General features: G+C 28.2%; 1 protein-coding gene across 1 annotated transcript; it reads right to left on the bottom strand.

Moving 5' to 3' along the window:
* Positions 1–28,591: 28,591 nt before the first annotated feature.
* Positions 28,592–52,278, bottom strand: LOC107449765 (mitochondrial coenzyme A transporter SLC25A16). The gene is made up of 9 exons (XM_087152287.1): positions 51,993–52,278; positions 49,949–50,041; positions 48,430–48,563; positions 46,435–46,495; positions 39,776–39,897; positions 39,569–39,635; positions 37,739–37,901; positions 35,676–35,744; positions 28,592–29,047 (listed from the first exon to the last, which is right to left on the bottom strand). The coding sequence occupies exons 1-9, from the start codon at positions 52,072–52,074 to the stop codon at positions 28,873–28,875; spliced, it is 966 nt and encodes a 321-aa protein (XP_087008413.1). The 5' UTR covers positions 52,075–52,278; the 3' UTR covers positions 28,592–28,872.
* Positions 52,279–72,089: the final 19,811 nt, after the last annotated feature.

The following is a 72,089-nucleotide window of genomic DNA, read 5'->3' as shown; positions in this document are numbered from 1 at the left end:
TTAAAAACGTTTAATAATTTTTAAAATATTTAAATTATTTGTCTGTTCTAAAACCCGCATAATTCTTCACTGCAAAATGATGTATATAGTTTAAAATCCTCGCTTTGTTTAAAGTGTAAAGCTCTTAATCTGTGTCTTTTCTATTTTCTTTGGCAACAAATCTTCGAAAAATCATTTTAAAAGAGCTTCACTGAGAGCTATAGTTCGTTCACCAGGAGTTGGCACTTGGCTCCGCCTTCATCACGTGGTATGGAACGATACCATTTCGCTATTTTTGGGAGAAAGAGGCGAACAATCCTGCACAAGGTTGCCATTTGGCGATCGTATGACAAAAATATTTATTTCGCATATGTGCATTTTTTTAACATTAAATATTTCATGAATTTGATGATATTTCGTGCCATTTTTTGCGATATTTCTCTCTTTGAGTGAATAGTTTGTCCTTTTGGAGACATTTTGATGGGAAAACAGCAGTTTTTATATCTAAAATATATTTAACTAGCTAGAGAAACGAAAGGTAAAATAACAGATGATGAAGTGAAGTAAGTGACTGAAAAAGAATTCAGTTTGTGCTTGGCTCGTATTAAGGGTTGTCTCAATTTCAAGCATAGCGATGTTTCTCCTCTTATGAGATGAACTCTGCGTCCGAGGAGGTGGAACCAAGTGCCAACTTCTGGTGAACGAATTATTCATATGTGACAGAATAATAATCACCGTTTATTATTACTAATTAACGATATTTCCTATATAAATGTTTTATTAAGGTGAAAAGCTACTTCCCGGTATCCTATATTAAAATTATTTTAAGATCAAATGGCATAATCTACACGAAGAAAAAAAATCTGGTAAACTTACCTTACTGTATGGTAATTACACTTTTGGTTTGGTGGTAATTACAATTTGTTTAGTATTTTTTTCCGTTTATATGAAAATGGTTTACCGGAAATTCTGGTTTTCAAAATCACAGTTGTTATTAATAAACATTTAGTAAAAAAATACAAAACTGAAAAGTGAACTTAACCGAATAAATGGTTTTTATACTATGCTCTGAGGTATCGTAATTAAATTGCCATATTTTATCGCATATTATAAAACGAGACTTCATTAGCTATTTTACCAAAATCATTACCGTAGCACTTCGGTAAAAATTGGCGAACTTTTTTGGTTTTCTCATAGAGAAATTAATAAAAATCAATAAAATAAGTCTGTAAATTCAAATTTTGTACTTTAAAAAAAATTATTTCTTGAATGTTATTTTTCGATAACTTATTTATGCATATTAAAAAAAAAGAATGCTTACTTATACGTCAAACACGGTATTTTAAAAACCTAGGTATTTTAAAATGGCACAAGCTCTAAGCCGACTCCGCCATCCTCACCAGAAATAGAAGGATTTTCCATAAACGCCTCACATAAGAACGCCTCAAACGATTAATAATTTAATAAACTACGATTAATTATTAAACAAAGACATTATCTTCCCTCCTGATATTGCTATTTTTAAACAATTGGAAACAAAATTTTCTGCAGTTTAATTCCACAAAATAGCATTAATGTTACTCCCATAGGAAAAGTATAGTTGTGTTAGGTCCACTAATTCAAACCATCTGCTTTATTCTAAAGGCGATTTATAATATTCTATTGCGCTGCATTAAGAACATTGTAGCCGAAAATGGCAGATTAAGTTTAACATTAGATAATTCGCTAGTGAATATGAAGCATTCACAATCAATGAAATGTGAACATCCTGACTCATCAAACCAAGCACTAAATATTAGGTAACAATATATTTTTATGCATTGTTTACAGTTAACTTGAGAAAAAGAATTTTTTTAAAACCTAAATGATAGGGAAAAAAACATTTTCTTCACTTCGCTTCCTTTTCTTAAATCCCAAAATTTCTCAAACTCTTAAAGATTTTAAACTTATACAGCAATAAAAGCAGTTTTTACGTGAATGGTTTTGCTTTAAGAATTATCCTTAAGTTGCGTTGTTTGGAGCAGAATATTAATTTTTCATATACCCTATCAAAATCAGTAAATAAAACAATAAAATAAATCCCTATATAGGTACTTTAATTGAATTGTGCGTAAAATGTGCTGAATTTCAATCAGTTTATTTAGTTTAAATATTGGTTTATAATCCATACAATGTTTGAAAAAGCTTTTATAAAATGCCGCACAAAGCATATTTAGCAAAATATTTGTTTCAGTTTTCTTATTTGAAATATTATCCTTACCAAATCACTTAACTTGCGAGAAAAACTTTAAAATATTTATTTACTTTAAGGATTTTGAAAAATATTTACTGAAAGGAAAAATTACAACAGATGTTTCAAACAAGGCTTTTATTTTAAGATCTTTAAACAAAATTTACAAACCTCTTTTCTTCCAGTTTGAAAATCTAAATAAATTATTAAATGAGATATGCAAGTGAGATGTAAGAAAAATAAAGGCTTTAAAAATAAACCAGGATATTTTTTTTTAAATATTGAAACGCTGTTTGTTAAAAAATATTCCAAATGTAACAATTTAATATTGTGAAAATAATCGAATAAAAAAAATTATTTCACAACTTTTGCTTCTTTCATGACGTGAATCTGAAATGGATTAATGCAATTCATTCCTCTTGAACTAGTTTGAATTCAAAAATCTCATAGGGTATTACAAAATGAAAAAATAAATGGATCAAACAAATAAATGTTGTAAATGATGTTAAAAATGAATATAGAAAAATATAACATGCATGGAAATCGATAGTTATATATGAATATACACTGAAGAGCCAAAAAAACTGGTATACCTGCCTAATATCGTGTAGGGTACCCGCGAGTACGCAGAAGCACCGCAACACGACGTGGCATGGATTCGATCAATGTGTGAAGTAGTGCTGGAGATAATTGACACCATGAATCCTGCAGGGCTGTCCATAAACCAGTGGGAGTAAGAGGGGGTGGGGATATCTTCTGAACATCACGTTGGAAGGCATCCCAAATATGTTCAATAAAGTTCATGTCTGGGGATTTTGGGGGCCAGCGGAAGTGTCTAAATTCAGAAGAGTACCGCTGGCCACCGAAATCCCCAGATATGAACATTATTGAATATATTTGGGATGCCTTGTAGCGTGATGTTCAGAACATATCCCCACCCCCTCTTACTCCCACTTATTGACACGATTCATGGTGTTAATTATCTCCAGCACTACCTCACACATTGATCGAATCCATGCCACGTCGTGTTGCGGCACTTCTGCGTACTCGCGGGTACCCTACACGATATTAGGCAGGTATACTAGTTTTTTTGGCTCTTCAGTGTATTAAATTACATATTTAATCATATTTCACTTCATTTTTATTCACTTCATTTCCAAAAAATCAAATATATTTTGAAAAATGCTTAATTTTTTTTCACAAACTTTGTATTCGTTAATTAATTTTAATTAATGAATTTTTTTAATTTAAAAAAATCATTTTTGGCTTTTTTAAATTTAATTGTTGTATTAATTCTATTTATTAATTCATTTTAATATGAAATATACTGTTCTTGTTCCAAAATAATTTTCAGTCTGAAATACTTGTTTTTCTTAAATCGAGTATTTCAGACAGCAAATTTTGGCACAAGAACAGCACATTTCATAATAATATAAATCAATAAGAAGATTTAATATAATAATGAAACATAAAAAAGCTTTAATTACATAATTATACATGAATTCATTTAATGACTTATTTTGCAAAACAAATAAATAAGAATAAATACATAATATTATGTAAATATATTTATAATTATAATCTAAAGAAAAATGCTGCGTATGAATAAATAATTAATACATGATTAAATTTATTTCCTCGTTTATTCAAATAATAGCTGTACGTTACTTTTTCAAAAAGACAAAATACATTCATCAAAGTTTTCAGCAACAAAAGACGAAAAAGATTATATCGAAAAGATCAGATTGATAATATAAATAAATAAATACATATAATAAATATTTCATCGTGAAATTATAAAAACTATATAATATCTATGCACAATATAACTATATATAGGAATAAATAAATCTATCTATATTATATAAAACGCTAATACGTACGTATGTATCAATAAAACCGATGATATTTCTTTTCTCGCGCTGGCAGCAGTTTTCATTTTTAATTGATTGGATTCGGCGCGCAAGAGCACGTAGTGAGCAACCAGATAACAGTAACCAGAGTGAGCATTATCAGGTTGTTCAATTCAGATTCATGCACTAAAAACATGACAATATTTAATTTAAACTCAATTAGGAATTAATTAATTAATTGAAGTGAGAATGCTTTAAAAGGCCGTATTGAATTGATATTTTTCTACTGGGAGCTACCTAAACGTCCAAAAAACGTTTAAGTGTTTGTATTGAATGCATTGAATTTTTTTTATATTTCGCGTTTATTTATGCATTGAATTTTCACGCTTTAAAATGCAGAATATTAGTGAAGCAATATTTGATAATTTATTTTGCTAATATGTTTCTTATTTAGCTGATGTTTTAAATTTTTCACCATGTACAATCTAAATAGCTAATATACTTTTTTAAAAGCCAATAAGAACATTGGTAGAATTCTTCTACATAAGTACAATACTATGTCTTTGATGATAAAATACTATGTCTTTGATGATAAAATACTATGTCTTTGATGATAATATATTATGTCTTGGTGCTAGAACATTGTGTTCATTGGTGAGCGAGCTAAGCGAGCCATGGTTCACGGCGTGAACCTCATAGGATTGCGTAGCAATTCTCGGGGGTTGGCGAGCGTTAGCGAGCAGGGGGCGGAGCCTCCTAGTATATTTTAATTCCCATTTTTAATATTTAATTTCCAAATTATTTATTATAAAATGGAAATAAAATTTTTAAAATTATTCGAAGCGCATTCTATTAATAAAGTATTTTACTCAAATCGAATTATTATATATTTTTTTAAAACTCAAATAGATATAATTTGTGAAACATATTAAAAATTCATATTACTATCATATTTCTAATGAATGAAAAGAATAACCTAAAGAAGCTATTTATTCAACAAGGTCAATGCACTCTTAATAATTATTCTAAATGCAAATTAACTATTCTCTAATTGACAAATTCTTTTAATTTAAATCAATATTTATAATTCACTTAAAATATATAATTAGGTATGGCTAAATATTTAGTTCATAGCAACAAATTAATATTTATCAGATAATAATCAGTCTGTGAATGGTTCACGGTATCTTTTCCGATCATTCGCGCTAATTTCACAATCTCCGATAATTTAAGGAAATTTATCGCCGTCGCTTTGGGAGAGTTCGCTAATTAACACAAAGTCCAAACCCTGGTTCGGAATCTCTAAACAGTATCCAGAATCACTAATTATATGTAAAGCTGTCGAAAGTTAGACAGAAACTGGCGAAAAGGAAAGTACACTTGGATACTGGAGAGAGGTTATTTATTCATGCTAATGATCAACGCCGTGGAACAATAATTAAAATTGGGTGCTAGACTCACAGCATAGGCTATATAATAAGGTGTTCAATTGAGGTATGAAATAATAAATGCCTGAAAAAAAATAAGCACAAAAAAAGCTTAGGTCTATTTTATGATATTTTGAACTAATCCACTTTTTTAAACTATTTCTTAGGTGTATTAATTTAAAAACTTTCGCTTTCTATCATTCTGAAAAAAGAAACAGTTTTGTATAAAAATTATAGCGTAGAAATAGCATAATTCATTATAATATAAATAATTAAACAGAATATTATTAAAATAATTAAATATAAAAACGTATGTAGTATATAAATACATGAATACATTAAATTATTTATTTAACGTAAAAAATTCATATGAATAAATATAATATTACGCTAATAGATACATGTTGTTTGAATGAATAATTAATATACATCAATAAATTAATATACATTTTTTGTTTATTCATATATTTATACATAACTTTTGCAAAAAGATAAATCTATTCGGAGAACTTTTTGGCTAAAAAGACAAAAAGTATCAGATAGAAAAGAATATCATTAACAAGATAACAACATTTTGCATTAAGATATTAATAAATATAACATTAATAAGTATTATATTCCTTTTATCATAGGATTATGAAAAATATATAATATCTATGAATAATGTAGCTATATAAGAATAAATAAATATATTTTCCGATACCTGTTGATGTTGTTGTCGTTGGCCATTAAGACAAGGGGGGAGATTCTTGTTTTCCGGCGGAGCCCTCTAATTAGACTTCTGCCACACCAAAACGTAATACCCGTTAATTGGGAAACCCATTCATATATCCATTCATTCATCCAAAGATTACAATTTTTAACTGAACCAGAAAACGATCAATCTCCATTTCAGAACCACCAGAGATATAATTTACTATGGGAATATGGAGGACTTTGTGACCAGACAGATCTTACGTGCACCAGTCACCATTTACTACCCGGTGAGTGCAGCGACCTACCAACCAGGCTATCCCGGTTTTTCGGATACCTATATTTCATATTTAATTTCCAAGTTTTTTGTTATACGAGGGATCTAAACGCTTTTAATGTATTCTGAGAGCAAATTAAACATAATTCTATTAATAAATTATTACATTAATAATAATATTAATAATAGCAAATTCTATTGAGGAAACTATTTTCTCAAAGTAATATTTTTAAAGTATTTTCTTTCTATCATTCAGAGCAGAAGCATTTTTCACTAAAAATTGAAAAGGGTTTTTGGACTATTGTCATGTGTTACGTCAAAAAGTTTTGTAGAATGAAAGGCTGATAATAAATAATCCTTTTAACATGATAGTGCATTTTTTTAAATGTTTCTAATGTTCATACCGTATTTCTAAAATCATCAAAGATATTTTTAATGTTTCGGTTATAAGGAATACATTCAATTTTTATCGTTCATGATTTTGAGCCTACAGTAGTAGTTTTATTAATTCTTAACTATTTACCCTCCCTACAAACTCATGGTTGAATGTAACCTTGATCATATTGATTTTATTTTCAACATTCAATTTCTCAACTATCAAATTTCTCAACAATTATGTAACCGTTTTTCTTTTTTCAATTTCTGGATTTCATCATTTAAAATTACGTAGATAAAATCGATTTGTTTCTTCCTAACTTTACATTTCAAACTTACTTTAGCCATTAGTAAATTAAGTAAAATAAAATCTGTAAATAAATATAAAAAAATAATGTTTCTTATTCACATTGTTTGTTGGCGATTTGGCTAAGTAATTTAAGAGATTTAAGGGACAATTAAAATTATTGGCCTAAATTTTCGACGGCTCAAATTACTTTTTTTTTCTCTTCTTTTTTCGCCTTAACTATTGGAATTATGTTTTCCAGATTGCATCTGTCCCAAATATTTCGAAGGTCAAGAATAAAAATCATTTAATAAAGAAAATTTTTCATTTTATTCGATAATTTAAAATATCATCTGAACAAATTAAAAATCATACTTAAAGTAAGGCCCGTGAAAATCCGATATTTAAATCAAAGGTTATTTATAGAGTTTTTCTTTTTAAACTCTGAATTATATTAACTCTTTACCTCTCATTCCAGTCAAAATCACGGTTTGAGCTTACGTCTCCTATTTTGCGTACCCGTGATATTTCTGGGCTAGAACATTCAAAGTTCATACACCCAAAAGGTTGAAATATATCTCTTGTGTCCGGAATTTTTAATATTACTTATTTAACACACTAGATAGCTGCACCTGACTATGTTTAATGTAGCTGTAGATAGTTTGTTTATTTATATGCATCTCATATGAGTTGAAATTTATTATGAAAGAAAAAAATTTAATGTTTATTAATATTATAAGTTAGTTTAATAAAAGTCAGTTTTAATGTTTAAAACAATTTTTTTTTTTAATTTTCTTTGTTTACTAGAAAACCAACATTCAAACTCACTAGCCCTGACTGTTGGCTGCCTTAAAAAAAAATATTGTTTCATATTTTAAGCCAAAAAAAATCTAAAACTCAAGAATGAATACATATATTATACATGCACCTTATTAAAGATAATTTTCTTGATTAAAAAATAGGTACTTTTATGACCGTTTTCTTCAAGATAGTCGTTAAGGTGTTAAATTACCGATCAAAATTCGCTAAATGCATATTTTAATTGATATAATCTTCGAGAAAAAAATCTATGAAATTTTTAAAAGTCATGAAGAGCTATTAAGACAAATTTTCTTATCTGTATCTTTTTTTTTCAAAAATACTGCGCTGCGAAATGATCATGCGATGATTCATCAAAAGTCTGCTAAGAAAAAGAAAGTCAAAAACTTTTAACCTAAAATCCAAAAAGGCAAGGGAAAAGGACTTAAATATAATTTAATAAAAAAAATTGACTCTTTTGATACTTTAAAATATTAACTTACTTAAATCAATGTTTTGCATCTATCATTAGCTGATAAATGGGATTTACTTTAAATCGCTTCAAGATAATGTTTTTAATAAAAATCCCTACTTAACGTTAAAAATTTACTTCTCTCATTAAAGTAGCAATATTAATTCATTTTTTATGCGAGAATCCTAAGGGAGATATTAATATCTCTTTTGAAATTTATTCCAGATATTTATCACCAGAAAAAAAAAATATAACGAAAATTTACATTTCGTTAAAAGGGAAAAAAATAGATAAGTAAAGGTTTTTAATAGATATTTAATTGCTATGGTAGATAAAAGTACTTAGGATATAAGGATAATGGAAAGATTTCTAGTTTAAGTCCCTCTAAAGCGTAACCTATAAAATTTTATGCGTTTTTTCACAACAAAAATAAAAGTGATTTTAAAGTTCATAAAATGTGTTTTATTTTAATCTGGGGATTATTTTTAATTTCAGATGAATATCTTTGAAGAAAAGGCTGTTTTTATCCTCCATAGAGATTGTCCTTTAAACTAAATGGAAGAAAAAGCTAAAACAAAGCGATTTTATATTAAAAAAAAGAACTTTAAAAGAAGTGTAGTGATGAAATTATTTTTAAAAGTTGTTTTTCATAAAATTGCTTCAGACATTTGTGATTTTAAAAAAAATTCTGTAGTATTTGTTTCACGCGCCTTCGAGTAAGTATTATAACTATTAGACTTCATGAAGTAAAAATCAATTAAATAAATAGCTTTGGAAAACGCATTCTTATAAAAACGATGCAGATAGATAAAAATGACCATAAAATAGATTTTTAGAGTGTTTGTTAAAAATTAAGACTAAAATTACACAAATCAGGTTTTGTAAATTTATCTTTTAGAAACGCCATCGAAATCTAACAAATCACTACCGTACAAGGCAAGACTTTAAGAAAAAATCTAGATTGCCGGTGCTGCTAATAATTAACTACCAATTCCTTTGCGTTTCTTCTCAGCATATTTTGTAATATTTGACCGGCACGCGACGTTTAAAAAAGTTCGAAATGCGTAGTAGTTTACACCTCAATGTGTCAATGTGTAGAGCTACCTGCTTCAAAACTAGAAGCATTTTCCTTACGTTATTGAAACGTATCGTAAACGTCGCAAACGCATTTCTATTTTTTCAAAGTATTATGACGTATAAGTTATAGTGCTGCCACCTATATAATAGAGATAAAACTAACTTACAACTTAAAAAAAATACAATAATATGTATATTGATCTTGATTAAATTTGCGCCGCTTAAAAGTTCTAGTTCATTAATGAAAGATTACAGCATAATTACCGGCACTTTGAGTTCGTAAATCCGTAAAATTCCTTTTACCATAATTCAATTTTTACCGTAATATATAATACCGTAATTTTTACAGTAATATTTATTTAATTAGAGTGATTCTGAGATTTTAGGGCAATTAATACTGTAAAACTTACGGTATATCAGATTATTGTTCCTTGACTTGATTCGGTTACTTTTTACAGTTTTTCAGGAACTTTTTACAGTGCATTCTACCCCTTGTGTCATTTGATTCTATAGTCAGAATTCGAGCTAGTCAATGAGTGAAACTAGTCTTTAGTCTCAAGCTTACACACATTGTACTGAATGAAAAGCACAGATTCTTTAAATTCCCGAAATTTTCTTCGTTATTGTTCTTAGGCTTGATACATTTTCATGCATTTTCGAAGCATATTTTTTCTTAAATCACTACCTTACTTTTTCAAACGAGCAAATTACTTCAAAAGATTAAGCTTAATCGAACTATTGAAAATTTAATTGACAAGTAAGTACAAGAATCACTGCACCATCACGGCAAACGAAGCAGGTTCATAAAATAAGAGAGAACTTACTCTATATGATTGAGATTTTACTTTATGTTTGTGAATGTTAAAGAACTTATTCTAAGAGGGAAAATGAGGGAGGAAACATTTCGTCATATATTTGAGAGTTAAAGTTACGTAAAAAATCATGCAATTTCGTGATGGTATGACTGTGAAAAATGACGAAATTTAGTTCAGGGATTGCTGAATTGTCAAAAGTTTTATTTCTGATAGATTTATTTCTGCTGGAAATATTGTGATGACAAATTTGCTAGAAGAGAGCTGGCTTAGTAAGAATGCGTTGAATTATTTATTTTATTTTATTTATTGCTCAAATTTCATCTGTGAGGTATCGTAGATTAGCAGCACTGGTGTACACTTTTGAGTGCAGTTGCACGATCACACTGCGAATACTTCAATAGAAATTTGTTAAAGATATGCTTTTAGGTATTTTATTTACGCCACACTAGAGCAGCAAAATGGGCTATTGGCGACGGTCTATGAAGCATCTTTGAGGATGATCCGCAGACCTGCCATCTCAAATTTGATCCTCTGCAGAGGGGATGGCTCCCCTGTTTCGGTAGCTCGATGATCTGCTCGTGAAGTCGAGCACTTTACCGTAGAACAGTTTAACGAGGAACGATACCGCGCACCTTCGATCCCTACGCATTCTGATCAAAGTGGTCACCAACTCGCTTTCTGACAGCAGCCAGTGCTTGCCTTCGGTGTTCTACTGGGAACCGTGTCTTTACGATCAGTCCACTGCGGTACTAAATGTTTTTAAGATGCAAAAGTAACTTCCAAATTTTATAGATTTTCCAAAATAGATATACATATAAAAAAAGTCAAACTTTTTTTTGTTGCATATTATCCCTTTTTGCTAAAATTCTGAAAATAAAATATCTTAATGGAAATGCTAAGAGAAAATTTGGAAGTTACTTTTGCATCTTAAAAACAAAAGTAACTTTGACTAAATTTTTTGTCTTTTATTTTTCCTTGTTAGTCAAAGTTACTTTTGTTTTTAAGATGCAAAAGTAACTTCCAAATTTTCTCTTAGCATTTCCATTAAGATATTTTATTTTCAGAATTTCAGCAAAAGGGGATAATATGATAGAAATTACCCGATTTTCTTAAAAATCTATTTAGATATAAGCTTTCGTTCTGTACAGATTAAATTAGCCAGGATTAGATATAAAAACATATGTCTAAGCGAGACGAGTGTAGACAATTCTACACAGGCCCATTCAACTCCCAATGGAGAAAAAAAATTGGAATTGGTTACAAAATTAACACATTTGACGTTATTTATTTTTTTAATTAGAGAATAATTTTGCAGAAAGATATACCTTTACAAATAGGGATTACAATCTCAAGTTAAAAATTTTCTCGAAACGTTTACATTAAAGAGGAAAACTAAGTTTTTAATAAATATTTATCTTTTCCTATTCATTAGCCATACATTAATTTTGCCATAGAAGATCAGTGAATGTTCTCAGCTTGTTTGTGACTCGTTTACCATTTTCAAAGGTTTTTAAAAAAAAAAAATTGAAGAAGATATTCACTCAAAGATACTAAAAGATGAATTAAAGCAGAAAACAAGATTTTCAATAAATATTTATCTTTTGCCATAAATTAATGTTGCGATAGACAGAGAACGTTCTCGTCTTCTGAATTGCAACTTGTTTACATAGTTCCGGAGAAGCTCTAATTACATTATTCTAGTGCTGTCAATTCGGACCATTTTCATCAACTAATTAAAACTATGATTATTAAAATTCATTAATTTATTTAGTTACTTGCTTTCAAATAAACCAATTTGAATAATGATTTTCAATTGTATTGATTTACGTTTGAAATATTTTTCTCAGTATAGTAAAATGCTTTATTATGAATTTGTACTTTAACTGAAGTATATCAAATATTCATTCTCCAATAAGTATTTTAGACACGGGGCGATGAGCAAGTAAGATGTGTAAATGAGACAAATAGAAAAAGGATACATTTTATTTTTTTTTATTTATTTTAAACCACGTGATATCGAAAATTTTATTTCGAAAGAAAAAAATCACAAGAATAAGAAAGAAAAAATTATCAGTAGCAAGAATAAGTTCAATACTAATGTTTTGAACATAGGAAAAATCCTTTTGATGTTCACTTTTAACTCTATCATAACGTAAATAACGTTAACTCCATCATATCACTCTATCATAACGTAAATAACGTTAACTCTATCATATTACTCTACCATAACGTAAATAGCGTTAACTCTATCATATCACTCCATCATAACGTAAATAACGTTAACTCTATCATAACGTAAATAACGTTAACTCTATCATATCACTCTACCATAACGTAAATAGCGTTAACTCTATCATATCACTCTATCATAACGTAAATAACGTTAACTCTATCATATCACTCTATCATAACGTAAATAACGCTAACTCCATCATATCACTCTATTATAACGTAAATAACGTTAACTCTATCATATCACTCTATCATAACGTAAATAACGTTAACTCTATCATATCACTCTATCATAACATAAATAACGTTAACTCTATCATAATGCAAAGAACGTTAACTCTATCATATAACGCTATCATAACGCAAATAAATACAACACCCCCCTGAAAGACATCAACCTATCACAAATGAATTCCTTCTCAATAGTTAGAATTTTAAAATAAGAGAAAAACACCGAATATGAAAGAATGCATAGCTTGTATTACTTTGTACATCAACCTATCACAAATGAATTCCTTCTCAATAGTTAGAGTTTTAAAATAAGAGAAAAACACCGAATATGAAAGAATGCATAACTTGTATTACTTTCTAAGCATTCTGTCACAATCACTCTATTATCAGTCACCCGCAAATTCTTGTCAAAAGAAGTTACACTTAAACACGTTCATCCCCCTTTTTCGAATCAAACATCATTATTTTTTTGAAAAATAAATGTTGTAATACGAAATGAATGAAATGCAGAAAACTATATGAATCATTTGATATTTAAAAAAATAGAATCCTTGAAACTCCAATAAGCTAAAAATGGAACATTTTGATATAAACTAATATTTTGACTTAAAATTTTTAAAACAAATCTTTGAATTTGATGCCTAACGGAGTATTATAGTATATCTTCAAAAACTTGTAGGTATTGTAGTCGATTATAAAATTTAGATTTTCGGTAAATTGCATTACAAGCAAAACAAAAATGTAAAAATTATATCAATTTTTTACATTTATAAAAAATCAAATAATTGTGAAAACGAGACCAAACTAAATGCAAAAATAAACTAAAAAACTCAGTGGCGTGACAGCCCATAGAGGGGCAAGGCCTACTGTGTCCATTTCAGTTATCTTGACCTTAAGCACTGGGGTGCAGAAGCAGATGTTCCGGTCAGGTGGTCAGCCGAACGTGAAACCCCCAGTCTTTAGTTCCCAAGCATGTTTGGTACTCATTTATTGACCCACTGAAGGGATGAAAGGCTGAGTCAACCTTGCCCGGCTCGAAGATCGAACCCAGGAGCGAAGAGCTACCACCGGGTGTCAAAATGCATCGTGGTAGAAATGCAAAAATACTTTATAATATAAATTTTAATTGTATGAAAAATAATATTATTCGGACTTCAATTGTTCATTAAATTTAAACCCAAAAGACATATCTCATTTTTGGAACAATGGCATGCAAATGGTTAATTTTATATTTTTCCACTTTTCTGAGCGAACTATTTATTTCTCAAAAATCTATGTATATATGTTGGACTAACATTTTCACTATTTCATTTTTTATTTACTCTGTATTCATATTTTAAAAATTCATCGCAAAGGAAATTAATCATAAAACATTTTTTACTTAAGAATGTTTGGAAAAAAATATTTTTTAAGGACACAATTTATGTTAATTTCTGACAGAATTATAAATTTATTCAAAAATGTTGACTGCGTATTGAATTGAAACTTAATTGTTATCACTTAATTGTTGTTATAAACATAATGGACCTTAAGCTTAGATTTGTATTATGCTCCTCCTTTTGAGAACTGTCCTCGGAATATTATCGTGACGAAAATATTAAACAATTGAATGCAACAAAATGTAAATTTCGAACACATAAAAGAACAAGCATGGCTAGTATACCATAAAACAAACATAATTTAAAAATGAATTTGTTAATTCGACATTGAATTATAAATTTACTCAAAACTGTTGACTGCGTATTGAATTTAAACTTAATTGTTAACACTCAACATGTTGTTGTTGTACACACAAGAAGCTTGAAGTTTAGACATAGTTGTTAACTCTTAATTGTTGTTGTTGTACACACAAGAAGCTTAAAGTTTAGACTGTATTATGCTCCCGCCTTTTGAGAACCAACTGTCCTCGGAATATTTTCGTCACGAAAATATTAACTGCTTCCCAGATTATCCCGAGTTAACTCGGATATGTTTATATTGCAAATCTTTATTATCACGATAAAACTCGGGCATTGCAGAATTCGTCAGTACGTTTTGTTTTGTCAAATTTTACTCGGTCCGGAAGCAAAAAATTAATAAATAATTAATAATAATAATCTGCTGTGATTGAAAGTTTGCCAAGTTTTGGTTGGGATTTGCTATTAGATTATTGGACAGCAGGGACCGATCAAGACAAATTCAGGCCCAAGGCCCACAAAATTTTCCGGGCCCCTAACAAAATATTTTGAAATTAAATTTCTAAAGATTAGTCCTATCAATAAAAATAATCTATTAAACTGCGTGATTCAAGAGAAACATTCTGAAAAATTTTGAAAGCTGACAATGGAAGATTTTTTTTTCTTAGATAACGTTTACGAATCTAAATATTAAAGCAAAATATAATATGTTGTGTGAAAATAAGAATAGTTTGGTGACCATAAGCAAGTGAAATCAGTGATTTTTGCTAAAAGTTACTGATTAGCTGAATTATTTGAAAGATTGTAGCCTTCCATCTACAGCTTTACATATTTGTTAAGAATAAGCTTTTAGTTCTTGTTGACGCTAATCATTTATAAGAGAATTAGCGAATATGCAATCTCGGTGCGTTTGCTTAAGCAGTTGGAGTGAAATTTGCGCCAATTAAAATTCAGCTGTACTTTCGAATTTGGTAAGTGCAATGTTTACACGAGTTTGGTTTGTGACAACATAAAGAAAATTTGAAATAAAAAAGTGTCTTTTTTGAAAAAAACTGTTTCTTTCAGTATTTAAAAAAAGTAATATTTTGAACTTTTTACTAATTTTTGAGGCCTCCCAGAAAGTGTGGGCCCTAGGCCCGTGCCTATTTGGCCTAGGCAGTAATCAGCTCCTGTGGACTGCATGCATGTTTTGTGCGATTGTCTATATGCGATCGTTGCTGAATTTTCATAGAAAAAAAAATGGCTTTCCGGTACGCGAATTGACAAAACATACCGTAGATTGTAAACTAGGCGATTGCAAGTGGAATTGGCGATGGATTACGCTTAAATGTGGTGGGAGAACGAAGTTACATTAACCTAAACAGTGAAATTCGATATTTTTTTCTCCTCCTCGACTAGCCATGATGAATAAAAATTACTCATTAATAATTCATTTTAGTAGAGAATTAAAAAAGAAAATAACCTTTTTATTCTTAGGATCACGTTACAAATAAACTGTATTTATATTTTATTAAGCGCAATAATTTGTATCCTATGAAACGATCTAGTTTTTTGATATAACAGATTTAATTTTTTTTACAAGAATTGTGTATGTGAAGAAATAAAAATAATTTATTAATGAACCAATCACAAAAAATAACGTAACATTTTAATACCATGTTTTATTGGAACGCTATTTTAAAGAATTCTATTTAACTTTTATTGTAAGAAAACATAACCTGTTTTAATTTAGTGATTTTCTCTGTTAAATCAATCTTGATAAAAGAATAATGCAAACTTTTTTATGAACATTTTTTTTAGAAATTAACAAAGACATATTATTTATTAGAAAAAAAAATTGGAGAATTCAAAAATGTTATCACGCTTTAAAGTAAAAGTTTCTTGCAAATGAAAAAATCGATATTTTTAAAATTTTAAAGTAATCGGAAATTCGCTAGTGAAAAAAGAAATATGTGAAATAATTTCAAGAAGGGAAAAATGTACAAATGAATGGATTTTTCTTCAATGACCTATATCGCGTTTGTTTTATTACTAGAAGCATTTATTGTAAAAAAATATTTATTAAATAACTCTTTTTTCAATGGGATGAGATCTTAAACTTCGTGAAAAATTGATTCAATTCCTTAATATACATAGAAGTCCGTAAATACTTCATTTATTATGGAGGTCATAGATACCTTGATTTCAATATAAGAATAATAAATGCAGTTAATAGAAAATGCACAACAATTTTAAAAATATATTTTATTTACATATATTGGGTGCAGGTTATTCTGCAACGATCATACGTAGCATAAATTTATAGATTCCTAAATACTGTTATATGAAATAGGTAATTAAAAACATAATTAGAAAAATAACAGAATTAAAAAATAACATAATTAAAAAAATTTTCAACCTTTAATTAAAAACTTCCTGTTGTCAAGTATTAATAATAATTATAATTTTTATCAACTTTTTTAAACAAAAATTTTTAATTCTCAAACTTAATACTATCCTTCATATGAAAGTATCCAAAAATTTGTAAAAGAAAAACTATATTTTAAAATTGAGCCATTGGCGACAACAGAGGTCAGATGTATATTCGGAGTTTAAATAAATTATATATTATTGAACTCACATTTAGGACTTAGATCAATTTATTATCAGTTCATAAGAGTGTTTTTTAATAAATAAATGTAGTGATTGTTTGATTTATAATTGTAAGTCCTGAGTATTAATGTTAAGTTATGTTTCCTTTGAAATAATTTTTGAACTATGCAAAGCAAGGCGACATTCACTTCAACTTAAAATGATAAAAACTTTAAATGAAATACTTTAAGAAAAATACCTTCTAAATAAGATTTAAATAAAACGCAATCACTTCGCCTGAGTGATTTTGTAAAGAATTCTAAACTTTTTAATTTTACAAGTTAGGTGAAAAGTAAATATCTTACAATAGTGGTAGGGAATGAAGGAAATTCTAAATTAAATGATCATTAAAACATTGAGTGTAAAAAATTTTCAATTCACTTAAAAGTTCACAGGAAAGTTCCCAAGATATGGTGAAATGCGCAAAAAGTAAGGTTAACACTAAGGAGTCCTAACATTGCATTGCTTTCCAGACCAAACTATTGGGATAATATTTCCAGATTGCGGAAACCCCTATATACTGGGGATCAAAAATCCGAATACGCAGGAAAAACATTTCTCAAAGTAGGCTCGTTTTAGTGTCTGATTTCCGAACTTAAAATATATTGTCTGCTATAATTAAGCGGCATATTTGAATTCACCCTCTCGATCCATTAGATTGAGTCCTAGAACGTAAGCATCTGATCATTAGATCAAAAGTTAGTTTTAGATTTTTGTTTACTGCTCACTGTACACTAAAACGTGATTTTTTTTCTTTTAAAATTTCGATTTTAATGCCATTACTTCAATCTCCTTCGGGTTGTGCTTACTTTATAAATTTAATCTCAACTATATTTTTTTCTTCACTTTTAAACTGTAAAGACTTTTTCTCCTCTTGTAAATTATGAAAAAAATTATTAATCTGATTGCGTAAACAGTTAATTCATTAAAATTGGACATTCTCAATTAATTCCTTTCAATAGTCATTTATATTATTAATAATAATAATTTACACAAAATTATAACGAAGGAAAGTTTGATTAGAAATTTAAAAGTTTTTGCTGCTATAATTAGGAAATTTCTATCGACAAAATTCAAGCAATTTTTTTTTCCAGAGCAAAATGCATTTTTATTTAAAAGGAAACAATACTGACTTAATATTTATACGATAAAAGACTCTCTAATCGCTAACACACATGACAGGAGAAATTTTCAATTTTTTCTTTTCCACAAAAAGTTTAAAACTTAAATTGTTGTTCTTTCATTATAATATTCTCGTATCATGTAAAACTTTATAACGAAGTTACTTATCTACCGTTTTGCTGTTATAAAATGAAATAATTATTAAATTATACTTGCATTTTAAAATGTAATACTCAATTGTTCAATTAATTTTACGATTATTATTATAAAACTGCGTATAATGAACATTTCAATTAAAATAATTAGTACAAAATAGCTGCTGAAAATTCTCTTAAATATTTATAAATATTATACATTTATAAATTTCAGCTTTTCGCATTATTGCTAAATAATCTCTACGTCGAAAAATATTTAAAGAAATTCATAATAACAGAAAATTAAATAAAATTTTAAAAAAATTGTAAATGGTTATCGAGCAAAACCATTAAGTTTAATTAATGAATATAGAATCGGAAACAGTCTCTGCTAAACAATAAAAAAAAATTTTTTAATCTTTTAAGTAAACAAACTTTATTATAATAATCATTTCATTATTAAGGATTAAAGGTTATTGTGAAATTATTAATTCGAATTAGTGGATGAGTAGGAAAAGAATTTCACTACTCGAAATACATTTAATGAAAGTTATGAAACTATAGAATATGTAATAATGAGTAATTTTTCTATCTTAGTTCTATTACGACCTTTTAAAAAACGCTAATAAACACAATTTAGTCAACAGATACAAACGATTATGTCGGCGCTATAACAAAAAAAACCGCTTTATATTTTATTTGATGCAGAAGTATCAAATGAAGACCCGCACCCATATCTAACTTGTTGAATGTTATGCGATACCGAAAACAAAACAAAATCATAAGCACACAGCTGTTTGGCGATTTGCGAGAACGCTCCTTTAACACCAATAGAAATTTTCGCCAACCCTTTGCAATCTACGGTATGTTTTGTCAATTCGCTTCCGGTACGGAAGTAAAAGTAATGCAGATGATATTTAAGATTATGAAGATGTGAACATTGAATATAGAGGAAGTTATTTCAAAAAAAAATATTTTAAAAGTTAATAAAAAAATTAAGTAAAAAGTAAAAATTTCAACTTAAAACGTAGTTTATTATGTTTTTGCTCCTCGGATTTATTAATAAAATAAAAAAATGTGTCGATATTTTGTGATTCTTTTTGCGAACGCAAAAAAAACGGAAATTCCAAACACATAAAAGAACAAGTATGGCTAAACATACCATAAAATGTTCATAATTTAAAAATAAAAACAATAACCTTTGGATTTTCGCACCATCATCTTTTGCATTCACACAGAAGATTTATAAATATAAACATCCGAATAACTGAGTTAAAAAAATTGAAGTTCGCTAAAACTCTAAGAAAATATCAACCCCAAGTACCTAAACTTAAAATTCGAAAACGAGTCACAAATGACTAAGGTAATATTCAAATTTCAAGAAGTTTTTGCATAAATTTCTCTAAATCGATTAGAATATGTCAAAACTTTACTGTTGAGCAGCAAGACGTCGTTACTTTAATGCTCAACTCCGAGATTTCGTTTTGTATTTAAATAATCCAAGCCTTTCCTGCTATTTATTTAGAAAATACTCAAAATTCCAATTAAGGCAGAAAGTCTCCACAAAGGAAATCTTTCAGCAACATTTTAAAGCACCTCCTAACATGAATGATATTTTAAAGAAAACTCGAAAAGAATATTCTTGGAAACTTTGCGCTCATTTGGAGCTTTATGATATTTTATACTATGCTACAAATTGCAATTTTCTTTGCTTTTAGTTATAGAAATAAATATTATTTTGCTTTTTAAATAAAACTCTAAAGACAGCAAAAACATTCATCTTTTCAGAGAGTTGAAAATACTAAATAATTTTCATTTTAAGTGGTCGTTTTGAAGGAGTTTAAATGATGTTAAAAACTAAAATATGTATCCTGGATATTTTGCAATACATGGATTATACCTGAATGCATTATACATATTTAAACTTTAATTTTGATATAATTTTTTCAAATGTGTCCTTTTAAAAGCTTTTTTTTAAAGTTTAATAAAAAGAATAAATTATTTAAGCAAATTTATTTCTTGATTGAAAGATTTCGGTTCGAGAAACACCAGTATGACTAAAAATTAAAGCGTGGTTAAATCTGGCGTGTCTGATTTAGACATTTAGAGAAAAAGTTTCCTTCCCATTAAAATCATTAAAACTTTTGCAAAACTGTATATAATTTCAAAAGAGATTAACAGAAAATTTTCCACAAAACTCAAAAATGTGTTTTATTTTTATCATGCTCAAAAAAACCGTTTGAAAAGTCATAAGAAAGTTATAAGATATAGACATTTAATACTTTTTAAAAAACGCATTAATTCAGTCTGTTTTAAAATATGCTGGAAAAATATTTCATTAAATCTAAACACATAGGTCTCAAAACTACTATTAACATTGAAAAAAGTGTTTTGTTTGTAGTTAGAAATGTTATTTATTAAGAAAAATAAACAAAATTCAAAAAAAAAAAGAAAGAATGAAAGAAATAGGGAGATTTCCAAAATTTACGTTGTTTCCGTAAGCTCCTGCAATAACGAAATATTGCGTATGCGCACTTCCAGTGCGCATGAAAAATCCTCATGCGCCCGAGAGAAAATATCAAACTAAAGTATATGAAAATTAGAGATTTTGCACAAATTTGTAAGTTAAAAATATTAACGTAGTGGAATATCATTTTAACTTTGATCAAAAAATGAAAACAATCATAAACAATAATTAACGTGAAGTTAATCAAATAGGGAACCGTATGGCACATCGAATTTGCTAAAATATAATACTTCCTCGTTTATGTCTTTTACTTAACTTAGATTTATTATTTCCTGATATATTGTAATCGTGATATATTTTTATTTTCTGTACCTGGCAACTTCAATGCATAATTAGTTTGTTTATGTTCAACATGACTTCATGCCTGTTTTTGAGTTAAGTAAGAAATAAATAGTGAAAGAATTGAAATCTTTGAATAAGAATGTAGAATGTGTCACTTTAGACAACTGATACTTGACGGGCTCCCATTGTTACGGTGATTGGTGATAGTTCGCAATTAAGTAAATAAATGAAAAAAGTAAACGTAAAAAGCCATACAAACAAGACTTTTTTGGAAGATTTTTTGCTTTCATGTGCAATTATTTTTAATGCTTTGAAAAAATGCTTGCTAAAAAATTTTTTCATAATCGAATCCAAGCAAATTACCAAAACTGAATATGGTCAGACTAAAGCTTTTGAGTTTAATTTGGAACCTGAATATTACCGGTAACAAAAACTAATTATGCATAGAAAATTTCCAATTTGTTTAAATTAACAATCATTGCATATAACCTTGCAAATAATATTTATTTTTTAGACAAATATCTGATATGTCTTATTACATGCAACTGTTTTTACTTCTTAACAAAATTAATTTATAAGAGAATTGGATGCATGTAAGTCAATTCCCGAAAACATTAATCTGTCGGCAAAAGAACAACAATTTTGTACTTACTAACGGATAATTCGAACAACTAGTTAACAATTCAAAACTTATTTCTCTTAAGTGTTCTAAACTATCTTCGTGACCTGTTTTTCCTGCAATTGTCCTAAAGTGGATTATAACAAGTAGTAGCAAACTGGACTAAGAACATGTTTTCCTAAATCTTTACCAGAAGAACACCGATCCTTTTGGAAGAAAAAAGAAAACAAAGATCGAAATAGATTCGTAAATTGTTTGGTTGAATGCTTATGTATAAAAAAAAAATTAAATAAATAAAATAATTAGATAAAAAATAGAATATAATAATTGAAAACTTTCAGTTTATTCGATTTTGATAAGGTAAACTTCTAAGGTTTAATCAAATATGTTCGGATTTTGCTAAATGCTTAATTAAATAAATAAATATAATATAAAAATTGAAAACTTTCACTATTCTCGATTTTGATAAGGAAAACTTCTAAGGTTTAAAATAATATATTCCGATATTTATCTTTTGCTTAACGCTTAATTAAATAAAATAAATAAATAAAATTAAATAAATAAATAAAATAAATGCATAAAATAAACAAATGGAAATTTAAAACTCTCACTATATTCGATTTTGATCAGGTAAAACTTTTAAGGTTTAATCGAATATGTTCCGATATACGAATTTCGCTAAACGCCTAATTTTGATAGATCAAAAAGAAATTCTATTAACATTTTCTAGGGGGCTTTTCAAAAGTTGATAACAATAATATTAACACTAGATTGCCTAAGGAAGTCATTTTGACTGCTTTTAATTTTAATTAAAAAACAGTGATGTATATAATGACACAATTTCTTAGAATTTTGTACAATATATAATTTTTTTATTGTTAATATTTACTAATAACTTGTTATATAACTGTAAATAATATAAAAAAAATATTAAAAATCAATTTTAAACAAATTTCTTTGCACATTATTTATTCTTTTACAATCCAGTCATTTTGACTGCTTTTGAGCGATATAGGTATATACAAAGTTTCAGTCTTCCTAGTGTTAACAGCAGTAAGTTCTAAAATATATTTACGGGATATGCATTAAACGCGTTTATACCTATGCAACATACTTTGCCATTTAAAATTAACACTTCAACAACTTTTTCCATGGAATTTTGAGATAACTGAACATTTTAAACTATAAATTAATGGGAAAAATTATAGTGTTGCATTCTTTACATATTTTTTCGAACGATCCTATATTTCACGTGTAAGGACATGGTATTTTGATCCAGAAATATTGAATAAAAATCTGAAGTAATACTAAAATATTTGATAAATTATTTTCAGGATGGATTAATAAATTAAAAATATGATTCATTTTTTATTAAAATAGTGGGGTTTCGTATGTTTTTTTTTTTTTTTTTTTTTTTTTTTTTTAGACATCAAAATACTAAAATGCTTTTTCTAAAATTCTTCCACACAGTAATGTAATTTATCACTGCTACTTGCTTAGGATATTGAAAGTAATTGTTCAATTTAGACTTTGTGTTCTTAATTTTATTTGTAAATATCACTTTTAAAAAGAAAATAATGAAAATTGGCTCGATTAACATTATGAATGTCGGAAATTTACCCTTTTGGTTTGAAAAATGCATTTTCTAAAAATCTACCACACAGTAATGCATTAATCGCTGCTACTTGCTTCGGATATTAAAAGTAATCGTTTATTTAGAATTTAGGTTCTTATTTTTATTATACTTTAAAGTTAAATTACTTAAAATTTACTGTGATTGTGAGTAATGTTCACATCTTTTGAGAACTGCTACTAATAATAATATATTAAAGTTATACAGGAAGTTTTTTTTTAAAGAGAATGTGGTTAAATTGCAGCGATTATGGTAATAGACATGGGAATTTTAATCGTATTTAGCCAAAAAATTATCGTCTTAAAGTAAATAAATATGACGGAGAAAAAAGTATCAAATGTACGTAAACATTTAGTAAAAAAAGAAATAAAGTATTTAATTATTTTAAAAGATTGCGTATTCTCATGAAACGGTGTTAGTCCCCTTTTCAATTTCCAAATGACTTCGAATAATGTTGGATGAAAATAACCCTCATAACGATTGAAATCAATGGGAATAAAGTGCTCTTGATCAAATAATAGACACGTGAGTACTTCCCACATAAAAAAGAAAAAAGGTTTGAATAGCGTACACTTTATACAAATAAATATTCGATTACTTACTTAAAAGCTTCATTCCTTAAAGTAGATCTTTTATATTTATTTCTTCGAGTTTAAGAATTCATAATCTCTAAAGACTAGCGAGACAGAAAAGAATAAAGAACGTATTTTAGGCAATTGCCTTCGTTTCTCGAATTCCTATTAGAAATTCAATTTGCCTCAAACCTGTGAAGAAGTTGATGAAATTCGTTTCGAAAAAAAAAATCGAACAAGAAACCTGTGTTGAATTCATTTCTCGTTTGGAAATAAGTGATTTAATCAGAGTAAGAGCGTTTCGAACAAATATCCGCAAACGATTCGAAAATTTGTCGTCAGGCAATTGAATTAGATGTCTATTTTAAGAGACTTGAAAACAGATTGATCACTCGTATTTTATTTGTTTGTTTGGACAAATGTTAAATTATAAACACTCGGGGAAAAAGACAAACATTCCAAGTAAGAATAATCTGTAAAAGGCGTTCCATTCGTATTCGCTTAATTCTGTTAGGAGTTCCGAATGGTTTAGGGATTTGTCATGGTTATAAATAAGTCAGGTGAGTATGATCAAATCTTTTTCTATTTTAAAAGCAAATCTGATCAAATTTTTTTCTATTTTAAAAAGCTGACATATATATTGTAAAATATTATTAGAATTATTTTGATGTTAAATTGTAAATGCTAAAAAAAAAAAGACAAAAATTTGAAGTAAAATGTATATAATTGGTATAATATTTAAATAAGTAATAATATTTAAATAAGTAAAATGCGTTCCATTCCCAGGAATTCCGAATTCCTCAAAAATTTAGGTCAATAAATAAGCGTTTTTTTCTTTTTTCGATTGTAAAAAGTGACTAATATAATGAGTTATCAGGGCCATGTTTAGGGGTAGACTATCACCCAGTGCCACTAAAATTTCGAGCCACCAAAAATTCCAGACTGATTAATAGTTTTTCTTTACAATTGCTAAATCTTGAATATATTTTTACTATTCCTTGGATATATAATTCATACGAGTTATTATAATTTATCTTTCTAAATGTGTCGAATTTCATTTCAGTTAAAGTACAGCCTAGATTGGGGTTGAAAAAAACTTCATTAAACTGTAACACTTGTGAAGATTAATATTCTGTATGAAAGTGCTAGTTTTTAACATAAAAACATGCAGCTTGGAGAAAAGTTGTTAACCTTTATAAAAGTGCAGCTTCTATAGTTTTTTTTTTACCTAAACCAATGTGGTAACTTTATAAAGGCATTTTTAGTAATAAATGCTTTTGGGTTAAGTTACATAAATGGAGTCATAAGAAAAATACCGTTTACACAGATTCATCTTTTAAATGAGATTGATTTAAATTGTTCGAGAATCAATAATTTATCGAATCATAGAATTTTATGACCGTGCTGTTTAGGCTTTTCAATGGGTCAAGCAAATTAAACTTCTAAGAAACAAATGAGTTTTAAGAAGGTGTAACAAAAATGGAAATAAAACAAGTATCTTTCTGTAAATGTTTAACTTGAGGTACTGCAACAAGATGATTTTATAACTGTTTTCAAAATGAAAATCAGTTCAGAAAACAAGAAACTTTGCAAGAAATAAGTAGAATTTCAATTTTATTCAAGTAAAAGTGACAAATCCCCCCCCCCCAAAAAAATATGTATTGTAAATTTATAACAATACTACAATACTTAACTATTGAGCATCAGCACAATATCTTTCGTATGTAATGCCAATCAATAAAATTTTTCTTATCATTTAAATAAAATGATATTAGAGTAAAATAACTTTGAACGGGATACCTGCAAATGACGTAGTGTGGGTATCTCCTGATTGGTTGTTGAAAAGTAGCCTTTGTTTACATTAGCAACTGTTTTTTCTACTCTATTTCGAGTAAGCTAAGCTCGTCAATTATCAATGCTTTTAAGTGACACATTCTATATTCTTATACAAAGATTTCAATTCTTTCACTATATATTTCTTACTTAACACGAAGACCGGCACTAAGCCATGTAGAACATGAAAAAAATAATTATACATCACAATTGGCAGGTACTCAAAAAAATATATTATGGTAACAACATAATAGATAAGCAAATAATGCATTAAAGTTAAGTAGAATGCGTAGACGAGAGAGAATTATATTTCAATAAATTCGATGTGAGATATGGCATTGTATTTAATTAACATTCCAACTTATGTGAAGAAACTATGCTCTACTTACGTAGCCATTTTCCTTATAAATGTCTTTCCTTTGTGGTTAGAATTTATATACCCCCTCCCATTATATATGTATATTTAATGAATTAATTATTGTGAAGAATGAAAAAAGTTTTTTTTTTAAAAAGTATCTTTTCTTAATTTAAAAGAAATTTAAATAATTAAAAGTATTTAATTTTCGGCAAATATTTTATTAAGTTTACTGATAAAAATATTTAGTACTTAGAACACTAATGTTTGTATAAAATTGTCATATTTGCCGCAAATATGACTAAATATGTGAACGGCTCTTTGTCAATGTACCTGCTGTGCAAGTGGCCCTACACTCAAAAAGGTTGTACTTTAGCGAGAGAAGAAATACTGTTTAGGGTAAAATAAAAAAAGGTTGTACAGCCTTACTTTAGCGAGAGAGAAAAATACTGTTTAAGGTAAAATAAAAAAAAAGGCTTATTTTTTGCTTCATTAACCAAAAATGATTATAAAATATTAATAGCAGTTCATTTTAGAAAGTACCTCTTTACCGAATCAAGTCAGTGTTCAGTTATTAGATATCTAGTAGGTATCATCAATTTTAATAATAAAGAATAAAGGAATGAGGGATTTGTTTAGTGATAATTTAATTTCTTTCAGATTACAAAAACAATATTTTTATTCTTAAATTCTTAGTTATTTAAATTAGAAATTTCTCAGTTCTTAAAATATTAATCTTAAAAGTTTACAAAGCCACCTATTTTATTTATTCTTAACCTCACAATAAAAAGACATATTTTCCTTATAATTAATTTTTCTCAAAACTTTTAGTAGATCTCATATCAAGTAAAAATATGTAAAATTAGGATTATGGAGTGGGTTTGGATTTGCAATTTTGCAAGATTGGAAAAATTTGCCCGACTCTCAAAAAATTTTACCTCCTACTAGTTAATAGTTAGTAACATAAGATTGTCACAAATACTCTATGTTACAATTACTCATCTCTTTAAACGTTTTGATCTCATCATTACTCATCTATTTAATTATTCCTTTTAAAATCTTTTATTCACCCTAATTTTATGACAGTTTTAATTTATTTTATGCAAAATTTTCAAGTAATTTTATCTTAATTTAAGCATTATATTATTTTTGTACCGCAAAATTTCACTTCTTTTTTGGAAAAGGATTTTAACTTTTTGTGACTTTCTTTGCGATCAAGGGTCTATCTCATTTTAAGTTTCCTGTGGGTGAAAAAAGTCCCTCTAGCTGTGTTGTAGCTTTTGAAGAGTAATTCGTTGATTCATAGATTTATTTTTCGCAAAATCAAAGCTTGTAGGCAGTAATTTGTTTTCCTCATTAAGTTTTGGGAGTTCACTAAGCCTAACTTAACATTCAATTTTAACCCTTTTTAGTTTTTAATTGGATATAGTCACGCCTGGGGGTTGTTCCTAACATTGAATTTTATTTGATAAGTCAAATAAGCTTAAATACTATATGATTCACCATACTATTAGGATGCCAATAATGCATAGTTAACTTTTGTGATATGTCCTAATTGAAATAAAAAAATAAGGTACTTTTTAAAAAGTAAAATTAATGACAAAATGTGCCAATTCGTTTAAGAAAAGCATAAATAATTGCTATACTACTATTTACACCAAGGATGCTTTATTAATTTTGGTAATAGGCATTAATTGGTAATAAGCATAATAGATATTAAAAAAATAATTTATGTACAAAAAGTTAAATCAATGGACAATTGGTGTTTAAAATATTAAGGAGAAATGTAAAAAAAATCACCACAGTAATAATGATGTCACGGGTAAAGTACTTTTGGTAATACGCACGACACTATTGTAATATATCATTGTAATTGGTCCAGTTTTAATAGGTACCACAGATACTAATATAAATGCAAAGTATTATAATTAGGTTTTATTTTATATCACATGTATAAGAAACATATTTCCATGACATCTAATATAAAAAAATTTTGCACAGCTAATATTTATTTTTCTGAGTATAAAAAATATTTTTTCATCATGATTTTGTACATAAAGTATTTGATCACATTATGAATTGTCTTAAAAATTTATTAGCTTTATAATCTCTTAAAAGTGTATAGATATCATTTTAGTACTTTTTGGCTAGCTAGACGCAAATCTGACCTAAAGGCAAATTGAGCATAAACAAACTTCATTCATATAAACATATAAAAGTGATAGTTTTTTTTTTTTGGAGGAATCCTAAATTATTTTGTGAGTTTGTTTCCACAAGCACTCAGTTAAACAAAAAGTACTCAAGATTTTTTACGCAAAATTAAACTGGATTATAAGATAAAACATTTGTTATCTAAATGGCCAATCGGTAGAATACTTATTTAGTTTTTAATCAAAATTACAAGTCAGTAAATTGCTAAAACACATGTGTATATGTAAGTTTTTGATCTAAAGAAGTGAAAAAACTTTAAAAATGCAATCTTTAATAACAAAATGAAAACAAAATAAATATAACTTTAAAAATCTAATAGAATCAAAAAATGATAACTTTAAATCCTACAAATGAACAAATGCACAAGAAATACTATACATAGCATATACACATTCATTAATTTTGACTAGTAAAAATAACTGCAAGCACCGATTTCATCACAGTTTTTATGGCAAAAATACATGCAATACTTGGAGTTTCGCAGGCTTCCAATGATAATATACAAAGAAGCTTCTCTCTCTTTTTTACCAGATCAAGAGTCAATACCAGTGTCTAATCCAAATATTTGTTTCCCTAATTCATATGTGGATAATGATACAGCCATCATTGGGACAACTCGTAAGTAGTTAATGGTCATTCCCCTAAAAAGTCCATTTGCTATGCCATCTTTTTTGTATGTAAGTACCAATATCTCAACAAGTCCTCTCCTGCAGAAAATTGAGATAAAAGAAGAAAGTTAACAATATAATAAGGTTGTAATAGAAAAGCAATAAGAAAGTAATGACACAAAATAAAGTTTGAACATTTAACTACATTTGATAATCTAAATTCATTGATGATCAGATTTAATTATCTACCTTGAAAGTAGTTAATTGTCATTTCCCTAAAAAAATGAATTTGTATACCATTTTTCTTCTTCTTTTTTTTTTTTTTTTTTTTTTTGTAAATACCAATGTTTAAGACTTCTTTTGCAGAAAATAGAAGAAATCAAGATTTAAGAAGAAAGTTAAAAATACAATATGGTTGTAATTGGAAAGTAATAAGATAGTTTTAATACAAAATATATATTGATTGTAGAACTTTATTTTGATAATATTCATTGATTGGTAATCAAAATTTGATAATCAAACTTGTAAATAGTTGATCGTCATTCCCCTAAAAGTTAAATTTGCTGTACTATCTCTTTTTTAAGAGAGAATCGATGTTTCACCAAGACCTGGAGAAAATCAATATTAAAGAAGAAAGTTAAAAATATAATATTATAATGCAGTATGAAAGCAAGAAGATAGAAATTAAGAATAGGAAATCTTAATGAAAATTAAGAAAGATAATTTTAATTGTTAAATTACATTTAATAATGTTGTGAACATAAATTAATATATGGGTTGGTTAAATGTATCAAAAGTGCTGATATAACTAACCAGAGAAATTTAAATGAAAGTTTTTTATTTTATTTTTCCTGGCACTAGTTTTTGATCAGGTTGAAAAAAAAAAATTTTTTAACATACCTTGTTATATTACGCTTCTTTCGGCTATTGTTAACATAAAAAGAAAATTTTTTCGAGAACTATAAATGTATAAAGGACAGTTGTATAACTATTACAAAATATTAAAGGTATGGATTTATTTGAGTCGAGTTATTGATTTTCAGTAATAAAAAAGTTAAGCTTTTAATTTAACCCTATCATGCTAATTATGATGTATATTTAAAAAGTATTGCAGAAATTATTAAAATAATAATAATAATAATAATATCTTGATTAATTTTTTATCCAATGATTGCATCTCCATAACCTAGGAATTAGTCTTAATGGTTCAAGGGAGTGACCTTAACTATGCTAATTAAATAGTGCAGAAGATGTTTTAAATTAAAAATCAGAAACACAAAATGAGACATGAAAATTTTTTTTTTCTGAAAACATAATTTTTTTTTTCGTTGATGGATTTGGATTTCTAACCCTTAAAAGTATGGGGTAGCTGCAATCTTGGAAATATGGTTCAAATAGTTTGTTCAGGAGAACAGTCCAAACTTTGGGCTCCTTAATGTTAATTTAACTTTTGCCACATTTCCCCATCAAACTTTCAAAACTTATCGAAATTTTTCTAAAATTCCTTTATGCGAGATAATTCTATAAAAAAATTTATTTTTAATAACCATTTATTATTATTTTATTTAATAATAGTGAAAAAATTAAAAATTGTAAAAAAAAATAATACCTCATTCTAATGAAGTTACGTATTTAAAATTTGATTTTTCAAGAACTATACGACAGTTTTCATTTAAATTTTATCGATTGACATAAAAAATTACGTTCTTTAAAATGATGTAAAACTTTTTTGTTCCTAACAATTTAAAATGTTTTAGATAATTATAAAATAAAATAATAAAAAATTACAATTATTTAAAATCATTTCTTGCAAGGAAATATCTTAGGATAAATGAATGTTACAGTTAAGTGCAAGCATTTTTTGATTTACTTAAAAAAAATTTCAATTAGGATACAAAACACAAAATTAACATTAAGAGTGGTATAAACTTCAGACTGGTCTCCTGACCAAACTATTAAAACCATGTTAATCAGATTGCGGGAATCCCTTATATTCTGAGGGTAACAAATCTAACTTTGTCGGGGAAAAAATTGTTTATTCACAGAAAGTACATTTTTGTGTCTGATTTCCTTAACTTAAATTATTCCCTGCACTAATTAATTAGCATATTTAAAGTAACTCATTAGGACCAATAAGATTAAGTCCTTTAACTCAAAGATCTGTTCATTAGATCAGAAGTTACTCCAGGTGACAAGGTTTTTTTCCTCGCATTATACAAGAAATATACTGAAAAATTAGCTTCTAAATCAAACTCTTGTTTTAAATATAAAAAAATGCACAAAAATTTATACATATTTCATAATTTAATTTACATATTAGATTTACATTATTTAAATAGAATTAGACAGCATATCTCAGAAAAGTAAAAGCATTTCAATTTATATAAATTGCCCCTAAATGGACATAAAAATTTATATATAACAGCCCTTATTCTAAATTATTATTAAAAATACATTATTTTCAATATCACCAATATATTATTAAAGCTACAAAAAATAAATAGTTACAAACATGGAGGAAATTAGAAACAAAAGAATCTTTTCAAAAATAGAAGTTACTCAGTTAAAGCTGCCAGCTCTATTGATATTCCTCTACAAGAGAGGGCACCACCAACTATGATACAAGTGACTATTTTCTTCATATTTTTGCACTCACTAACCAGTAATGAAACACAAATTCAGGACTTTCTGTTATCATATGCAAACTATCAATAAATATTTTAAGAACATTAAAAATATTAATGAGGTATTTTTAATTTAGATTTTTACTTTTAAAACAAAATATGAACTGAAAATTTTGAGTAACTTAGTCTTAAATAAAGAAAATATTGTGTATTTCCTTCAGTGAAAGAAAATATTTTAAAATATAACAATTTGATGCTTAATTTGCTGCAATGGACATTTGATTGATGCATTTTAAGCATAGAATAAATTATAAAATTAGCTTTGAAAATAGGTAAAGAAATCTTTAAAAAAATACTAAAGCTTAAAAAACAGAAAAATTTAGAAACTTTAATCAAAGCTTCATAAGAACTGAAAATAAACAAAGTATTTATCTACAAAAGTAATTAAAAATATTTTCTAATGATAAATACACATTATAATGTGTCTAATATGTAAACTATAGTAAATAAATTATAAACAGTTGTATGCTCATTATGATCACATAATTTTGATGTGCGGTAATTGCACATAACTGACTATTAAGAGCATTTAATTAAACATTAACTTTTAAACCAAAAATGATGACATAGCCAACATATATTTTCCGATGATAATAGGAAGTAGGTATGGGATTAAAGAATGATACACTCTTACAACCTCAATCTTCTTCTTCCCAGCATTAAACTGATTGTTCTTATTTATTATTTACTTCCAGATAATATGTCTGGCACATATCATGGTAGGTGCCAACCATGATATACATATTATAAGCATACATAATATAAATATACATATTATAAACTATTTTCATTTAACTTAATAGACTTAAATATTCACTTACAATTTTGTGAGTGTACTATTTATGCAATACATTAAGTACCTGTTCACTCTTTTATATTTAATGAAGTATTTTATTTTTATATTTAATGTGATCGTGAAATTTCTACATTTATACTTGATTTTTGTTTAAAAAAAGAAATTTAGACTGATTTTAACTATCACTACATTTAAGTATTTCAAACGCACTTATATCAGGCCTAGTAGCGATCTTATTGTGTAGAAAATACTGCTCAATGTCTGCTTACATTTTAATTGACATTTCATTACCATTAGAAAGACGCTTCTTTAAAGAACGTAAAATTTGGGAGACATGCATTGTAATAATACTCATTTTATCCCTTAAAATGTATAATTTAAACCTTCCTACCTCAAATAAAGATTTAGAAAGAATAACAAAGAATTATTTTTCTTGCTTTTTAAATGCATCTTGATAGCAATGCCACACAGAGTCATACATTTTTAGATACAATAAGCTTTTCTAAGTTCTATTCCTCATAGTTGCTATGTCATAGTCCCGACTAAATAAAAAAATGCTAATTGACCAACTATTGACAAAATAAGTTTTGTCTCTGTGGTTGAATTGACATTGTTGTAGAATGCCATAGAGTTCTTGCAGAAAGATTTTTAATTTGGAAAAATAAAAATTTTTGGCCTTTTTTTTCAGAATTTTATTTTAAATATATCCTTTTCATGCATTGAACGGGAGAGAAATGCTTGTGATTTTTCTATTCTCATTTGAGAATAAAAGAAATTCCATAACAAGTGGCTTCAGATAGAGTTTCAAATAGATAATATAAAAAAAATCTGAAATTGTGAATGTTTAAAAGATGGTTGGCTTCAGAAATGATGTTTTTTTCACATTTTTTATTTCATTTAAAGAACACAATATTTTACATTTTAATGAAATATGACTGCGAGTATGGATTTTATTACATATTCAGATTTGTAGAAACACAATTTAATTTAATCAATATCGTGCATTTATCACTTTTTAAAAAAAAAAATTTGGATGTAACAAAAATTGATTCAATAATTTTAACATAGTAGATATTTTAAATATATTAAGTCTCAATTTTCTTAATGTATTGGTAGTGAAAAATTTTCTAAAATAATCACTGAACTAATAAGCCTATTCTAAAAGCTTAGAGTAGATTATGAGATTAAATGATCAATTTGTATAATATATATATTTTCTTAACAAAATGATCTAAAGAAGTTATCAATTTTCCCTTTTTTTAATAATTTAAAATATTCTAAAAATGATTTTTTTTTATATACGCATGAGGTAGAGGGTTCTTTTGATTTCAAAAAAGCATCCCAAATAATTATACTTCTTTACACAAAATCTTGAAATAAGGCACTTCTCCTGATTTATGCTAATATGAGTCATTGTCGAAAACATTAAAATTATGTTTTCTTATAATAATAGTGCTTATTGACTGAAAAAAAAATCTAGATAAACTAAAATTACAGAATTAACATTGTAATTTTACTGTGATAAATTTGAAGTCTCTTTCAAACTGATTACATAACATAACTATAAATGGGCATAGAATGTTTTATGCATTTAGCTACAGATATGCACTATCAAGAAGTAAATTAATTTGTAAATTAATTTAAAAGATGTAATTAGAACTTAATATTATGCTTAATTGCATGTGTGCAACTCATTCTGCATAAACAGGTAGTATTCATAAACCCTGTGTCAGAATCGCAATGACAGGGCGGCATAATCGCAGAACAATACAGAGTGCTCGCAGAAAGAATTTTTACTTTTGAAAAGTAAAAAAAATGTACTTTTCTTTCCTACAGAAATTTACGCAAAATATTTGAATCATGCATTTAGATAATGCGCCAATATTATCATAAATTGAAGTAATGTTTGATTATATTTTCAGCAGTTATCAATTTTCTCGCGGATTTTAAATATCCAGATACATTTCAAACAATACGGAAAATTCAAATCATGCATTTGAGTAATTACTTTTTAAAACAAAATTCCATCGAATTTTTGGCAGTTATCGCTATTGATTTCTTCATAGTTTTTAAATTCGATATTTGCTATACAATATTATTTATTACAACAACCTTATCTCAAAACAAAACACGCATTTGAGAAGTCTGATTCGAGACATTTTGTCATCAATCTTTTTTCACCAATTACTATTTCATGATTTTTAATTTTTTTTTATTGTGATGATTATTTACAAAATGGGAAGAAGGAAATAATTTGTGTGCTCCCCCCTCCAACAAAATACGAGAATATCACCTGTAATGTTGGACTAAAAAATTATTACAAGTTCAATTAAAGAAAATTACATATATACAGTCAAACCCCGCTATAGTGAACTCCCGGATATAGTGAACAAAATGCTCGGTCCCGTGCCTTGCTACACACGTATAATGTTATTTTTAGTGGATATAGTGAACCAAAAAAGTGAGGAAGTTGGATATAATGAAATTTTTTCTGTCTTCGACTGATTCCCCCCCATTTTCTTTGTAATAATTTTTAAATTTCTACTTCAAAATAAATACATATACCGATTCTTAAAACCATCTATAGAAACTACTTTTATGTGCTCAAATGGCAGATTAGACAGGTTTAAAAAGCAGAATAACAGAAATTCAGGAAAAATTATCTGAGAGTCGGGAAGTGTTTCCATATCTGATGTTGAGGATTGCTCATCAGCTAATTTTTATTTGTACGCAAGACGAAGAGTGATGAAAAATAACACATTTTTTGCAACTACATAATATTTTTCAGTCATTTATATGAATATAATGTAATAAAAGGGAGGAGTTTGGGAACCATTAGTGAAATTGCCTGCGTAACGGATATAGTGAACTCCCGGTTAGAGTGAACCTAAATTTCGGTCCCTTGAAGATTCACTATAGCGGGGTTTGACTGTACATATATTTTATTAACACAGAGCTCTTGTTATTTTAAATTAGTAACATATATGTTCATTATTATTAAAAGTATCTTGTATCAGAAAGATAGTGGTATAGAGTTTTGTCGCAGATAGCTCGAAAAAAGTCAGCCATAGGATTCATCATATGCTAGAATTCAAAAGAATAAAAATTCAATTAGGTGAAGATCACAAGTTCTGACTACAATTTTCTTCAAAAGCATCATCTTGAAATTAATTTAATACTAAAATTTACAGAAAAAAATATCTATTTTATAATACACATGAGTAAAAAAAAAAAAGAATTAACTCACCCAAATTTTTGAGTTTCAGCTGTCATTGTGCCTAACTGCATTTTTCTGCGAGCAACATCCAGTGGGTAGCTATAAAAACATATGCATTTTTTTTTTTTTATAAAAGCATATTCTGAAAACTGTGTACAGCTAAAAATTAAGAAATGTTTGTGTACAGAAGGGTAATATTTTGAGTCAAACTAATTTAGTCATAATTCCGAGATACAATAACTTCAGCAACCAAATTAGTAGCAACAGTAAATTTTAAATCTATTAAAAATATATTATAAAAAAAGCTATAAAAAATTGTGCACAGAAGCATAACATTTTGTCTGAAATTAATAGACTAATTAGTCATAAATCAGGGATGTACTAACCAAATTAGTAGCAACAATAAATTTTACAACTATAAAAAATATTTTATTAAAAAAAAGTGCTAAGAATTGTTTGTGGCAAATTAATAAACTAATTAGCCACAGCTCAGGGAAACTGTGACTGCAGAAACATAAATAATAAACTAACTACATCTGGATGAAATGGGAATTATTAAGAATGTAATTAAGAATTATTGAAATTGAATTATTAAGTATTCTTTCAACACAAATTAAATTTTTTTTATTAGGAGTTTTGCCATCATTTTAATCAGAAAAAAAGAAAATATTAAATAGGGGTCTGATAGTAAATATTTGATTTTGAATCTGTGGAGAAAAAAAAATTTTACTCTTATTTTTCCGAAATATTGGAAATCAAAGAATCAATAATATAAAAAATAACATAAGGTAGATTGTATTAAATTTTAATAGCATACATTGTATTAAATTTTGTATTAAATTTTAATAGCATACATTGTATTAAATTTTAATAGCATAAATCAAATGGTTGTATCTTGCATAAAAAATAGTAATGTCACACAGTCAATAGGAAATACAAATGTAAATACAAATGTAAATGGAAAGATTTCTTCCAAGCATAAATTTATGGCTTTTAATTCTTAACTATTTTTGCATTCAATAAAATGCTTTTTTTTCTTTTTATCTATTTTTTTACATGGCAAACCAACATTCTGTAAAAGTGATAAAAGAAAGCTAGCTCTAAATACAAATTTTAAGATTTAGAGATATTTCCTCATGCTCTGATTACAATGAAGGCAAAAACTTATATTTAAGATATAAATGAACATTAAATCCACAAATTATTTCAAAAATGAGAAAATATTTGTTATTTTTTTTTAAAAAACAAATATTTAAAAACTTCAGACTTTTTAACAAAATTTATATGAGTTGATGACTATAGAAAAGTGACAAAATCTATCTATTCATGAGCTATTTATTATTCAATTTACAATTTAAAAAGTGTCAAAAATAAGTTTTTTCTTGCTAATAGTGCAAGTGTGCTACAGTCACCAGATGGAAAAACTATTACTATGGAGCACTATGGAAAAATTAATCACAGAAAGTTATTGATAAGAAAATTTATAACATTTTTAGAAAAAATACAGAAGTAAAAAAACAAAGCAAACATTTCCAATGCTTTATAAATTTTATGAGACAATTTTGGGACCAGAGTTTTTCAGGATACAATTGAAAAATGTATCCTGAAAAACTCTTCAGAAAGCAGAATTTACAGACACTCAAGTACAATTACAAGCAAAAAAAAGAGCATAGGGTATATTTTGTGCAACATGCACCAAAGCAAAAAACAATGTGGATAAAAAATTCATAAGCATCCACAAAATTCTACATTTTGGACATCTGAATAAAAATATACAATTTCTAAACATGCAGGTGCTTAGAGCTGTCCCATTAGGCAAGTAAAGAATTTTTTAGTTGCTAAACATTAATACTTCAAATGAAGATTTAAAGAACAAAATCTAGGGTCCATATAAAATTTGCTAAATTAGGTTCTGACTGTGCTGAAAAAAGAATATGAAAAACATTTTAAGAAATTAATTTAGACAATGAATTATATTTACTTAATCATCGCAAACACACCAATTTAAAAATAGGAAAGGAAAAAATTCTTATATACAACAGTAACACAACTTGCACAGAGAAGGGTGAAAATAATATCTATATAATACTTACGATACAGTTTGTGCAATACCGCCTGCAAGGCCACCACAAAATAATTTAGCAGGTAATGTTAGAACTATGCCTCCACTGCTACTTGAATGAGATCGACCACATAATTCTGGCCTATATTCCAATAATAAAGCCTTGCTACGCTCAAACACATAGAAAGAGAGACCTAAATCGATTAAAAATTAGGTTAAAAAGTTGACTTAGAAAATACAGTAAATATTCATTAAAGTAAAAGAATTATAAAAAGTTAACTATTCTGCATCGACTAAGTGAACTATGTCAACTAATAAGTTAATCTAAGTTAACTTTTATAATAATTAATTTTCAAATTATAAACAAAAATAAATTTTCTACATATGTATAGATAAACATTAATAATATTTATAATTTTTTCAGAATGATATGCTAGAACATAGTTTTGTTATATCTTTATTTAAGATACCACAACATTAATTGCTTCATTTTTATAATTTGCATTAAATTTTGGAAAGTTAATATTTACCAAGGTTGTAAAAGACCAGTTTTTTTTTCATTTAAAATAACAGGTTAAATATTTTAAGCCGCAAATTAAAAGTAACAGTTTAACCAGATTTCCTCTTATTTCATAGAAACCTTATTTAAGCCAAAATCGATGAAAAGAATTTTCAAATTAAATTGATCTGTGGCCATAAAGTTACTCACTAGTACATTAACAAATCTGTTGTGGATAGACAAATATTTATACTGACTAAGACCCAAATGGTAAAATTGTATCGTGAAAACCAAACAGATGAATATTTAAATCTTATTTCTCATAATATATTTAGACTTTCACAAAATCATTTTATGATTTGGAAATAATGAATTTAATATAGTTAAGAGTTTTCAATGCTATCAGTACAAAACATTTTAATGAATATAAAACGATTCTCATTTATTGATTATATATATAGAAAAAGTTAATTTATTTTTACTATAGTGTGATGAATCTACCATACATGCTTTCATTAACTTGCCAAAAATTTTATCAAAAAACATGAAAATAAAGCAAGAGGAGAACAAATTGACTAGGATGAGAATACAAGGTTCCACTTCCAAAAGGCTGGTGTTTTTATATAAATCAAAACCTCTTACAATGATTTAAACATTACTTTAATGATAGATACCAAACAGTGCATAAGTAACACAGCATACATCAAAGTAACTCATAAAGATAAGATGCTGATGGATGAAAGATAATAATAACTACAGAAATCAGCAACTAGCACAGAAGTACAAGTGACAGCTCGATTTAACTTCCATGAGATTAATATAAAATCAAAGCAAATATATTTTAACAAAAGCTAAACTACTATAACTATATAAACTACTTAATTTAAAAATATACTAAAATATATGATGTAAAAAGACAGAGTTCAATGCATTCAAATAACTCTGTAACCTTGCGATAGACCACGTTTATCGAAAGAGGTGTAAACAAAAATAATAAATACAAATAAAATTAGGAAGTCAATTAATAATATTAGTTGAGCAACACAATTAACGCCACAAACAACTGGGGGTACTGGACTGGAGATCGATCGTTCTATGATTCATGTCAAAATTACGATCTTTGGATTAATGAATGGATGTATGAATGGGTTCGCCTTATAAACAGGTATGACGTATGATGTGGCGAAGTCGAATTCTTGGCCATAGATGGCGCCACTGAAAAAGAAGAATCGCACACTCTGCCTTACATTTGCTCGGTTTCACCAAGCAGGCTTGCCCGTGTGGCAAGTGGCATTAGAACCAAACAACAGACAAAAAATATTTATTCGTAACCGTAGTGTATCACACTAACAAGATAGTTACCTGCTGATGGAATCTTGGCAAGAATTGTAGGTGACAAGCCTTTATAAAGAGCAGAGATACCTCCTTCCTGAATAATAACAAGAAATAAACAGAATTATAAATATATTTTTAACTTGCATTAAATCATAAAGTAGTCTCTTATGAGCAATTAATAATAAAGCATAGATTTTATGAATTGAAAAAGAAATTAAATGTGGATGCGCTTACTCTTCTAAACATTAAACTAAGTGTATTGCAAATTCCAGAATATACATGTTCACCAGTAACTTGAAATGCCAAACGTGCTCTCACAACATCTAATGGATAAGTCATTATTGAAGCAGTTACCCCTATAAAACAAATAAAATAAATTTAATTAAGAATTATATGAAACCTGTTAAATTATTTTTTAAATAAAATTTAAAAGTTAAACATATTTCCAATAAATATTCACAAAGGAAATTCACTGACTTTCCTATATCATTTCAACGAAGCTATAGGTAAATCCTATTTTTATTCAAACCGGTCATGTTTATTAGAAAAAAGGGTTGTTTTTTTTCAATATTTAATACGGGGAAAAATTTAATACAAGAAATACTTAAACAGTTATTTCCTATACCTATAAACTTGATGTAACATAGAGTAATATTAATCTCGTAGTGAAGTTTTTAAAAGTAACATTTGTTACAGATATTATAATTCTTTGCTTTAAACCTCAATGGCTAATTATTGTTAACACTAATTCTAAAACTAGCTGTTTTTTCCAGACTTTTTGCAGGATTTTAACAAAAAAATTTTCTTGACTTTTTTGTAGGAATCAAATTCTTTGACTTTTTAAATCTTCATTAAAAAGGATTTAAAATACCTAAAATATATTATTTATTGTAACTTTTAAAGTTATTAAATTCTTCATTGCTGACTTAATAATGATTTGCTGACTATTTCATTACTTTAAAAATAAATTCACAGGTGCTACTAGACTACACATGGTAACAATAATTGATAAACAACAGCAAATCCGAACACTATAATCACCTAGAGGAGAACTGAGAGATCTAGTTATGAAACATTTAGTAATATGCTGATATTGTGTATGTTTTGGTATTACCTAACACTCCAGATTAGCCAATTACAGCAAAAAGGGCTAAAAAAAAATTCCAGTTGCAATTTGTGACACTGTTACAAAACAGACATTAAAAAATAATAGGAAAAAAACATGTTCGGTTAGCTTAAGTTTTTTTTTTTTTTAAATCAATTTGACACCTCAATAATTTTTTATGCAAATATTCTAAGAATTTCAACATGGTTTTCAAAAGCTTTGATATTTTTAAAAGAATACTATGTTACCCAACTTCAGAATAAGTATTTAAGTAAACTTTTTTTGAGGGATTCAATTTACGAAAATTCCATTATCAGTTCAGATACTCGTTGGTTTTTTTTATTGAAAGCTATCACTATGGTTTTAAGAATACTAATATTTTCAACACAATATTACAAGAACAATATATCAGAAGGTTTCCTTACGTATTGTATTATGATTTCTTCATGTTAAAGAAAAGCTTAACTCAAGTGCAGGGAATTTTTACTACATTTACTGAAATAGCAACTCTTGTTATAGAAAGGATAATAGGAATATGGCAAGGAAATGCAACAATCAAACGTGTCTTATATGAACAATTGATTTTAAATCTACTACAAATTATTTTTCTTAAAAAATGGAATATTTAGATTGAAATTCTGTAAATTTCCTCATGGAATACTCAGCAATTTCAAGGAACATGCAAATGCTTGCAGAATGTGTAACAAAAATATACTCTGTTGCATGATTCGTAGCAAAGACCAGAACAAATTGCACTCAAGGAGCCAACTATTTGTGGCACCTTATTAATTCTTCGAGGTACCTGTCCAAAGCTTCAAAATTAGTCATCAAGATCGAAACATACTGCCATGTATTTCAAATGACAACTAAAAACACATCAAAACAGTAGATTTCAAGAGAATTCTATAAAGCAGAGAATCAACAAACAAGACAAAAGAGATTTACACCAACTTTATCCCTATCTTGAATTGCACAGCTGAGGATTACACTGACATTTTAGACAGGAGTAACTGTTTGATAACCCAGTCACCGATTATTGCACACTTAGCCCCTGGAAAGATTTACCAATAAAGAATTTGAAATTTCACATACGGCATTTTCCTTGCCACACCCAGAATACACATAGAAAAAAGGTAAAAATGGTGACAGAAGCTTCAACAAAAGTTTACGGCCAGGAAGAAAAAAAAAAGACTGGCTTACTAAGTTAAAAATTCAATCAAGGAAAATGGTATAAAATTTCACTACTAAATTAGATTACTTTGTACAGCCTTAAAATTTATTATTAGATAGTTACTACTTATGGATCAGTTACTAAATAGTTAAACATGCGGATTAGCATATTTTTTTTAAACACCTGTTTTTTCAATACAATATTATTTTCACATGTGAAATTCAGACGGCAAATATGAATGATTACTTTTTTATTCACTCGATTCTCAGCGCTATTACAATGCCATAATGAAATCAATGATTTTATAATGGCACTGTAATAACGCTGAGAATCGAGTACATCATTATATTTTCAATTGTCTTAACATACTTAACTTACTTATCTTAAAACTAGAGTTAGCTTAACATTTAATTTTGAAAACAAAATGTATGGACAGGGTTCCCACTCTATGATGAGATTGAAATTCAAGGACTTTCCAGGACTTTTCAAGGACCTCAACAAAATTTTCAAGGACCTTAATCTAAGACCAATTTTAAAAATTATTCTCTTCTATTTTACTAGAAGCAACAATGCTTGTTGTGGCAATAATTAATTTCAAATATAATACCTAAATGCTTTGCCTATATAGAGAGAAGAGAGTATATGTATTATGGACTAAAATTTATATTTTTTTAAAAACAACCCTACTGGTTTTACATATTAATTCACAAAATCATTTTCAGCACAATCTATAACTAATGGTAATGAGGTGTTAATGGTGAAATCCTTTAATCCTGTGTATTTCCATGTGAAGGCTGCATGAAAGACAGAGCTAAATCTTAGGTATTCCATATTCCATGACTATTCCATAACCCCCTCCTCTCTTCTATTAAACATCGTTTTTGAAATTATTCATCCATAATTTACACAACCTTCTCTAAATGTTATGCAGCAACAATTCTTTCTGAAAATAAAAATTAGAAGGAACATATCCCATTTTCACCATGTTTAAAAGCATTATTCGTTATGTGTAATCCACAACTGCCAATGAATATGACCTGGTGGAAATATTTCTCTTTTAATACACACTGAAGCTTCTAATAGAATTTCCAATTGACATAGGGTCGATCCATGGATAACTGAAGTATTTTAGAGAGCTTTTATCCATCATCCATGCATTTGTAAAAAGAGGACAAAATATTTTCTGCAGTTCCATGACCCATAAATTGGGAGGTAAGATACTTAGTGCAAACTTTATTATCAATTCCTTACCATAATGTCCATCTGCTTAGATTGTAGAGACTGATTTAACGTCTCATCAAAGAGTACAGTGTAGCAATCAACATTCTTCAGCTCATTTATAAGAATCCCTTTGAAGTATAGTGCCAATCCAAAGGAGCCCAAATAGGCTCACTTTGTGGCACTACAAAAAAATTGTCTCGCTATACAGCTATCAGCAAACATTTTGGAGAACAATTTACTAATCCCTTCACAGGAGTTACATGAATAATTACTAGGGATGCACTTCAAACTCCAGCGAATTTCAGCATCAAGCACATTCCTTTTGACCAGATAAGAAGACAATGTTACCTCGGCCACTAAAGTTTCTGTTTCACATGGGGCACACGATGTTGAAGAAGTATTTACACCAGATGAATTAGATGTTGATGTCTTTGGAAAAAGAGAACTCAGGGCATGAGACTGCTTTTTTGTTTTACCTTTCTTTCATGTGTGATTTCAGAGCAGATTCTTCCATTTTTGCGATATCGATCTCCTTCATGCATAATCGGCACTTGGCTCTGAACTTCTTTTCGGGCATCGATAAAATTCATTTTTTATAAGCTTGATTATCCATCCATTGGGGATTAAAATAGCACTTCCCAGGCATAACTAGTCTAAACTACGTAACACAAATACGAAGCCGTGCCTTTGCGAATACGCTTTACAATGAAGTTTTGAAATGACGCAAACGTAAGGACAAGTGCAGATGGTAAAACGGCAAATTTATTGAAAACTACAAGGTACATATTGTTCCAAAATTCGAGAGTATTCCAGTTTCCATAAGAAAAAAGAAGATCTAAGCATATGCGACAGAAGATGAAGTGGAGTCTCGCCACAAACGCATTGATTGTCTGCTGTGCTCCGTGCGCTTGGCAGACACCAAGACGCTAGGCCCGGTTAGAAATGGTGGCGTTAAAAACCACGTGAGAGAGCTCGGGAACAAAACAGAAAGAACGAGAAAGATCCGCGAGTGTTTTATAAAAAGGGCCACCGGCAGTATTGGACAAATTCAAGGACCTATCAAGTTTTTCAAGGACCTAAGACGTTTTTCAAGCACTTTAAAGGACCTAAATTTAGCAAAAAAAATTTCAAGGACTTTCAAGGACTCTCAAGGACCGTGGGAACCCTGATGGAGGATTTTGATTAGAATTAGAAAACATTTCTTAAAAATTACATGCTTTTTTTATATTTATTATTGTTTGATTAGTTAATTTGTCCATTTAACGTGTTTTTCCATAAACTGCTCTAACAATTTTAATTAACTCATTCTACAACAGAACAACAAAAACATTATTTCAAATGTTATGCTGTTAAAGAAAATCTTCAATTATTATTTTATTTTTAAAAAAAATCTTTGAAATATAGCATAAAAAAGAAATTACAATTACCATTTCCTTTTAATGCTAAATTCCACAAAACCTTTTAGTACAAAAAATGCTTACAGTTTTCAGCAAGCTAATTAAAATTTCGTGGTCTGTATTTTTCCATTTACAACAGTAGGGGATATTGAAATATTACATAAGACTCCAGGACAAGGCTTTCAGCAAATAAATAAAAAGATTTTAATCTAATATATTTTTCAGTTCATAATAATCAGGGTGATGTCACTTAAGCCCTTAAGATGGAAAGAATTTGAAGTTTTCAGCAAATATGTTATAATCCTACGTTTTTCAGTTCCTATCTTAAAATATTACATTAGACATTACATATTACAATACCTAAGAAAGGAGAATGTTTGAAGTTTTATTCTGGAAAATTGCAAAAGAAATAAATTTGGGAAATTCTCTAAAAAGCATCATGCAGACACAAAATAAATATTTTAACACATATTTACAACAGTACAAAATTTATTATAAAATTTTTCTAAAGAAAAATAATTAATAAGCAGTTAAGATAGAAATGAAAGCTATTACAGTACAGTAAAAACAGAACAGAGCTGTTATATTACTAATGTAAAACAAATAATAATTAAATTCTTAAAATGGAAATATGCTATCATTTATACAAATATTTATAAAGCATAGTTGGCAACTTGCATGATCATTGTGAAAGCTTTTACAAAGAGGTAGCATAATAATAATGGGAATGAATGGGTTATGAATGTTCTGGGTTATGAATGTTCTGGGATATGAATGTTCCAAAATTAAAACTGATTCACCATATCTAACATATATATATTGGATTATGGAATTGTTATTGCAAGAGAAATAAAATAAGATTTACCTTTTCAAATTAGGATTTATACATTTAAATATAAATAATGCCCTTACCAAGAAAAAAGTATTTCAATAACCATCCAAGTTGGCAATATTAAGCATATAATATAATTTTAATTCATTAACTTGCATAAAAGTTTTATTCAATCTCTTCTAATAGTTAAAGAAAAAATATTATTTAAAAAATATATCAAATAAATTACCGACAAGAGCCTAATAGTCCTTTTTATAAATAAAATCAAAATATTATCAATAGAAAGAAAGAAAATTAGTCTATCAATACTAGCAATAGGTAAAATGGTTGCATATTTATCAGTTACAGAGAATAATTATATTACTTCTTTAAATTAAAATATAATCAATTTCCCCTAATCATTGACAGAAGAAATATTTTTAAGAAATATTTTGAATAAATCTCTGTCACTATAATATGGATCTTGTATATTTGTTGACTGATGAAGAATTAGACCACAACAATCTTTTTTCTGATACTTAAAAAAGTAATAATAAATAAACAAAAAGACACAAGAGCAGAAATGTTTGATAACTAAATTCAAAAGTTCCAAAAACATAATATTTATATCAATAATCAATTTTAAGGATTATAGTGATTGTGGGAACTAGAGCGGAGAAAAAATTTAAATGTTGTGATGAAGAATTTTGGCTCATGTACTTCACAAGAATTTTGGCTCATTATTTTAAAAAATTTCAACATCAAATTTAAATAAAGCCATCACAACCTTGAGGGTAGTTCACATGAAAATGAAATGCAACTTGATGAAATTTCAAGTTCATTAGATAGCCTTTAAGAAAATTGAAAAAATGTTTGTTTTGTGACATTTACATTGGAAACAAGTGTTAGTTTCAGAATTTATTAGAGCGATAATTCATCATATAATGCCTTAAATTACATTAAAAACAAGTGCTAATTCCAGAATTTAGTATCCGTTATATAGCATTGATGGCTTTTACATACATTTTTTAAATAATATACTTTCGAAAAAAGCAAAATATTTAATTTCTATAAAAACAAAAATAGATATTAAAGAAAACAATTATCCATAAAAGAGAAGAAAAAACATTATAAAATACCATAATAATATCATTTAAAGTAAATAAAGTTAAGATAAAAAATAATTACCAGCTGCCGAACCAGCAAAAAATTTTGAAGCATGAGATGGTCCAAACGTGTTTTTGATCACCTAAAAAAAATTTTGTTAATAAAGAAAATATAAAATGTCACCAATAGAAATTCTTAATTATACTATAAATTGTACACTATATGATGTAATACTAAAGAAACTGATCATGATGTTTTCAAAATAACTTGTAATTAGTCATAAAAATAGAAAATGATCAACCAAATAAACTCTTTAAAATGATTTGCGTAGCCAAATTATTTAACAAAAAATAAGCACCTTTTAAGCTCTTTTCAAGCACTCAAAAAATATTTTTAAGCACTTTAAAAAATATCATAACTAGGCAGGGTTGGAAAGTTTTTGACAGTTGACGGCTTTATCTTGTTTTAACCGTCATATCAAAAATATTGTTTTTGACAATTGTTAAAAATCCTTAAATTTTGAATCATGTAAAATGAATGGCGTTTTTATACGCTACGGATTGACAATATGCCAAAATAGATTAGATAGAACAATGCAAACTGTGTCTTTTGCATAATTCGAAGTGAAAATCAGCATAGTAAAGGAAATATCTCATTTCGAAAAAGGGAAAACAAAGCACTTTTTAAAAACACTCAATGAAAAAAACACTTTTAAGGGCTTAAAAAAACGAAAATAAGCATCTTTAAGCACTTTTTAAAAATGCTACACATCCTGTTATAAAAATTCATTTGTTTATCAAGAATTATGAATAAAAAGATTAAGATTATGTATGTCAGGTGTGTACAAAAAGAACAAGATTTTTCATTAAAAGATAGTGATGAATTAATAACTGATATAAAATAATAAAAATTATATAAAAATATATTTTCAAAATACATGCAATAATATGCTGCATGAATATCACTACCACTTAAACATAATTTATTTCTTCATATGTAAACAAAGTAGATTCAGTAGAGTCTTGATAGTTTGAGCATCAATTGTTCCATATATCCGAGATAGTGAAGGAAAAAAATCATTATTGCTTCCAATTAATGATCAACACACACACAAGTAGAATGATGACAACGACTGGCTTTACAACAATTACTACCACTGAATGTTGAAAAATGCAATTATAGTTAATGATCACATCATTGATGAAGACTATTTGCCACTGTAATCAGCATGCGTGAATAATCTTTATCAGCTAAATAAAAAAAATTGCAAGTTGTGAAAACACCAACATAACAGTGGTGGGCAAATGGCTAAATAGTGATGAACAGTTAGAATTGGCAGATGCTGTCATTCTAAAAATAATCGAGGTTCCGGCAAGACCAGAGGACAATAAATAGGAGAATCCATCAGATTCCATGCAACAAATGAGCCACAGTGAGGGTGTAGCTGCTCTATAGTCTGCAATGTGATGCATGGAGTAACAGCCCCAAACAACACCAACCAACATTATGCTACTTCGACATTGCCATGATACTGCTGAGCAAAAAAGGAGCAGTGTTTTTAAACTAAAAATGTTAGACAATTATTTTAAAGTACAAATAACTTATCGCAGTAACATAATAAATGTACCCTGAACCTCTAATGCAAGTATATTTTTTCTAAATATATTTTTCAATTAATGAAATTAAAAAATTGCTTTGTTTTCATTCATTTAAACATTTATTAAATTTTATATTTTTAATAATTCAAGTATTCAAAAGTTCTGAGGTAGGATCAGCCCAGTCTATCTTAAATTATAGAGACTCGATTGTGTATAAATGATATTCATGCAGTTTCACCCCTTTACTTCTAACTTATCTTTAATTTCAGCAAAAGTGAAAAGAAGGAAACCAATATTAGAAATAAAACCAAAACCAAATAAGCAAGTAAAAACCATTAGATGATTATTTAATACGAAATCATAATTTATGTTGCATAAAACAAAAAAAGCTGTAAGCATAAAACAAAATATTAACAATTAAAATATGTTCAATTGAATTAAAATAATGTCAAGCAAAAAACAATTTTAAAAAAAGTACTTTTTTATAGAATTCAAAAGAAACAAATTGCACAGCCCCATAAGGAAATATTCTTATCATCTGGGCACCATTTCCTTTATACAGTCCTGTTATACTTTCTTTCTCTACAATACTTTTCAAACAGGTAAATATTCCTAAGAAAAATGTAAAAATATTAATACAAAATGAAATAAAATATAAAATGCTGTTGCAAAAACTGTGCAAACTTAAAACTATTTATCACTCACATTCTTTGAAACCCTTTAACACTACTATATAAAAACTTTTAAAATGGATAATTTAAAAAAAAAAAAAAAAAAGGTAGATTATCTTCCTGTGCGTTGCACAGAATAATTCTTCGAACTGTTTTTGCAATTTAAACTCACTCATTGTACATACTATTGCATTTTATTCTACCTTTTTGTAAAAATTATGGTTATATTTTAAACATAAAGCTCTAAATGCAATTTCCAACCACCATCCTAAATCTAAGAGAAAGACACATCAGCAATAGAATTATAAGAACTTATCCTAGAAAGATCTATTAACAACTTTTTTTTTTCTTCCTACAACTGTAGTTTCATTAAAACACCTTTCTCTTGCATTAATTTCTAGGCACCATTAAAACTAAGAAAAGCTTTAGATTATAACATAACCCTTGTAAATTAATAAGAATATTTAAAACAAAAATATAACATTGTTCATATCACTCTTGACGCTCGGTGGCTGAGCGGTAGCGCTTCGCGCTGTCGTGCCACAGGTCCCTGGTTCGATCCTCGGGCCGGGCAAGGCTGACTCATCCTTTCATCCCTTCAGTGGGTCGATAAATGAGTACCAAGCACGCTTGGGAACTAAACACTGGGGGTTCCGCGTTCGGTTGACCACCTGACCGGAACATCTGCTCCTGCACCTCAGAGTCCAAGGTCAAGAAAACTGAGATGGGCACAGTAGGCCTTGGCTCGCAAGGGCTATCGTGCCGCTGAGTTTAGTTTCATATCACTCTGCCTAACTTCTAGTGCAGCTTCTTTAAAGCAAAAAGGAGAAAAGATATTTGATCAGTGAAAGAAAATTTACATTCTTATGACCTAACAACAAGTCTATTTTGAGAAAAAATAAAATAAGAATATTGTGAATTTTAAAACAATAAATTATTTGGAATTTTCAAGAAGAAAGTAAATTAAGTAATGGTTATTTAGTTTTTCTCAACAAATAATATAACTACTTAATTTGAGATGCTGAATAAAATTCAAGATTAAAGATATGGTAATGATATATTAGGACAAGTAACGACAATTTTCGAAAAGTCAAAGTAAAACCTTTTCATCCATAGGTTAAAGGTTTTGTTTTGTGTGTGTGCGTGCGTGTAATGGCAATGAATGATTTAAAGAGTGAATGATTTAATTGAAGTAACCATACAAAATTTTTAAAAAAATAGAAATTTACTTTGAATTGGTGTTTTCATTTAACAAGTAGATTAAAAAAAAAAAATATTTTCTTAACATCAGTTAGTAAATTCAAAAAGCATTATAAAGTACCTTACCTAGATGTTTATAGTGTTGATTGTGAGCTTGGAATAATATTTTAATACGATCTAAGGGAGCAACAGCACTTTTTGAACACATGCATGCAACACCTAAAAAATAAATAGAATAGTGATTTACATAAAGCTGTACCGAATTCATTTGGAACATTAATGAACAAAAGAATCCTGGTATATAATGACTACTAATAAAATTACTGGTTAGTAAAATTAATCTACGCACGAAAAATTTTACTTTTAGTAAAAAATGAAAAAGATAATCAGCCTCTTCAAGTTCAAAAGTTTCTCTTTCAAAGCTTGTCTTTTTCAGATTCCTCCAAATTTTTTTATTTTTTGCATTTTTCCTACCAATGCAAACGCATTTTAAAAAATATATTCATATTATTAAAATCATACATCGCGATTGCTATCATCACAATTTAAATTTTCACAACGTGCTTCGTATTTTTAGGATTCTAAATCAAATGTCGCAATTTGTACTCGCGCTATTTATAAGCCACTTTTGTAATTTGTGTTCAAGTGACTTAAAATTTATACATTGAAATTTGTATTCACGAATTTTTTAAAAAAATCTGTGTTTTTCAAACAAATTTTTCTAAAATGAGTTGGCCAGAAAGAGTTAAAACTAGTTAAAAGAGTTAATCAATACGTGCTGAAAGTTTTTAAATTGAGATTTAGTGTTTTCATTTTATCTCAGTTTTCCTATATGTATTTTAAAAAACACAATAAATAAATAAATAATGCTTTTTTTTTGTTTGAATATTTAAAACTTCCTTTGGGACTACACTTAATGGGAAAATTTAAGAGTCCAAGTTAAAAAAGTAAAAAATGGAGAGAAAAGAATAATTCAGATAAAAATTGCCTTTGAATTATAAAAGTAACTAAATGCCCATCATTATTCACAGTCAATGATCTTCACTTGTTCTTACAGTTAAAAAATATTAAAACAGCCACAACAAGAAATTCAAACATAAATAAACAAAAGATTAGATTGAATATGCACATCCAATAAGATAAATCATATAATTTAAGAACATCCTTTCTTAAAGACATCATTCAATGAAAAGAAAAAGTAGTTTAAGAATAACAAATGAACTACTTTAAGTCAGTTACAGCTTTATTACAATACAACTATGAATAAAGGCTGGGGTAAAAAGTTAAAATTTATTTTGTGTTAAATTTGTTAACTAGAAAAAATCGACAAAATGATTTTCTTTCTCTTTATTAAAAAAAGTACTGGTTCAAACAAAAATTAGAATTATTGCTACCACCATGTTGAGGCATGTTGCAATTAGCCCTTCATTCAAAATTTTTCAGTGCACTTAGTTAATATTATAAAATAGATCAAGATATCATTCTCTTATTTAACAATTTATGATAAAACTAATAACTATTTTACAATCATTAAACAGTAATTCAGTTATACTTTGTCTAAAATAAGTTGTAATTGATTTTTTTTGTATTTCTCATATAATTGTAAATTTAAAAAACTTGTCAAAAAAAATAATTATTTAAAATTTCAAAGTACTTAGGAAAAACTTTTTCAACTATTCATAAAATTTCTTAGGAGAAAACATTTAATGAGTTCTTTTATTAACAAAATGTTAAAAAACATGTTTCAGAGGAAAGTTGGAGTGAAAATGAAACCAAATTATTATATTTAAACTTGATCCTATTAAAACCATAGATCAATCTGCATAACCAAATCTGTGCTATTGGAACAAATCATAATAATTCAAAACACAATAATAATAAAATTAAATTGAATAAATTTCAATGTTAATTTATACAGTTCGTTTTAACCCAGGAATACAAATGATAGTGAAGTATCCATATGAATCCGGTAGCGAATTCCTTAATGCAAATAGAATTACAAAAAAAATTTAATATAGCCTAAAGCATTTATAAATTCATTAAAACTAGTAAAATGAACTGCTAAGATAAAAATTTAAATTATCGAAAAAACAAGCTTAAAAAAAAAACACCTTAGTTTGGAACTAAAAGCAATTTATTCAAATAGTTTTAAAGTAGGAAATCATACAACCTCCAGCAATAAAAGACTTAAAATATAAATCAGTTTTTTTCGGTTCCAAGACAGAACCGGCTTTCTTTTCCATTAGAGACATTGCACTTTTTACGGGCGAAAATTCACAAACTAGTTATAGATAATTAAGGTTTTAATTTCTGAGACACAGACAATAGTGGCACTAAATAGTTAAACAACCATGTTTCAGTAAACAAAATACTAAAATCTTATAAAATTAAATAATTTTATATTGCATCATTTAAATTTGACTTCAACTTCGCCTCTTGTACATTTTTAGACCGTTGAACACAGATGATCCATAAATTAAGGACCGTTGTCGCTGTATGCGATTCACACACTTCCAATCGCTGTCAACAATGACCAACTAGTTTCATGCGCCTGAGGAACAAATTCAACCAATCAAATTCTCATTCACAGTACTTTAATGTTGGTGACTTTAATCAAGTAAGAATGGTCCTTTATTAAATCACACTTTAAAAGGAGCAATCTAACAGAATGCGTTTGCCGCACCTACAGTTTCAGTAGAGATGAGGTATCTGATTGGTGAGTTTTTCACAAAAAAATCAATTTCACAAATCAGATTCTCGCATTTCTTCTCAGGTAATTGAAGGTGCACATATCATTTTAAAAACTTCTTTTATATATAAATATTATCAGAACTCCAGCGGTCAGTAAGGTTGGTTGGTTGGTTGTTAATTTACGTCGCACTAGAGCTGCACAATGGGCTATTGGCGACGGTCTGGGAAACATCCCAGAGGAGGATCAGTAAGCGAATGAGTGACTACTTTGATCAGCCTGAGTAGGGAACGGAACGAGGATGTGCAGTACCGGTCCTTATTAAACTGTTCTATCATAAAGTGCTCGATTTCGCGCTCAAGTCGTTTTGTTAGCAGGGGAGTCCTCCCCTCTACAGAGGATCAAAAATGCGATGACATGTCTTTGGATCATCCCGAGCATGTTTTGAATTCAAACAAAGCATTTCTCTTTTTATTCTATAAATATATTTCACAGACATAATTTTTTCCTTTAAAATTCTATTGTTTCATATCAGAATTCGATTAAAAAAACTGGTTTCTTGTAAAGCTTTTTTTTTTTTGTAAATGGTTGTTGTTGTTGTTAATTTACGACGCACTAGAGCTGCACAATGGGCTATTGGCGACGGTCTGGGAAACATCCCTGAGGATGATCCGAAGACATGCCATCACAATTTTGATCCTCTGCGGAGGGGATGGCACCCCCGCTTCGGTAGCCCGACGACCTGCACGCGAAGTCGAGCACTTTACGGTAGAACAGTTTAACGAGGACCAATACCGCACACCCTCGGTCCCTACGCAGGCTGATCCAAGTGGTCACCCACCCGCACACTGACCGCAGCCAGTGATGCTTGACTTCGGTGATCTGCTGGGAACCGTGTCTTAACGATCAGTCCACTGCGGGACTTTTGTAAATGGAACAGAACATTTTATTTATACAAACTTTCATGTATTGTGGGCCATTTATCTATAAAATAACGTTCTTCTCATTTTTATTAAATTATATTTTATTTAATTAGTACATAATATTTTCAACATATTTCGAGAAAAAATTTGCTTTATAGTTAAATTATTCCTGTTTTCTATTAAAATCTTGCAATTTACTTAAAAATAAAATATGTGAGTTGTAGTAAATAAATGGAATAATTACAATAACTATATCACAAATAATATAAATGAGAATTATAATTTTAAGTTGTATTCTGAGTATTCATGTGATTTTAAAATCTAAAAATCGTTATTCGCGTTTACGCAGTTACAAAATTATACATCACGAAGCGTATTTATGTGATTAAAAAATAAAGCAACGTGATTCACATTTACGCTATTCAAAAACGCATAGTGTGATTCTAATATCAAACATCATGATTCGTATTCATAACGAGGTTTAAAAATTATGCACTTAATTCGTATTCATGTGATTATAAAATCAAGCATCGAGATTCGTTTTCTAGTGGTTTAAAAATCAAACATTACGATTCATATTTAATTTTAAAAAAAAACAAACAACGAGCTTTAAATTCACGCTGTTTGAGAATTAAACAACCTGATTCATTTTCACGCAATTTTAAATCTTGGTTGAAAATTAATATCACTGTAAATATTGCTATGAAATTCAGGTATTTTAGTTTTTTTTTAAATAATATGGCTCATAATGTTGATAAATTTTGTTCATTTATACTTTAACATGTAAGTGTAAAAATTTCCTGTAATAAAATTAAAAATAAATAAATCAGTTTCGCTATTATTAAAAGTATAATTAGAATTTACAGTTTTCTAAACGCAGAGATTGTTCACGATAAATGAATTTATAAATCTCTTACGCCCACTTTTTTTCTTTCCTAAATTTCTCGCTTTTTTTTCTTCCTGGAAGCCACAATTACCTCTGTTAAAAACTGATGATAATTTTTGTTATACTGATTTATCTGTGTTCTTAAATATTTTGAGATAAAATCATTAAATATCAGTTAAAATGATAATCATTTATTAAAACGCAGTAAAAATATTTTTGTTTAATTTTTACAGATAAACACATACTTTCCCGGTATTATATATTTTAGTAGTGTGATCACAATCTTTAATATTAAGCTTAATTATTTTGAAATTATAACTCTTATATATATCTAATACTTTCTCTCTTATGGTTCATTCTCACTGAAAAGGTATAAATAGATTAAAAAATTTTCTTGAATTAAAGTAATTAAAAAAGTGATAAAAATTACATAAATGCCTTTATTTATTTTTGTTATATGTCCTTATAATAATGGTCAAGTTCTCTATTTTATTTTTTACAAAATTTAAAATATTTTAAATTCTGCCTTTTCCACGGAGGAGATGTAATAATCAACGGAGGATACATTTTATGTTATAAAATATCAATGAACACAGATTCATTAATTATTGTTTACATCTGATATGAGTTTAACATTAATAAGTAAATAACAAAATATTTCATTATTAGAGATGGAGCTACTTCCGATTAATCATGCTGCTATATGAAGGGAAACATCCATTTTTAACCTAGGTGTACAATTTTTAAGTAACTCTTAAGTAACTTTTACTGAATATTAATAAATTAAAATGTAAAGACTATTGAAATAAAAATACAGACTCCACATGAAAGTTGAATGTTGAGGGTACTTTTTTATGAACATTTTATGCAAGTTAAACATACTGTCATCCAAATAACGTTTTTGTCTTTTCTCATTTCTTCTTATTATTGTTTCTGTTTTCCCTTTGCACAAACGGCTTGCTCTATCAATTTCTAGAAATTTAAGTACATTTAATCACGATTTTTCTGTTAAATCTTTTTCTGATACAGATTTTAAAGTTTCTTGCTCTTTTTTTTTTCTTTCTTCAAACAATATAGGGTTTTCTTTTAATGTTTGTTTAGCTTGTCTCATACTAAGTTTTTTCTGTTCCCTTCTCTTTTGCATTTGAACATTTGATTACTTTCTTTTTTTACATTTTGGTTTCGCCATTTTTTTCCTAAAATTTGAAGAGAAAAAAAATGTTAAACATCACAGAAATTATTTAGAAAAATTGCCAATATTTACTTCTCCGATAAGAAAAAGTTAAACTTAATTGATTTTCTTTAAAAATACAAACAAATTAACACATTTGTTCCATTTTAAAAAATATCAATTAAAAGAAAAATTGTTTTTTAATTATTAAAATTGTATTATGGTTATCTAACACATTGTCTCTTCCATTGACTGTGTCTTCTCATCCGTGGATTTGTTATGGCCACGGAGAGGAAGTCCACGGAGGAGACAAAAACTAGTTCTTGAATTTTACTGATTTTTAATTTTAAAGTTACAAAAATGGGGCAGTTCTTTTTATTAAAAATACTATTTTTGCAATCTAAAATTCATCTATCAAAAATAAAATAATTTTATCTTACCTTCTTTATGATGTCCACGGAGTATACGGTGAGAACTTTGCCAAACCCCAGTTGAACACAACAATCCAAAACTGACACCAAAGAGAACAAAAACAACTGATAGATAACATTAGAAAATGGAATGGTTACCTTTCCCAGCAGCTGCCCTTTACGGATTTCGCATATGAATTTTTTATTGCATATTTACCGAACTATATTAATTGTCCATGTTAATAGATTGTTAATAGATTTAATTTTTGATGGACAAATTTTACTAGTAATTTATTTTATAAAAATAATTTTTTTTAAGAAAAATATTGAATAAAAAGTTACTATAAACATTTGACTAGGTAAAACTACAAAAATCATTAAAATAACGTTTAAATTGTTTAACAGCCATTAAAAATTATTTTATGTCACAGACGTAGGGACGTCCACGGAGGGGATTTTGAAGTTATGTTTATTAAAAATAAGAATGAAATATTAAATACATTTAGCAGAAATGCATATGATTTATTAGTTCGAACTTTACGAAAAATGATGAAGTAAAATATTAAGAAATCTGTTGTATTTCCTAATATTTATTACTAAGGGACTTAAAAAATCACCTTTTAGTGAGAATGACCCTTATATATATCTTAAAAACTTCTAAAAAACTGTATTGATTTTATTTATTGCTGTTCAGTTTTCACTTACATGAAATATCGTCTTAAAAATTTCAGCATAATGCCCATCTAGAAAGCACCTAATATTATAGATAACATCAAAAAACCAGTAAAATCTAACGTTATCTTACGCAACTTTCTAATATTAGAAAGATACAGATGGTCGTTGTTTTCTCTGGATATAACATTAGATTCCATACAAACTAATATTATCAAGCGCTAGCCAAAACATTAATTTGGTTTGGTTTTGATGCTTTATAATATTGTATTTTGCAATTTCTGGTATTATCTGCGTTGAATTAGAAAATTTCGCACTCATATTTTAATATGAAACCAGTTTTAAGAGATTCGCTCTTTTCAAAAAATTTAAATAAATTCACAAAGTGTCTGCTTTATTCCTTCTTTAATATGGACGGTAGATACAACATGTTTTGTTAAAAAAATACCATTGAAGGACATATTTTGAGCATTTTTAGATAAATATGGGCATTTTCAGAGAATTTGACTCATATATTTTAACACGGAGCAGCTCTAATGCTTCTCTTAAACAATTCTATTGCCTGCATTTCCCTGATTATAGATAATGCGTTATGAACATAAATAGGTTTAAGAAAAAGTAGGTGCAATATGTAAACATTTCACGCGGAGCTTTTTATGAAAAGAAAATTCAAAAAATTAAGCAGAGATGGAAGTCAGGGTTTTGGTATTGATGCACAACAAAAATAGGTGCCCATTTTCAAGGCTTGACAGACTTGAACGTAACAAAACAAAAATAATTTGGAAAAAAAAAACGTGAAGTTGTCAGTTAAAAAAGGAAAAAATAAAGGCAAAAATAAAAGTTAGAAAAACCATAGAAGTAGAGAGAGATAGAAGATGAAAAGAGAACAAGAAGGAATTGTTGTCGAGAGGCAAATCAGGGTAAAATGTATTTCCACGAGTTATAGAGAGTTGGGGGAGAACTAATGTCCTTAACGAAGGAATCAACCTTCAAATGAATGAAATAAGATTCCAGAGTATCTAAATGAGCCGACATGACTGTGGTGTAAAAATTTCTAGCAATATCGAAATTGAATTTATGCCACGATTTCAACAATGTGAAACAATTGAAGATTTCTCAAGTTCTTGACTACGGACTCATCTATCGTATTATTTAATTCTAAAATTTAAAAACGCGTTTTTCACAGAGGCATTTACCCCACCCCTTGTCAGTACGAACTTCGCTACATCGGACAAACTAAACGTGATTTCAAATTTAGAATTAAGAAGCATGATGGACATGTCCGTTATCAAGAACTCGAAAAATCTCCAATTGCATCCAATGGTTGAAATCTTGGACATAAATTCAACCTCGACATAAATTCAACCCCAGTCAAGTCGGCTCATCTAGATACCCTGGAATCGTATTTTATTCATTTGAATGTTGATTTCCTTGATTTGCTAGAAAGTTTACTTGTGTTTCGAATGATTTTAGTTTCGTTACATTCACGTTTGTCAAGTCTTGAAAATGGGAGCCTATTCTTTATATGCTTGAAACATGTCAACATGTATATTTTTGAAGCGTATAAAGAATAACTAAGGTTATAATTAGGTAAAAACTAAGCTTGATGTTTCTGTAACTAAAATTAGGATAAAATTAGGATATTTAGCTATAAAAAAACCAATATTATACTTTTAAAAGACTTGTTTTCACAAAGGATATATAGCACCTTACAGATGGAAATTTAAGCAAGATTCTTTTCTACATAGATCAAAATTTTTTGTTTTTACATTATTAAAAATGTTCTTCAGCTAAACTTTAAGTATTAAGTTAAATATTAAAATATTAAGCCGAAGAAATTTATTATTACCGTTATTTTACTATTATATTATTTTAAACATGATAAAATTAATATATTTATACTATATATATATATATATTATATGCTTCTTATCTCAAATTTCCACCGAATAATTCGAAATTAATGTAATAAATACAATATTAGTGGTATAAATACTCTTTAGCTTGAGTTAACGTGTTTAACGACAATGCTGAAATAAATTTGTTTTCGATAGCTTGAAAATTTAAAAGTAACCAAATTTCAAAAATATCTTACTGTTTTCATAATACTTAAGCATAACTATAAAAAAAAATTTCCATAATTTTATCTTACTAAGTTTTATTCATGAGCATATCATGTCTGCCAGCCCCCTTTTTCTAAAATTCTGAAGATTTATTTCGAAGTTGCAGAATAAATTACACAGTGCATTAGTTAAGAAAAAAAATCATGATAAACATTTTCTTACAACATAATTATTTTATTCGCAATATAAAAATAAAACACTATATAAGAATTAACTTTATTCAACTATAAAAGTAATAATAACTTTATTCATATATATTCTTACCATATATATTCTCAATAATAAATTCATATATATTCTTACCGTGATTGTTTAATATAAACATATAGATAATATTTTGGAAAAATACAAGTTAAAAGCACATATTTGTTATTAAATAAAAGAATTTTTTTCGTGTATTATAAAAAGCAACGACAGGACTATGTGCTTTTATTTTATTATTATTTTTAAGTGAAAATTTTTTTGAGACTTTACAGCCATTTCATGCAGTTTTATTCCTTCAATTGCAAGTTATTGTTTTCTTGCAATAATAGCGATAAACCGAAGAATCTTTAGATGCTTTATTGAGAGATTTTATAAAATGATTAGCAGTAGTTAATATTATGTATATCGCACAAAGTAGAGATGAACCACACAGGTATGAGCCTTTCTTCAAACTTCTACACAACAATCAATAAGAGGACTTTCAGCTACGAGAGATTTAAAGTACACCTTGCAGCAAATACACACTAGTTGTTTTCTGCCAGGATCAAACTTAAGACCACCAGTTTTCTATCTGTGAGTGTTATTTTTCACTTGCAGTGTCCAGTACCCTAACTCAAAATTGAATTTTTCCTTTCTGGCAGATGAGCTCCAGCAGACGAAGCTAAAATTGCAAGTGAAAAAAGTAAAATTTTACATTAAAAACACTAAATTTAAGACTATTAAGTAATCAATATTCATTTAAAACTTTAATTATTTAATTTCAAAATGTCTTTAAGAAAGTGTGATATCCTTTATAATAAAATTCAATGGGTAGATTTCCGCATCAATACCTACTCAAAAAAATCTAGATATTACACAAGAATTGAAAAATGTAACAGAGGGAAGGCGATTAGTTAAAAGAGTTAAAGAGTTTAAAGTATAACCGCTCTCAAATAAAAAAAATTTTTCTTCAAACAAAACAAAAAAAAAAACAAAAAAAAAAAAAAATAGCACAAAACCTTTATGCTTTTGTGAACATTCGAGTTCATACTGATACAAAAATACAGTGGAGCATCGTTTATACGACGATCACTTATACGACGTTTACATTTATACGACGTTTTAATGTGGTCCCAAATCATTCCTATTCGTTTTAATATAAAAATAAATCGTTTATACGACGCACAGAATCGGTTATACGTCGGTTTTTCACGTTCATTTAATTTTTTATTTTTTCTTGTGTATTTTGAAAAAGGTCGGAATTTGCCAACATGAATGATACAGAAAAGGGTGCCAACAAGAATGCTTGGATGACGACCGTAATTTTTACTAGACCGTAATTTTTTGCTACTCATCGACCAATGTCCAGCGCACCCATCGATACTAATTATTTTGGAAAATGTAAAAGCTCTCTTTTTTCCTGCAAATTGCACAAGTGCGCTTCAGCCATTAGATTTGGCCGTGATCAGAAATCTAAAATTGCATCATAGAAAGCAATAAGTTCAATTCGCTATTTAAAGCCTTGTAGAGACTAATAGCAAGAAAATATAATTAAAGGTAACATACATTCAAATTGCTCACTGCAATTTTTCTTCTTTTGTTATTTGTTTGTCTTGCTTTGTCTAATTTAGAAATTTATGTAAATCCACACGTTAAACATCAAAATTAACTGAAAACAGAGTTAGTTTCAGTTTTAGAAGTAAAAATCGATTATACGACGTTATCGTTTATACGACGTTTTTCGGTGGTCCCTTTGGCGTCGTATAAACGATGCTCCACTCTCAAATTCAATAATTTTTAATTTTTTTTAAATATAAAGCACCATGACACTTAACTATCAAAATATTTTTGTACGTTGCATAAGCTCATAGGTCCCGCAGTGGACTGATCGTTAAGACACGGTTCCCAGCAGATCACCGAAGTCAAGCATCACTGGCTGCGGTCAGTGTGCGGGTGGGTGACCACTTGGATCAGCCTGCGTAGGGACCGAGGGTGTGCGGTATTGGTCCTCGTTAAACTGTGCTACCGTAAAGTGCTCGACTTCGCGCGCAGGTCGTCGGGCTACCGAAGCGGGGGTGCCATCCCCTCCGCAGAGGATCAAAATTGTGATGGCATGTCTTCGGATCATCCTCCGGGATGTTTCCCAGACCGTCGCCAATAGCCCATTGTGCAGCTCTAGTGCGACGTAAATTAACAACAACAACAACAACAGCATAAGCTCATAGAGCAAACAGGAAATGTTCACATTTTTTTTCAAACTTCCGGAATAAAAATTCCCCTCCGCCAAAATCACTGTTCTTGGCTTCATCAAAATATTTTCTCCATTCATTTTCCAACAATACATCGTTGGAAGAACTATGCGAGAGCTTCCAGCTCTATAACAGAGCGTTTCAAATTCTTTATGACGGATCTATCTATCTTCTTTTAATGTAAGGGGGCCTCCCTGGCCGAGCGGTATCGCCGGTCCAAACGCTCTGTTAAGCGTGGAGGTAGCGGGTTCGAATCCCGCCGTAACCCTGGATGTATTCTTTGTGATGTCTTTCTCTGAATTGTTCTATCTGTATTTTCTACTTGACAATGACTTATAAGCCTATATTGAGCACACAAGTCAGCAAATGTATGTAATTTCAATAAATCAATAAATAAATTAATATAAGTTATGAAAGCGCGTGTGCTTTGTCCGATGTAGCCAAGGTTGTACTGGTTAGGTGACTACAGGTGCCCATTCTTGAAAGACACATTGCACTAGCAGTTGTCTCTTTTGAATGGGCGCATAATTTTGAGCTCTCAAAAAGTGTCCACTTTTATTATCTGTAATTATATTTTGAAAGAAATGAAGTATATCAAGTATATCTTTCCGCTTCAGTTTATTTGGATTTTTCATTTATTTCCTGCTTCAATAACGTTTAGAACTGTCGTTGTAACCAATAGCATTACTTAAATGCTCTAAATTATATCTCTTTTATATAGTATGAATAAAGCAATTCATTGAACATGTTTGAGTCAATATAGTTTATCAGTTAGGCACATGAATTATAAAATGAAGATAATAAAAAAAGGTTTTATGATATGCTAGTAAATTTAAAGCATAAATTGCTTTTTTTAAGGCAGATTTTATAAGAAAAAGATATCTTAAATAATAATATAAAAGAAATCATTTTCTGAAACATATATTTTTAAAATTAAATACAGTGTTGTGTTAAATTTTTCTTAATAACTACGTATTTTTCAATCTATATCAAGAAATTTTATGATACTTTCTTCAAACAAAGAGGTTCAAAACTAAATTATACATGCTTGTTTTTTTTTTCATGAAAAATTGAAACGTATATTGTATGTGCAATGTGACATAATATAAGATTATATACATAAAACAAATACCTCAATATTTGCTACGATTTTGTATTGGAACTAATCCGAGTAGATTTACAAAATTTTAAATTAAAACATACAAGTATTGTTTTCTTCTGACGAAAACAATGTTCCAAATACATTAAAATTTTCTGCAAATTTTTTATTTTTTAGCTAGGTTTCATTTTTTTGTGGTGTTCTTTCATCTCAGCATTTTAAATTTGAATAAAAACAAGTCTAAGGATGTTTTAAAAAAAGAGTAATATATTTTTCTCATTTTTATGCTTGCTTTTTAAAGATAAATTGAAAGTTAGTTTAAAAACAATCCACAAATACTGTAATAAATTCCAGGGCCCTCTTCCGTGTTGGTGGTTTTCTGCTATCGAAGCTATCTGAGTTCAACTATCAACTATCAGAGCAGCTCATCTGAATGCTGTTTTGCTCTAAATGACTTAAATTGCGTCGTCAAAAAAATATTGGAGAGCGTGTTGCTTGATGACATAATAGTTATTGGCTGGGAATTTGATACCGGGGCCGGGATAGCCTGGTTGGTAGGGCAGTGGGGCAATGTCCAAGAGGTCGTGGGTTCGATTTTCGCCGGCGGATGTCTCCCGGTGTAATAAATGGTGACTCATGCACGCTAAATAAATCGAGTCACAAAGTCCTCCATGTTCCCCTAAAATTCATATCTCTGGGGTTACTGGTCCAGGAGCTTCCAAGTCTTCCGGATTGGCTCAAAATTTCAAGGTTACGAAGTTGAACATAAGTAGTCGCAAACCCAAAATTGGTCTGCTGTTCAACGACGGATATAAAATAAAATAATTAATATAGCTACTGAATTATGTATAGCTTCAAGTTTAAGATGACTGCTTAAAAGATAGTCATGATAAAAATACTTATTCCTTCCCACTAGTTACAAACAGTTTTTTTAAGAATGGTTTGATGATTTTGGTTCTGAGATTGTTTCCAAACTTTTTATATCAGTAAATTAAATGTACGTTACATTACCTAAAATGTTGTCAGTTTGTAATTAAAAAGTTAAAATCACAATTAAAAATTAATTCCAAAATTTTTGTTACTGCAAATAAAATAATTTTTTTAAAAATGCTGCTAGTTTACATTTGAAATATAAAAACGTAATAAAATTTAAAGTAAAATTTTTAATATTTTTATTACAACATAATAAAAAAAATTTTTTTTTTACGAAATGTTGACAGTTAGTGTTTAAAATGTTTTGAATGAAAAAATTAAAAGCAATATTTCTAAAATTTTTATCACATAAAAAATCTATAACGAGTTTTTGCATTGTTGTAGTTTGTATTACTAAAACAATATGTTAATCAACCCTATAAACTTCTTCAAGCAAATATTTCTCTGTCTGTATTTTTCTATGAAAAGCGTCTTTCAAAACATTTATTACTTTTTTTCCAGTTTTACGACCTCGTCAGCAACGACGCGGAAAGTAAAATGCTTACATGAGGTAGATAAGAACTTGGTAATATGCTTTGTCAGCTTTTTAAACGAATTATGACCAACAAAACAAAATACAATTACGTATGTTCTTTAAAATTAGCGTTTTGTCATTAAATTTGCTGAAAATGAACTTTTTTTTAGTTATTTTGAAAAAGATTTTTATTTAATTTCAATCTTTTTTTCCAACTCTCTGATTTTTTTCATTTTTTTTCAATTAATTAATTTTTTTTAATAAAATTACTAAATTTTTAATTAAAATTAAAGTTTGAATTCCGTTTTAAATGTTTATTCTCATGAATATATCATGCATAAGTTTTTGTTTTTAAAATTGTATTATGACCAATGTGACTGTTTTTATACTTAAATTATAATATGGTTGAGATTTGTTATTTAGAATAAAATATTTATTGTTACATTTAACTTCAAAATTGCGAAATGATACAATTTATAAAAAATGTGAAATATGTAACTTAAAGCAAAATATTTTACTAGCAAAATATAATGTATAGTTGAAAAAGGAAAAAAAAACATGCAATTTTCTTTAATCAAAAATGTTTATTTTTTTGGATCACTGTTAAAATTATGTTACTTTGCTCTCTTTTTCCAAATGCTTTAATAGGCAGAAATATATTATTTTCTTCTTAGATATCTTTCACATCATAAAAGAATAAGTTTTCCTTTTAAAAGTTGTACTTCAATGCACTCTATTAAGTATAAAAGTTATCTCAAAGCTTGGTGTAGTTTGGAGGGGTTTATAATAATTGCATTTAAACTCCTTTTTGTTAACTTCAGAAATGTAATAGTTTTTGATGCTTTTAATCCTGCCTTCATCTAAGCAGTTGCATCAGATTTTGATAGAGCTTTTCTTTTTTCTCGCGTTAACAATAATTTTCTTTTCTTGTTGTGCATATTTTTGACATGAGTCCTGTATGTTTCTTAAATCCCCTTTGAAGTCAACTCCATTCTGTTCAACATGTTTTGATGCTTCAAACATGTAAACATGTTTTGATGTTTTTAATCCCATATTTGTCGTCAGAGTTTAATTAGATTTCGATAGTATTTTTATTTATTCTCTCCTCGAGTGTTCTTTTTTTTATTTTATCTTTTTTATTTTATTATTATTTTTCATTTATTTTGTTTTCGACGAAAGCTGTAAAAACATATATAACTGGATAGTTAAATTCAATTTCTTTGATTGAATATTAATTTTCTATATTTGATTACATTAAATTTGTGTCTCACAACAAATGAATCAAAAATTAAAAATTACGTGACAAATTTCGACGGAAAACTTGTTTTATTATATTACAATTTAACCAATTTTTTAAAAAAATTTTTCAGTCGACTTTAATCTTATTTCCAATAAAACTAAAAATGCCATTTTAAAAAAGAATCGATGCTATGCGATCATCAACTGTGATTAATGGTTTTTTTCACTTTAAGGAAAAAAGCAATTTTTCGACATATTTCAGAGCAATCGATTTTCTTCAGTAAGGTTTGTTTTGGAATTAATCGCAAAACATTTCTAAAACATCGATAAGTATTTCGTAATGTATTTGATAAATTGCTCCATCTGCTTATATGGTTATCTTTCTGCTATATCTCAAGCATAAAGTCTTATAGCACATTTTATTTTCTTTACCTAGAACTTATAATATCATATAATTTGTGTTTGGCTTTTGGGTTATTGATCCTAAATCCGAATATAGCTCAACTAAAATATTTTTATTTAAAATAGTTTAATTTTTAACTTTATTAATTACGTAGATAAGTTTTCAAATAAATAAATAAATGTCATATATTTTTCTCGGACAATACTGAATAAAATATATAGTATATCATATCTTTGGAATTCTAATTGTAAAGAGTTTTCACAGTGCCTTGAACTTACGATACGTTTTCCAGTGGATCACCGAAGTTAAGCATCACTGACAGCGGTCAGCGAGCAGGTGGGAGCCTACTTTAATCTGCCTGAGAAGCTACCGTAAAGGGCACGACTTGACGATGCAGTCCAAAACGGAGGAGCTATCTTCATCGCAGAAGATTGTGATTTCATGTCTTCAAATCATCCTCAAGGATGTTTCCCAGACCAACGTCAATAGCAGCTCAAGCGAGACGTAAATAAACTACTATTATGCTTTCATGAATTAGCATGTATTTTATTTTTATTTCATAGTTGTCGTTGAACGACCGACTGAATTTTTGGGTTTATGACTGCTAATGTTTAATTGAGTAGCCTTGTAATTTTGAACCCAATTCAAAAGACAAGGGAACTCCTGGACCAAGTCAGGGCTAAAGAGAATACAAGGGCTAGTTCACTCCGCTCTTAGAGCTGAAGCTACGATTTCCCTCCTCATGACGTCACTGTGTCTACAGATCTCGGAGATCGCAAGCAAAGATATGATAAATTTGCATCTTTCTCATGTAAAAATAAGTTAGACTTTTTCTGGTTATTAGCCTTCAAACTTTACGTAATTAACACATTATTTCCGTTCATAAACATAGTTCAAAAAAAACTTTCTTGTTTATTATATTAAAAAAATACCATTTTAAACTTATAAAAATGTTTTGCTAGTTGGTGAAAATGACACGATAAATACTTTATTTTAAAAAGTTCAGTTTTAACTTTAACTATTAAGAAAAATGAAGGCATATATCGACTCTTTTTTTATCTACATATTCTTTTATAAAGATAAGTTAAAATTAGAATCCCTGATTTTAAAATATGTCGTTAATAGCAATTTGTTCATACTTAATCATTAGGAAACATCAACCTAAAACGCTAATTACTGAAACAAAATAATAATTTAGGTTCATAATGACATCAGAAATTTTACAATTGCTTATAGACATTTAAATTTACGATGATATAATACATAGATATTTAAATTGAAGAGAATATAATTTTTTAAAAAAAATCATAAATATTTAGAATAACTACATTAAAAAATATGTTATGAAATTAGGAGAATTTCAACTTTATACTATGTATTTTATTTATACTTTTTACTTACATTTTAATTTTCTTTGACTTTATTTTTTAATTCTTTTCACCTGCCTTTCTTTATGAAGTAGCGAGGCGGTTTCTATTTAGATAATGAATTTTTATAAAAGTTCTTTACGACAGAATAAACGTATTGCGGTTTTATATTAACTGTGTCATTTCGGAATCCATTCTTTACATAGTTGTTCATTTACTTTAGGGAACACGCCAAAAATTATACTTTTTCCTTTTGTTTTTATATCAGAATTTTTGCAAGTTGCAATCGCGCAAACTGGCATTTCGATAATAGTTTTAAATTCTTGTAAATTCACTGCAAAAACTGAGGAAAGTCATTATAGAAAATAACAAATGTCTTAGAATATCTCGCAAAAAGAAATGATCCAATATTAGTTAGAGCTAGTAAGGCCAAACGCTCCGTTCTTGAAGTAAAAGTGCGAGCTTTGCGCCAAAGTGACGTCACTAGAGTGACGTCGGAGGATCGGCGCGGCAAGAGATACTTCAAAGGAGTGAACCAGCCCTTCTATTCTCTTTAGCCCTGGGACCAAGTATTGAGGAGAAATTTGCTTTCATGGAGGACTTCTTGATGGAACTAACCTGCATTTGCTTTACACGGAGAGGAAAACCACGAAAACCTCCCATGGCAGACTCTAACAACCCATGATCTTAGAGGATATTTTATGTCAGCACTGTTGCCGGTGCAAGCCGGATGCGGAATTCGTATCGACCAGTCATCGTTGGGACTCGAACCCGGTTCACCCCTTCATAGGAAGGCGAACGCTCTACCCTCTGAGCCATCACGGCTCTGAATTAACATATAGAAAAGTTTATCTTATTTTCAGAAAAAAAGGGTTAAATTTGTTTCTAAATAAACGAAAACTTAAATAACTTCTGAAATGTAAGTAGCATGTTACAGATTTATAACTTCATACAGTTATAACTTCATTTTATACAGATTTATAACAGAATGAAGTTCAAGTATTAGGTCACAAGATGACGAAATAATCTAGCATTCGTCATATTTTAGGTGACAAACATAGGTGTATGAAGAATTGTTATATTTTTCCTTCATTTAAAAGACAACGAATAAAATGCAAGCGATTGAAATACGCTTACATGAATAAATAAATATTTCTTATATCTTTTGCAATATTTATTTTGAAATGGATAAATCGGATATTTGAATTTTAAATAAATAAATAAGCAAACATAATGGAAAACTAATGCTGAAAGTTTGGTAATGCTATTAAAAACTTTGAAATATAAATAAGTAAAGTTATAAAAAGACAAAGCTGTATAAAAAAAAATTACGTCTGACAAATGATGCTATTCTAACAAATGGTCAGTGTGAGCAATCTGACATTTGTTTTCCTTTTATATACAAATACGTTTTGCTCTCTCACAATAAAATCAGCTTATTTTCCTGATATTATTAAACATTTTAAACCATGTTAAACATGATGGTAGAAATGGCAAAATAGTTTTCTCTATTTTCATAAGTAATACATTTCTTGCAGAAATGTATGTATATGTTCAATGTATGTATAAGCTGTAATTTAAATGTACATGTTAAAAGTCTTACTATATTCTTTGACTAACTTGTAAATGCATACTGTTTCTCTAAATTGGTAATTTTTTGTCAGAAATGTGAATTTTGCTTCTTTTATTAAATGTCTGCTTATTAATTTCAATTTTAATTTAAAATACTTCTGTTTTAAAAGCAGGCAGTTCTATTATTTGCGTTTTCAAAGGCAGAAAATGATACAAAAAATTGTAACTTAAAAAAAACATTTAAAGAAAAATTCTTATCGAAAAATAAGTAATAAAAGTAAACACTGTGGCTGCTAATTTATACTTAAACGGGGGAAAAAAACTTTTATCAAAATCCAGGAAAATCAATATTGAGGAATCCTGTACAGAAAACTTTAAAACCCATTTGATTTCCGGAGGAAACAGAAACGAGTTAAAAGGCGATTTTTAGAGATATGTACCTTCAAGTTTCAATCAAACTGGTTTCATTTCTTCCCGCCTGGTTTAGTAAAGATTCAGAAGACATCGATAGCGTTTATGTTTTTCACTTGCTTACATATTAACTTCCATCCTCTAATGCATGTGCTTCTTTGACTTAACTTTCGACAAGTATAGTGAATATATGAAGGAAGGTGTTTGGGGAACACCGTGTCAGTGTACATATCATTAGATTAGAAGTCTCTGCAGAAATGATTGAATTAAACAATAATAAGGGTTGAATAAATAAATTTTTTGTTACTCTTTCAGCTATCATCTTATCAGCTACAGTATGCTACTTAATATGTTATTTTACAGAAGTAATTTTATGCTGTATGCATAAAAATGAAGGGAATTTAATAAATTATTTTTATTCCAAAATGATCGAGGTTTTTTAAATGTAGAAAAAATATAAAATAATTCGCTGCTTTTCTTCATTGGATTTAATGGAATATGTTTAATTATAAAGGTTGAATTGGAATACATCTGTGTAATAATAATTTTTTTCTTTTTCTATCAGGATGTTTAATTGATTTTTCATGGGAGAGAAAATTTTTGTTAAAATGATTCCTAAGGCTTAAACGAGATGGCGGTCTCAGTCATTAATATTAGGACGCAGAAAATACGAAGAACAAGTGAAAATTCGGTTTTGGTTGAGAAAGTTATGCTTCGAACGTTTTAAATTTTGCCGCCATGCGTTTTATCTATTTATTTCGGTTGTGGGATAATCAAACATTTCAGAAAGGTAATCAGAAGACGCGCACTGCAAACAATAAGTGTAATTGTTGTAGTTATCAGTTGATCGAATTTACATCCCTGTATATAATATGGGAATATTAAAATAATGAAAACATATATATGAAGAATTGTATGAGCCCCATATCAGCTGTAATTTGAATCAATGTAAACAGTAAATATGATTGTACAGAGATTGGAATATATAAAAAGTTACTATTGTATCTATAAGAAATAGATTAATAATAAGCACATAATTAAATAAATAAAAATTTACAACTGAAGTAACTTTGCTCGATAATCTAGCATTTTATAAATAAATATATATTTTCAATTATATACAGTATTCATTTTCTCAAAAATATTATTACATTTCAAATCCCTTTTATCTTTGTAGTTCAAACTTTAAGATTTTGAATTTATTTCAGTCAAAATTTCGACATCCGAATTTAAAGCTTTACAGATTGTCATTATTTATACAAGCAAATAGGAATCCCGGAAATAAATGGATAGTCAATTATCTTTACGATAATAGGTTATTAAAGCAGCAGGCGATTTAGCACTCTAGTTTGGGAATTAGTTCTTAGATGGCACCATTGCAAATCTTGTGCAAATTTTGTTTTTGGATTTTTTTTCGGTTTCTTTAATTTTCTTTACGGTTTTAAAGATTGATTAAACATTAATTAGTTACATTAATAGCATTAATTAAAATGTTGATTTATTTTTTAATGAGTAGTATAATTTCTTCTTTAAGCATTTTTTAAACAAAAAATAAGGAAAATAATAGTGTATGGAATATGTTTATTATTGATAATTGCATTTTTTTTTACTTTTTGGATTTATCAATACAGATGTATGTGTACCAGTGTCTGGCTTATACTTCACTGAAATACCGTACATTGAAGGATAAACGCCCCTACGCTGTGTATCATACATCAACAATGAAGCTTTTTTTATTGTTTTTATTTTTTTAATGGTAAGAGCCACCGTCTCTTGTACTTTTGCCCGAAATACACTACAGCCTACACTGATGTTTCTGAAGGTTAAGTACCACTGCTCGGTATACATTTGACCGATATATCCTGTGCTGAAGTATTCTTAAGGCAAAAATTGTCTCTACCTGTTAAGATTTTTTTAAAAAAAGAAATAGACTTTTTAAATTTTTTTTTTATTCAGGCCATTGTGTAGTGGTCTGCCTTTAAGACCATCTAGCGTTTCATAGGTGGAAATCACCAAGGCACGATTTTATCGACTTGCAAGTAGCAAATTGCTAATTCAAAAAAAGAGAAAAAAATAAGGCAGAAAATCATAGAAATATATTGTAGCAGAAAATGCTAATAACTTCTGATGGTCTGGATTTTCATTGTTTCTTCGTGTTAGTTCACATGAGATTTTTAATCCCGATATTTTTAATTCGATGTTATCACTATACATTTGAATTTTGAATTCGCTAACTCTTATCCTTGACTATCTGACGACAATGACGATTCCATCTTTAATACTCATTGTTTTCTGATAATTTTTTTCGTTAGATATTAATCGTTTAGCTCATAATTTTTCAAACTTCGGTATTTTTAACACCCTTTATTTTTTTTTTTCAAACTTTCCGGATATTTGTAACAACCGAAATTTAAATTTGAAAAGTAACTTTTTGATGCTATGATTCAAGGCTAATCCGTCGTTAATCCACATCCTTCTCTGATTGTTTTCTCGGCAGTTATTTAAGTTTTTTACGGCATTTTCCATTGGTGAACCAAATTCCAATACTTTTATTACAAAATTTAGTTTGAGTTATAATTTCTTGACCTACTCACCTCGCTACGATTGAGTCATAAATTCACCTAATTTTTTATCGTTATTTTTTTTATATCGATTATAGATTTTTGGGCTGATTTATCAAGGTTTTTTAATCTAAATTTTTCAAGACGATTTTTTCCCCGACACTCAAAATTCAAATTTGAGTGATAACTTTTTGATGCGCACGATTCAAAGCTATTCCGTCGTTAATCCACATCCTTTTCTGATTGTTTTCTCGGTAGTTATTAAAGTTATTTTTTATTTTTACGACATTTTCATGTGGTCGCTAAATTCCAATATTTATAACACAATTTAAATTATAACTTCTTGACATACTCATTTCACTACTATCCCGTTATAAATTCACAGCGTTTTTTTTATATATCGATTATCGGTTTTTTAGTAGATTTATCAAGGTTTTTAAATATTAATTTTTTAAGAAGGTATTTCCCCGACACCCGAATTTCGAATTTTAATAATCACCTTTAGACGCACTCAATTCTTCACTACGCCATCGTGAATCGATATCATTTTCTAATTGCTTTCTCGGAAATTATTACAGTTAGATTATCTTACATATGGCACAGCAATTTTCACATTGTTTTTAAATTATCGATATATTAACCCCTTCCTTCTCGCTTCCGTGAAAATAACGGGGTGAGGTTTCGTCCTCTATTTCTCTCTCCCGTGATATTTCCGGGCTAGAGCGCTAATAAGAATAAAACTAATTCATTTCTTTTGCCCGGAAAACATTCTATTTCTCATTTTACACACCAGATGGCAGTACCAGGATATTTTTAAGGTAATTGTAGATAGTTAGTTTATTTTAAACTAGATGTCAGCACT

The sequence above is a fragment of the Parasteatoda tepidariorum genome, chromosome 9, assembly GCF_982258835.1.
Source record: "Parasteatoda tepidariorum strain Cologne lab strain chromosome 9, Ptep-v5.0, whole genome shotgun sequence".
Lineage (NCBI taxonomy): Eukaryota > Metazoa > Arthropoda > Arachnida > Araneae > Theridiidae > Parasteatoda > Parasteatoda tepidariorum.
The sequence above is the reverse complement of the archived record's forward strand: the minus strand, read 5'-3'. Positions and strand labels throughout refer to the sequence as shown.

Coding starts and splice junctions, on each gene's coding strand:
- LOC107449765 (XM_087152287.1), bottom strand. CDS start 52,074: ATGTCTCTAATGGAAAAGAAAGCCGGTTCTGTCTTGGAACCGAAAAAA. Junction 46,496..48,429: donor CTTTTGAATTCTATAAAAAA/GTACTTTTTTTA, acceptor AATTTTTTTTAG/GTGATCAAAAACACGTTTGG. Junction 39,636..39,775: donor TTAGTTTAATGTTTAGAAGA/GTAAGCGCATCC, acceptor GTTATTATTCAG/GAAGGAGGTATCTCTGCTCT.